At 39.0% G+C, this 72,089-nt stretch overlaps 1 non-coding gene and 1 pseudogene across 1 annotated transcript; both read right to left on the reverse strand.

The window, feature by feature from the left end:
- Positions 1–7,280: 7,280 nt before the first annotated feature.
- Positions 7,281–7,353, reverse strand: TRNAK-UUU (transfer RNA lysine (anticodon UUU)). The gene has a single exon. It is a non-coding gene; the product is annotated as a tRNA-Lys (tRNA).
- Positions 7,354–28,923: 21,570 nt separating this feature from the next.
- On the reverse strand, positions 28,924–34,603 carry LOC102278584 (DNA ligase 1 pseudogene; annotated as a pseudogene).
- Between the last annotated feature and the right edge of the window lie 37,486 nt (positions 34,604–72,089).

Consider the following 72,089-nt stretch of genomic DNA (forward strand, 5'->3'; position numbering starts at 1 on the left):
GCTTTGGCTCCATCCCTTCATTCTTTCTGGAGTTATTTCTCCACTGATCTCCAGTAGCATATTGGGTACCTACTGACCTGGGGAGTTCCTCTTTCAGTATCCTGTCATTTTGCCTTTTCATAGTGTTCATGGGGTTCTCAAGGCAAGAATACTGAGGTGGTTTGCCATTCCCTTCTCCAGTGGACCACATTCTGTCAGCCCTCTCCACCATGACCCGCCCATCTTGGGTGGATCAGGCCTGGAATTTCTTTGGAAGGAATGATGCTAAAGCTGAAACTCCAGTACTTTGGCCACCTCATGTGAAGAGTTGACTCATTGGAAAAGACTCTGCTGCTGGGAGGGATTGGGGGCAGGAGGCGAAGAGGACAACAGAGGATGAGATGGCTGGATGGCATCACTGACTCGATGGACATGAGTCTGAGTGAACTCTGGGAGTTGGTGATGGACAGGGAGGCCTGGCGTACTGCGATTCATGGGGTCGCAAAGAGTTGGACATGACTGAGCAACTGAACGGAACAAATGTAGATGCTCTCAAAAATCTTGGTAAGATTTTATTTGACAAGATTTTATTTTATAGACAAGCTTGCTCTAAAACTTAAACAAAAAGGGTAAAGGGTAAATTCTTAAACCTAGAATTTCAAAAGTTCAGAAAATGAAGAGTAAAGTGGAGGCATTACGCTGACTGCAAGACTTATTATACATTATGTGTTTAGAGGGGTCAACACCTTGATCAATGGAAAAGCACAGAGAACCTGATATCTTCACACAAGTACGTAAAACTGTTTTATCTTTTAAAGTCTAAATTGAGTGGACTTTCTTGGTGGTTCAGTGGTTAAGACTCCTCCTTCCAGTGCAAGGGGAGCAGGCTTGGGGTTCGATCCCTGGTTGGGGAACTAAGATCCCACATGCCATGTAGTAGAGCCAAAAAGAAAAAAGAAAAAAAAATTGGTCCTATTAAAGAAAATGCCTTCATTGAGATACAGTGCACAACTCAGTAATTCACACATGTGAAAGTACAGTGCAATGACGTGGTACATTTATAGGTATGTATAACTATCACTACAATCTATTTTGAGACATTTTAATTACCTCAAAAAGAACCCTATACCCATATATTTTTGCAACTTGTTCTTCTGCTCAATATTGTTTGTGTTATCCATGGAGTTGCTTAAGTGCTTGTTTTTAATTTAATCTGATTGCTGTATTGTATTCCATCCTGCAGCTATATCCTATTTCCTCTTGTACTGGTGAACAAGCTTGGGGGGGGGGTCCATTTGCTATGTAAATTTTGCATGAATATGTATGAGTTATTTATTGCTGCATAACAAATCACCTGCTTTGCCATATTCTATTGGTTGGAAGCAAGTAACTAGGCCAGCCAGCACTGATGGGGGGATAGGGGTGGGGGATGACAGGCTCTCATGTAATAAGAGATGGTTCTTTTTAGAGGTTACCTAGCACAGCATACTATACCCATTTAAAAAAAAATGGAACCTCACTTTACGAATGTCTCTGCAAGATTTAATGCCTGAATAATAGGGGTTTTGCAATAGAAATTTTGCTTAGCACTGAAAGCAAATAATCTCTAATCCTCTTAACTACCCTACAAGTATTATTATCCTCCTTGTCCAATTTAAGGAAGTGAGGCTCAGCAGGGCTGAGTAATTTGCCTCTGGGAATTCTGGTATCCACGAGAGAGCATACTGCCTGCATCAGATCCCATGCTGTCAGCTGTTGCATCATTCGAGGCCTGCTGTTTAAATATAATAATAAGCCTTAGTGGCTATAGAAGGTAAACATTGCTGTTGCTTATCTTAATTATGATGGTCACCCCTGTCTCCACCAAATACAAGATGCCATTGAATGACTTTCTTCTAGATTCATTCTAGATGTATTCCCAAGGGTAAAATATACTTCATATTGCCATATAGGAGTAATTTTATGACCTTTTGATTCTTGGAAATGTCAAAATATCAGCTTGGAACCTATAATTCAATAATCTTTAGGTACTCCTAGCCAAGGATAGTGCAATTATATGATTTATTGCAAAAAATAGTACTAGTTCCGTGTAGCACTGGGCCAGTCTAGATGCAAACTGTACTGGCGATAAATTCTATCAGAGACCTTGACAAAAGAGTGCAGTGTATTTCATTGTGTTTTTAAAGCTAGAGTAGAGAGAAAAATCTCTTTTTTTCCCTATTTTTCAATGTTTTTGTTTTCTGTTTTAAGTGATGGATTCTCTTCTTATCTAGGTATTCTTTAAAAGATGACTTAGAAGAATCTGGAATTAACAGCCACTTCTGGCATTACCCATCTTATTTCATTACCAATTGAAGGTCACAAAAGATTGAATGCAGTTTTCATGGTGCATAAATATGCATTTTGGTTTTTTCAGCATCTCTTCCTTCAACAATTTTAGTAACCTCTTAGCTGTACTTTTTCATTTTCAATCTTATTGCTCCAATTTTTAATTTACTCATTTAGTGAATATTTATTAACCTTCTAGGTGCTTGCTTCCAGAAATCTGTTTAAGATATGTCTGATCACATCATTTCTCTGCTTGTTTCTTTCTTTCTTTCTTTCTTTCTTTGTCTTTTTAGGCCATGCTATAAAGCATATGGGATCTTAGTTCCACAACAAGGAATTGAACCCATGCCCCCTGCATTGGGAGCACAAAGACTTAGCCCCTGGACCACCAGGAAAGTCCCTCTTCTTGATTCTTGGGACACAGTCCCAAGACTAGAATAGAGGGCTTCAGGCCCAACTGCTCATTCCATTCATGACTGTAAACATATCTTCGTAACATAGCAAGAAGCTTTTCTACTTCAGCTACTCCATTCCATTTTACTCCACGATGTTTTCCTTTGTCTTCTGCTTTCCTGACCTTGACACACACCAATTTTTATTGTATTTTAAAGCTCAAGCAAATTTGTAATTCCTTTTCATTTTTTCCATAGTATTATGTATATAACTCTTCTAACACTTTTTTAAACTGTTCAAATTTTGCCTAATTTTAGAAATACTCATGAACATCTTCCCACCACAGAAGATTAAAGTAGCATGTAAGCCAGGGTATTCACCCTGATGGTGGGGCCACCATTAATGACACTGAAGTTCTGTGGGTCTCCACTTGAATCATCTGGGTTCAACACAAACTCTCCTGCACTTGTTGTGTAGCAATGATGAAATTTCTCTTTGGCAAATGGAACCTTTACCTTCCGCTGTGCTTATCAGTTCATCTGCATACGAAGACCAAATTGGCAAATGAATATTCTCAGATTATAATTTGGAGGACCATAAATATGTTTTCTGATAAAAATATTCCTCTCTTAGCATCTACGAACTTAAATTAGCCAAAATTGTGGTTTTATGGACAAGAAGCAAAAATTCTGTGACTTATTAGGTAGGTGAGTAGAATCTTCCTCTGTACCATGCTTAGTTGCTCAGTCGTGTCCAACTGTTTGCAACCCCACAGACTGTAGCCCGCCAGGCTCCTCTGTCCATGGAGATTCTCCAGGCAAGAATATTGGAGTGGGTTGCCATGCCTTCCTCCAGGGGATCTTCCCAACCAAGGGACTGAACCCACGTCTCCCACATTGCAGGCAGATTCTTTACCATCTGAGCCACCAAGGAAGTCCAAAAATACTGGAGTTGATCCCTATCCCTTCGCCAAAGGATCTTTCTGACCCAGGAATCAAACTGGGGTCTCCTTCATTGCAGGTGGATTCTTTACCAGTTAAGCTACTAGAAGTGAAGTGAAGTGAAGTGAAGTGAAAGTCGCTCAATCATGTCTGACTCTTTGGGACCCCATGGACTGTAGTCTACCACACTCCTCTGTCCGTGGGATTTTCCAGGCAAGAGTACTGGAGTGGGTTGCCATTTCCTTCTCCAGAGGATCTTCACGACCCAGGGATCGAACCCAGGTCTCCCGCATTGAAGGCAGACGCTTTAACACCTGAACCACCAAGGACCCAGAAGCTACTAGAGAAGCCCCAAATCCTCCTATCTCTACCCTGAATTCCTGGACTCGTGTATTTTATACGGAAATGCCATCATATGTTGGCCACTGGTTTAAAGAGTATCTCACATTCTTTAAGGGCTTCCCTGAATAGCTCAGCTGGTAAAGAATTTGCCTGCAATTCAGGAGACATAGGAGACTCAGTTTTGATCCCTGGGTCAGGAAGATACCCTGGAGGAAGATAATGGCAACCCACTCCGGTATTCTTGCCTGAAAAATCCTACGGACAAAGAATCTGGTGGGGTGTATATAATTGAAAGGGTCACAAAGAGTTGGATGTGACTGAGCAATTAAGCACACACACCCTTTAAACAGTATCCCAACCTATGTGGTTGTATCTCTCAACAGATAGCAGGACTCTTTCTTTAATAGGCCATGTCACCATTGTAGCAATCCAATTGACTTTGGGTGATGGAACACAAAGAGACAAGTGAACTCAATAGGTGTTAAGCCCATCACCTCAGTTCAGTTCAGTCGCTCACTCATATCTGACTCTTTGTGACCCCATGAATCACAGCACACCAGGCCTCCCTGGCCATCACCAACTCCCAGAGTTTACCCAAACTCATGTCCATCGAGTTGGTGATGCCATCCAGCCATCTCATCCTCTGTCGTCCCCTTCTCCTCCTGCCCCCAATCTCTCCCAGCATCAGGGTCTTTTCCAATGAGTCAACTCTTCGCAAAAGGTGGCCAAAGTATTGGAGTTTCAGCTTCAGCATCAGTCGTTCCAATGAACACCCAGGACTTATCTCCTTTAGAATGGACTGGTTGGATCTCCTTGCAGTCCAAGGGACTCTCAAGAGTCTTTTCCAACACCACAGTTCAAAAGCATCAATTCTTCAGTGCTCAGCTTTCTTCACAGTCCAACTCTCACATCCATACATGACCACTGGAAAAACCATAGCCTTGACTAGGCAGACCTTTGTTGGCAAAGTAATGTCTCTGCTTTTGAATATGCTACCTAGGTTGGTCATAACTTTCCTTCCAAGGAGCAAGCGTCTTTTAACTTCATGGCTGCAATCACCATCTGCAGTGATTTTGGAGCCCCCAAAATAGTCTGACACTGTTTCCACTGTTTCCCCATCTATTTGCCATGAAGTGATGGGACCAGATGCCATGATCTTTGTTTTCTGAACATTGAGCTTTAAGCCAACTTTTTCACTCTCCTCTTTCACTTTCATCAAGAGGCTTTTTAGTTCCTCTTCACTTTCTGCCATAAGGGTGGTGTCATCTACATATCTGAGCCCATCACCTACTTTCATGTAAAATGAAGTTCTCCACCATTGAAAAATAGTGTGTGAATAAGTCATTCTGTCAGTCTAAGATGACCTGATGGAAAAATCTAGGACAAGGAAGACAAATTTGCATTCAGAAAATGTATCTATTTCTATAAGGACAGATTGCTTTTCTCCCCAGGATGGAAATTGTCCTGTGTGTCAATGAGGTGGCTGGCTGGTCCCCTCTGCCCATCAATGTTGGGAATGATGCTCTATCGGTGCTTGGATTTGACCTCTGCTATGGGCTTCCCTGGTGGCTCAGTGGTAAAGAATCTGCCTGCCATTGCAGAAGAGCCGGGTTCAATCCCTGGGTCAGGAAGCTTCCCTGGAGAAGGAAATGGCAACCCACTCCAGTTTTCTTACTTGAAGAATTCCATGGACAGAGGATCCTGCCGGGCTACAGTCCGTGAGGTTGCAAAGATTCACACACAACTTAATGACTAAAGAGCAGCAGCAGCAGCATTGGCAATTTGCACCCTCAGTAGGTACAGCAGTCAGATCAGCTATGGTGAGGGGATTTCATGTAAGTTTCATGCTACATGGAACCTCTGCCACCACTGAAGTGGCTGCTTTTTTCATGAGTCCAGTAGGAAAAACCTAGGATAGCTGAGGAAAGAGGCTTGCTGAAAGCCCCAGGGTAAATCCTGTTGGATAAGTCATTTTTTCCACCTCGATATTGACAACCCCCATCACACTGAATGCAATCTGTTAGCATGTTCATGTTATACAAATATATTCTCATTCTCTTCCTATTCTGAAAGGAATATCCAAGTACTTCCTCCCTATACTTCCGAGGCATTCATTTTCCAATTTTATTCAGTGACTATAGAAACTCAATCAGTTTTCCCTCCATTGATGTAGAATTGATCTGATTGTATAAGTGACAGCCTAGTAAGTTTCCCATCTGTTTCATTCCTAAGGACTCTGTGAAATTCATACATCCTGAAAGTCAAAATGCTTTGATCCACGCTCTGCCCCTGTGGATTGTTGCCATAATTGCACCCACCTAGTTAGGGGTGATTAAGTGCCACCATGTGGCATCTGCCCCTCCAGGGTCATAGTTTTCTCACTAAAATAGAAAGCCCAAATTCATAACGTTGAAATTGAAGCCCAAATCCCCCCTGTATCTTCAGAGTAAAGAGACTATGGTAGATAATCAATAATAACAGAGGTTTTTACGGATGCCAATGCCTCTTCATCAAAGTATTTTTTTTTATTATTGATTTAGTGAAAAGTTTCATCTGAGCTCCCCTGAGGTGTAGAGTCTATTTCAACATTCCCATATCCTTCCATCTTTAAGATTCTTTCCCTATGGCATGCCAGAGAAGTTGTGGAATTTCAATCTTGTTGAATTTAGTACACTACCGAACTCAAGCTTCAATATACCAACTAAGAAACTTTTAAATCCACCCCCTATATTTTGACTCTTTTGTCTAAAACCCTCAGCATCTCATTTCCACCAGTATTCTCCACATTCCTCCTAGACTCGAATGTTAAGTGTCTCCCTGGTTCAGCAGGGATTTAAGTCACCTTATATGACATATATGTCAAGGGACCATGGAGAGTAGTACATGTTAGCTTAGAGGTGAATCAGTATCTTCTTGTGAAGAACTTGGCCCTGGAAAAGGTCACTGAATGTCTTCATGTGGCTGGATTCCTCCTATGACAGAAAGGAGCGGCTTTTACTGAGAAAGGAAGTTTTGCAGGTCCACGTTCTCCGTTTCATCCATGTCTGTTGAAATGTTTCCATCCTAAATATCAGTGAAAGTAAAAGTCACTCAGTTGTGTCTGACTTTTTGTGACCCCCATGGACTGTAGCCCACCAGACTCCTTTGTCCATGGAATTCTCCAGGTAAGAATACTGGAGTGGGTAGCCATTCCCTTCACCAGGGGATCTTCTTGACCCAAAGATTGAACTTGGGTTTTCTGCATTGCAGGCAGATTCTTTACCATCTGAGCCACCAGGGTAAACCACAATGGTAGACGGCTCAAACAGGGACTTGAACCTTGGACCTTCAGATTAAAAGTCTGATGCTCTACTGACTGAGCCATCTGGGCAAGGTGAAAGTGTTAGTGGCTCAGTCATGTCCAACTCTTTGCATCTCTGTAGACTGTAGCTTGCCAGGCTTCTCTTTCCTGATCCCATTCATTCCTAAATAGGTGACCTTAACTTTAGCATAGATAACTGACAAAGGCAGTGAAAATGTGTTGATGGATGGATGGATGGATAGATAGATAGATCCACCTATAGAAATCTCTCTCTCTCTCTCTATCTCTCTCTCCTGCATGTATTGAAAGATAAAGAGAAGTTCTGAAGATAATGTATAATATATTACTGTCAACATAATCATTTCATATGGAAAGAAGTAGAATGGTATTTTGGATGAGAATAAATAATAAAAATAAAATTGGGAAGGAAAGCCTTTGTGAAAAGTGAAAGATGGGGGTAAGAAGTGGTTTGTGTTAATAGGGTAATGATTTTTTCATAAGTTAATGATTTTTTAAAAATTATTTTGGCTTTTAAGGTATCCTGTTTCCCTTTACCCTTTTGTCAACTTGTGAGATGTTAGTTCCCCAACCAGGCATTGAACCCTGCCCCTATAGTGGAAGTGCAGGGTCCTAACCACAGCCAGGGAAGTCCCTCCATTCTGAAGGAGATCAGCCCTGGGATTTCTTTGGAAGGACTGATGCTAAAGCTGAAACTCCAATACTTTGGCCACCTCATGCAAAGAGTTGACTCATTGGAAAAGACTCTGATGCTGGGAGGAACTGGGGGCAAGAGGAGAAAGGGACGACAGAGGATGAGATGGCTGGATGGCATCACTGACTGGATGGACGTGAATCTGAGTGAACTCCGGGAGTTGGTGATGGACAGGGAGGCCTGGCGTGCTGTGATTCATGGGGTCACAGAGAGTCAGACATGACTGAGCGACTGATCTGATCTGATCTGATATATGTTATATGTCCCTTTTTAATTCCCAAAAGAGATCTTTTAGTTGGTTATAAATATGGATTTTTATTTTGTATCCACATTACAAACATGTGGGCACATCTGTCACGTGGCAAAGTCTTATGGTAATTTCTGCGGTTCATGTGGTGTGTGTGGAGTCTCTTCTGTCACCATTTTACTTTTTGACTTTTAGATGTTGCATCTTGAAATACTTTTCTATCATCAAGTTACATGTGCATAAAATATTTTAATACTGCCATATTTATTCTTATGGTGTTACTTTTCTTGGCACCAGACCCTTCATATCCCTTCCTCCCTCTCTGACTTTCTCTCCCTCTTTTTCTCTCTCCCCCTTTCTCTATCCCTATTGCTCTATCTTTTTTTGCCTTTGAACAAGTACTGTAACTGTGTCAGCAATACTTATTGACTTTCGCATATTTCCAACAAAAATTTGAGATTTCACTTACATCAGAAGTGAAATCTCTACAAACTAATGGATCTAATTCTGAACTCTATTCTGTTCTATTGATCTATTTTTTCACTAATAGTAGATTAGCTGAATTATTATGCCATCATAGTATGTTTAAAATCTGAAAGGACTACCCTGTCTCTCATAATTTTATCATAATAAGGGCTATTTTTTATTTCCTAGATTATTTCCTAGATCACATTTTTACTGCATAACATTTGACTTTCCTTTCATTTAGCTCTTTCCTTGTGTTCTTCACTGAAGTATCCTAGTTTTTACTGCATAACATTTGATTTTCCTTTCATTTAGCTCTTTCCTTGTGTCCTTCACTGAAGTATCCTAGTTTTTATGATAGACCCTTTACATTTATAGCTAAGGCTTTTCTGATTTGGTCAAGTTTTTAGTTTTACTGCAAATGGCTCATTTGTCCGGTTGCTTTTTCCAGTATGGCTGTTGTCCTAGAAAGGACTTTACGACGATGTTTTGTTTTCACTTACTTCCTTGAACTTTTGTTTTTTTCAATGTAGAACATATGTTAATTGAAATAAGTGATAGAGTGCTTTTTTCTGCTCCACTGTTCATATACTATTTATCTTTTCATGATTTATGTATGTATGTATGTATTTTTAGCTGTGCGACGTCTTCATTTCTGCACACAGGCTTTCTCTAGTTGCGGCAAATGGGGGCTGCTCTCTAGTTGCAGTGTGCAGGCTGCTCATTGCATTGCTTTCTCATTGTGGTGGCTTCTCTTGTAGCAGAGCACAGGCTCTAGGCACACTAGCTTCAGTAGCTGTGGCTCACAGCCTTAGTTGCTCCACAGCGTGGGCTCTTCCTAGACCAGGGACCGAACCTGTGTCCACAGCATTGCAAGGCAGATTCTTAAACACTGGGCCACCGAGTAAGCCCGTACACTATTTATCTTGTCATCTATTTATTACACTGGGCATAGCTCCGTTGGTAAGGAATCCACCTGCAGTGCGGGAGACCACAGTTCAATTCTGGGTCTGGAAGATCCGCCAGACAAGGGATAGGCTACTCACTCCAGTATTCTTAGGCTTCCCTTGTGGCTCAGATGGTAAAGAATCCACCTACAATACAGGAGACCTGGGTTCAATCCCTGGGTTGGGAAGATCCCCTGGAGAAGGGAAAGGCTACCCAGTCCAGTATTCTGGGCTGGAGAATTCCATGGACTATAGTCCAAGGAGTCCCAAAGAGTCGGACATGACTGAGCGACTTTCACTATTTATTACACACTCCATTGCCATGTTTAAAAAATATATCCATTGCCATGTTTAAAAAATATATTTGTGGTAGGTCTTTCCTTTCTCCCTCTTCATTTGATTTTGGTCAGAATAAATAAAATATTATAAAAGTTTATTTCACTAGGTTTCTAGTAGAAAATCTTTGTAGTATTAAGATATATAATTTGCTTCTATTTTTAGCTAATGTAATAAATTTTATCTACAAACATTGAATGTTTTACTGCTTTTGGCATCTGATTGAATGGCATCCTTTAATCTTGAAACTCTCAAAGTATTAGAATAGCTTAATACTTGCTGAAATTAAACTACCTCTGCCTTCCTAGAATAAAGCCTGCTTGGTGTGGTAATCTCTTAATACACTTATAGATTTATTGATTAGCAGTCTATTTAGATTTTTAATTCTGTTTATATCAGTGTCTTGTTTATACATTTGGGTTTTTGTACTCCAGTATATTGATTTGGCATCAGGTTATGATAAACATAAAGAACAAAATTAGAGGAGATTTTTGTCATCTTCTATGACGTGCGACACTTTATAAAAGTTGAAGTATTATATGTTTGGGCATGCAATTGGAAAACAATGCATAATGTGTTATGTTCAATGCAGGTTGAGCTTTGACATGGACGGATTATCTTAAAAGAAAAATACTTGATGTTATTAATATCTTCCATATTAGAGTTAAGGATAGTGGGAACCAGGAAGGCTATACTGCTTTTACATAATGTCTTCGTTGGTGCATGAAGTAACAATTATGTTGCTGTAACTTCCCTGGTGGTCCGGTAGTTAGGACATTAACTTCCACTGCAGTGGGCATGGGTTCCATCCCCGATCGAGAACTAAGATCCCGCATGCCATGCCTCATGGGCAAAAATAGAAGAAACAAAAAATTTGCATTGGTGCCTGGAGCAATCTTGATTCCAATTTATAACTATCCAAAAGAGTAAGATCCTGTATGCTAAATGGTACAGCAAAAAATAGAAGAAAAGAACTGTGCAGAATAATAATATATAAGGAATATGTTTATTACATGTAGAGAGATAAAAACTATGTCTAGTGTGGTTTTTTGTTTCTGGAGAAATGGCAGAATTAATTATGGCACGGTTCCAAACTAGTTGTAGAGTTGTATACATATGAGAAATACGATCCTAACTTAACAATGAGGAAGGCCCTATGCATATTGGCATATGATGATATAAGTTTGGAAAAACTAATAAACGGACATACACCAGCTTGTTACCATTAGGTATAGGCAGAAGAGCCTGTATGGGTGGAAGGGGGGAGGTTAAACCCTCTTACAAAAAAATTAAAATAAGATCTCATACTCATAAGTAATGATAAATTACTTGTAACTTGGCAGTATCATACAGAATAGTGTCACTCACCTAAAAATTGCCCATGTTCCCACCTATTCATTTCCCCCGTTCCCACCTCAAGTCTTAATAAGCACTCATTTTTTAATTGTCTCATATTTTTACCTTTTCCAGAATGTCATTTAGTTGGAATCTTCCCAACGCAGGGATTGAACCTGTGTCTCTTATGTCTCCTGAATTGGCAGGCGGGTTCTTTACCACCAGCACCATCTGGGAAGCCCTTTTAATAGTCTCATATATTTACCTTTTCCAGAAATGTCATTTAGTTGGAATCATACAGTATGTAGAATTTTCAGAGCTGAAATTCGTGTTTCAGACCTTTGATTCATGTACTCACTTAAACCTATTCACTCACCTAGCATTACACATTACCTAGTACTACATTGATGTTTCTTCTGTGTCTTTTCATGGCTTGGTACTGAGTTTCTTATTATTGCCAAATAATATCCCATTGTATTGGTGTTTCACTGTTTGTTTATTGATTCAGCTATAGAAGACATCTTGGCTACTTCCAATTTTTGGCAATTATAAATAAAGCTTCTCTAAAAATTCATATATAGGTTTGTGAACCAAGGGATAAAATACTCCTACTGTGAGAAGTTTGGGAGCGTCTGCACCATAACTGGGTCCCCTGCCTTCATTTTATCCTGCTTCAGTGTAGCCAGTGTGATCCTTCAAAGGTAATATCTGCAGATATACTACCAAGTAGAATTCTAAATACAGAAAGGATTCCTAAAATTCTGTAACAAAAGACCAGCAAACCGATATAAAATATCACAAGAAGGTTTTAATAAACACCTTAAAAAAACCAAAAGGATTATTCAAATAGTCAAAAATAGAAAAAACGTTGCTCAATTTTAATTTTTAAAAGGAAGACTTTAAATAAAAACGAGAAGATACTATCACATATCTAGCAGAAAGTCTAAAATGAAAAACATTGACAACACCAAGAATTTATGAGGAAATGGAACATCAGAACCCTTATGTACTACTAGCAGGATTAAAAAATATGTCCACCTACTTTATCAAATGTTTTGGCGATATCTATTAAATTTGGACGCAATCAAACCCTGTGAGTCAGTGTCTCCACATCCTCATCTATCCCTAGGAAATTTTATGTTCTGTGTATGCATCAAAATATCTACGAAAGAATACTGATAGCAGCAAAGTAATACAATGACATGCATTCATTCTATAGAATACTATACACCAACGAGAAGGAATGGGCCAGTCAAATACAATAGCATGGATGGACGTGTTCACTGTAATATTAAGCCAATGAATCTACAAACAAAATAATATATTTGCTCTATTTCCATTGTTTGGCTGTTCAAGAACAGGCAAAACTCATTTATGGGGTACTGATGGGAGACAGGAGGAACAAGGTAGAAATTAGAAGGAATATGGAGGAGGCTTCTGGAGTACCAGTCATGTTCTTGTTCTTGTTTGAGGTGATGGTTTACTGCTGTGTTCATTTTTTGATAATTTATCAAGCTTTATAGTTATGATTTCATGTACTTTCCTGTACATAGATATGGATGGATGGATGGATGGACGGATAGATAGATGGGTACATGGATAGAAGCCATTGGTATGGTCAGGCCCCTCCAGGTGGCTGTTCTCTTGCTCTCTGTAAACCCCTGCCTGACAAACACCCTCTTTACCCCTCCCTCCCCACCTGACTGATCCTCTTACACCCCAGCTAAGTGATTGTTTTTATCAAGGGGGAGATGACGGGCGTGCTCCTCTGTTGGTTTCCCTGGTAACCAGTGAGGCAACCTGAAGTGTTAATAATTCCCCTTATAACTGGTGACCTTCCCAGCCCCAGAGAGACTGTCACCCTGTCCTGCTCTTTTCTCCACACTGTGGGGTGTTGCTCCAGCACCTTGCTTCAGACATATAAGATTCCCCTTCCATTAAACCACTGAGGTCTCTGTTGCTGACTCCAGGCTCTTTCTTCTGGCTTGAAGCTGGGAAAATCCAGGGCTTGTAGGCCTGCAGGGTACAGCCCAACAGCATTAAAAATACAAAATAATAAATTAAAAGAGGGTGGTCACAGGGAGGTGTGCATGAATTAGAGGTGGTAGACACTATTGCAATATCAACCACATAGTTCCCTTGCTTTGTTTCATGGATAATAAACTAAGATCTCAAATTCTACACCATTTGGAAGATATAGTTGCACAATGCTTTGGCTACCTCTTTTCACCCCTGTCCTGGTTTGTTGCTCAGTCCCTGTACAGCTTTAAAAATCTCATATTTCCTTTATAGAAGACTCTTAATTCATTGAGGAAAAGGATATTAATTTAGCACATAATAAGTTTAGCATGAAGTAAATGAATAAACAGATGAATAAACAGATGAGCAGATAAGGAGCTAGTTGGTAGTCAATTTTCTTAAAGGGGTTTCTGTATGGTGAAAAGACAAATACATTATCACTCAGTTTGTTGAGCACCTGTGTAATAAAGAATTAACCTTATTTCCCCCGTTTCTGGTTTTTGTCCTTGGCTCCTGGGAAGTCATGTTTAGATTTGTGCAATGTCCTACCTGATAAAAGGGGGCTTGGGCCACTGGCAGCCAACTGTTTATGGTGGAATCTGCTCTACTTCTGGAAGAGTTGGAGACTTAGCCACATGGAAGGTTAACCGAGTTTACATGGTCAAGCTCCAGTAAAAATTCTGAATGTCAAGATGAGAGTGAACTCCCTGGTCAACAATGCCCCATGTATGCTGATCCGTATCTTCATTGGGAGGAATCATTGCTGTCTGTAACTCATGGAAAAGGGATAACTGGAATAACTGGAGGATTGGAAGATCCATATTTGGAATGTCCCTGGACTCTGTCCTAGGCACTTTTCCTTCTGGCTGATTTTTTTTTCTTTTTTTTTTTTTTTGCAGTACTGTGGGGCTTGAGGGATCTTAGTTCTCTGACCAGGAATCAAACCTGTGCCCCTGCAGTGGAAGCACGGAGTCCCCACCACTGGACTGCCAGGGAATTCCCCTCTTGACTGGTTTTAATCTAGATCCTTTCAATGAGGCAAAACATGACTGTCAGTGTAACAGCTTTCAATGTGTTTCAAGTCCTTCAGTTCAGTTCAGTCGCTCAGTCGTGTCCGACTCTTTGCGACCCCATGAATCGCAGCACGCCAGGCCTCCCTGTCCATCACCAACTCCCGGAGTTCTCTCAAACTCACATGCATCGAGTCGGTGATGCCATCCAGCCATCTCATCCTCTGTCGTCCCCTTCTCCTCCTGTCCCCAATCCCTCCCAGCATCAGAGTCTTTTCCAATGAGTCAACTCTTCGCATGGGGTGGCCAAAGTATTGGAGTTTCAGCTTTAGCATCAGTCCTTACAAAGAACACCCAGGGCTGATCTCCTTTAGAATGGATTGGTTGGATCTCCTTGCAGTCCACAGCAAACCATCTAATGTGAGGGTGGTCTTGGGGACCTCTGAATTCTATAGTGGTTGATGGTGATTTTTTTGGACTATACCCTACATTTACAGTTACCTATCTTAAGTTGAAGCACTATTTTCCCAACAAAGATAGTCAACAATTCCCAAACTCTTTTCTAAAGGACGTGTCTCCTGTAATCTGCTAATAAATGTACTTTGAAAATAAAGCTCTATGTCCAAGTTAAGCCTTAAAGGCATAGCAGAGAGACAAAGTCCCTGCTGTCACAGGAATTATATTGTAGTGAGATTGACAAGAATATAGAACATCAGCGAGGGTTACAAATTCTATAAACATCATAAAACAGGATGATATGAAAAGATCAACTGCTCCTGGCTCTGATAGGAAAGAGCATTTAGAAAGAGGAGTCAGGAAATGTGTGTCTGAAGATCTGATATTCTTCTTACAATCTGAAGACAGGGACAAGCCATGCTGAGACTTCAGGAGGCAAGAGATTTCAGGAGGAAATGTTGCTGAAAGGTCACTATGGCTGGAGTCTAATGACAGGGGGTAGAGTTCAGGGGGCCAGGTCAGAGATGTGAAGAGGGACCTGATCATTCGGGAAAGTAGTTCTCAAAGTGTGGGCCCGTGTCATCCCAGAAATGCAAATTCCCAGTCTGATACGGACCCAACAGGTGAGATACTCTGGTCATGCAGCCCAACTGAGGTAGGTTCTTGAAGTGCTAGTAAATATATAGTTTTATCTGAAATACAAGCAATAGAACCACTGGATGGCTTTATAGATTCAATTTGTATTTTTAAATGGCACTATTGGCCGTGTGATAGCAGGGGGCCTGGACAGAAGTGGGGAAATCAGTGTTGGGGTTGCTGCCACCATCCAGGTGGAACTAGATATGAGGTAAAGTGCTGCTAGAAAATAGTGAAGGGGTATGGGATATAGTTTTGTGATTAAATAAAATTGACTAGCCATTATTTATTTGGCTGCACCAGGACTTACTTGCATTACATGGGATCTAGTTCCCTGACCAGGGATTGAACCTGGGCCCCTTGCATTGGGAGTTGGAGTCTTAGCCAATGGACCACCAAGGAGGTCCCCTGATTAGCCTTTAAGTGAAGGACTTATCAGAGCTTCTTTAGCCCTCAGTGCAGTGTGAATCTCTAAAAGAATAGTGTGACATGGGATTGCTCACCATTTGTATTTCATTGTGGGACTGTTTTTCTTCTACACCGTGATACATTTATGGAAAATCTCCTAAGATGCTAGCGTCCATGGAAAAAAAAAACAAAGCATTGGGGAAACAATGCATTAGAGCTAAGAGAGAAAGAGGTTAAATACCTTTTAACTAAGTAAGTCAGAGCTATATAAGTTATTTTAAAAATAAATGTAGTTTTCAAGAATATTCAGCCGCTACCATCAGGCTAACCACATGGTTGGTTGTTTTGTTTGTTTGGGTTTTGGTTTTCGTGCTGTAATTGTTGTTTTTCTCTATTTTCTGGTGTCACTGTGCAGCATGCAGTATCTTAGTTCCCTGACCAGGAATTGAATCTGTGCCCCTTGCAGGGGAAGCGTGGTGTCTTAACCACTGGATGGCCAGGGAAGTCCCACCAAGTGGTTTTCTAATTAAAGTCCCACTTTAGTGAATAGATAAGAGTTTTGCCTTTTAAAGACTGGCTCCAAGAGAGCTGCCCTCTCTGTAGGTCATAACTACAGTTATTATCTGCCCAAGTGGTCATTTTAAAATATCTGTGCTTTTTATACAGTTCATGGGGTTCTCTCAGCCAGAATATTGGAGTGGTTTGCCATTTCCTCCTCCAGTGGGCCACATTTTGTCAGAACTCTCCACTGTGACCCATCTGTCTTGGGAGGCTCTGCATAGCATGGCCCATAGCTTCACTGAGTTACACAAACCCCTATGCCTGACAAGGCAGTGATCCAGGAAGGGGATATGCAAAACCATTATAATCAAATTAGAAGGAACTGTATTTACTTTGCATATATACTTTCATAATTTATCTAGCAAATTCTTCAAAAAATAGGAGGTGGTATTTGGTGCAAATTATAATTTTTAATTTAGTAAAAATTTGAAAGTCTTTATTAAGGAAATGGTCAATCCATTCTGAGATTTTAAGGGATAAAGTCCCCTTCTGATGAATGGTGTTAGCAAAGCAATACTCTGTATGCTCCAAAATTAGCTGGAACTCATTCTTTTTCAAATGACAGTGAATATAATTCAGAAGTGTCAAATTCATAAAGTTCACATTCTCACAAAAGTTCCCTATGGAAAAAAAAGATACATCCACTCAGGACTCTTCTGGCAGAAGGCCTGAGGCATCACCATTTTTCTTATCTTGTATAAAAGTATTTTTTTTAATCTGTGAATAACTTCCAGTATTGAGGTCTTTTCTGATGCTTGCACTTTCACATTGTCAATAGTTTCATCTTTCCTCCATTCAACAGAATTTTCTTTTCTCTTTTGAATTTCCTTTTGAAAATGCTGGACTATTATCAAGGTTCAGTAAACAGACTTCTTCTATGAAGAATGCCTGTTTCAAGTAGGCCCCTAGGCCTTCCGACAGGACAATGGGACAAAATCCATTAATTATCATTTCTCAGACTGAATGGGGTGAACTTTGACAAAGCTCACTTGTGGAGAAGCTGTCTGCACCAAGCACTTCTCTCCATGGGTAGGGTATCTGACCCCTTGGAACAACACAAACACTGCAGGTATTTTTTCCTCCTTTGCTTATATTTAGAGAGTAATTTAAAAATAGATTACAGAAAGATTGAACACTCTAGAGTGGCTGGCTTTCCTAGCTGAGCTCTTAAAAGCACTCCAGATTGTTAACAATTATAATTATACCTTCACTCCTGGATACCAGAAATAATAGCGCTGTTACTACAATGATATCCTTTTAGCTCAGATTGACACTTGTACGAAAATGTAGGAGGTTAAACTGGGACTTTAAAACACCCATGGCTGTTGTGTTGACATCAACATAGACAATATCGAACATGTGTATAATAAGATGTTGTTTTAATGCAGAAAAATTTAAGAATCAACTGCAGACAAGCTGACCACTCATGAATAGTTGTTTGATGATGCAGTTAATAACAACATAAACTAAAATTTTGGGGAAACCTTAAAAACATTCAGACATAAATGATGCTTTTTGTTACTTGACTGAGATAGGTATTTCAATTCCTCTTCACAAAAATCTCCATATACTCAAGACTGAAGTTTTAAAAGAAAAAAATCATCAATATTTAAGTTTCATTAGTTCAAAATGTATACTTGTCTTGGTATGTAGATAACTTGAAACTTAAAAAGAGATGTTTTCAATGAGCAAGATCCTTTGACCATGAATTAGACTTAGAAGTGGTTGTGGTGTGTGTCTACTAAAGTGAAGTGGAAGTCACTCAGTCATGTTCGACTCTTTGTGACCCCATGGGCTATACAGTCCATGGAATTCTCCAGGCCAGAATACTGAAGTAGGTAGCCATTCCCTTCTCTAGGGTATCTTCCCAACCCAGGGATCGAACCCAGGTCTCCTGCATTGCAGATGGATTCTTTACCATTAAGCCACCAGGGAAGCCCATTGTGTGTCTACTATCTGACCTTTAATTCCTCGCATTCTCTGTGTCCCTCCCACACATTCTTTCTTTGGATTTACTCTTGCCTCTCCCACAATAGTTACACCCATCTAATTCACCACTGTTGATTGGTACAAAAGAGGGTACAGGATCAAATAGGGTCATGGACTTCCCTGGTGGCCCAGTGCTTAAGATTCTGAGCTCCTAATACAGGTGGTACCGGTTAGATCTCTGGTCAGGAAACCAGGACCCTCCTGCCACAGCTTAAAAAAAAAAAAAATCTTACCTGCTGCAACTAAGACTGCCTGACCCAGCCAAAATAAAAAAATTCAAGTGTGGTCAGAAATCTTCCCCAGAATGTTTTATTTCTCAGATTTGGACTGGAGCTAGGGATGCTATTCCTCTATAGTGATAAAGCCTGAGGCATGAGATTAATAAGTTGTTTTTTTTATTTTATTTTTCTTACCATTTGTAAGAAACAATTCCAATCTATGTAAATGGGCCTGTAGAGAAGAGAAGAGATGAGAGAGAGAAGGAATGAGACCTCCCTACTCCGCACTGACTGCTTATGGTTATAAAAAAAAATTCACAGTATCTTTTCAATAATTCAAAGTATTTACTTATCCCAGCTAAATTTGGCTCTGTGTATTCCAACCCAAAGAGTGCTGGCTAATCCAGTAAAAATGATACTTATTTCTGAATGGAGGGAAAATCTATTTTGGCATCTGATGGATCTTAAGTACCAGGTGAATAATTTGATTGGCCGTATCTTTGGGGGAAAGCTACTATTCCCTTTGAACATCAGATTGATCTTTGATTAAAGAAAAAATAGATATAGTAGTACCTAGCTCACTAATATTATCACAATGCATGAAAATTTGAAATGTAGCTACCTTTTCATTTCTTATCAAGGCATTTCTAAAACAAACTGTAGCAAAAAACAAAAGACATTTGTGGTATAAGAAAAATAGAAGTGATAATTTTACATCTGTTTCTTATTGATTTTAATAATAGGGCATTTGCCTTATAAGTTGACAAGCACCTATTAGTAGACTTCCAATGATAACAGTATTGTTTACTTAAAATTAAATGATACTGAGTGCAAGTTTCAATAAAAGTTTGTAAGTATCATATTTAGGTAAACAGAAGGCTATGGAATGACGTGCCAAATGAATCACCAAAGGCGATGTAAGAAAATAACCCAGGAAGAAATACATATCTATCCTATTTTGGAAAAGGAAAATCCCAAGGCTAAAATGAATGGCCATGCTTGGGAACTTTCTTTCACATTCAGCTCCAACTTTCAAGCTTGTGCAGCAACCTCTCAGATTAGTATTTTCTGCTAACTATGACTTGCAGGATGACCTTGTGTATTTCACTGAATCTCTCCCTTACCTCCCCAGACTTTCTCTACAGAACAGAGGTAGAAAACTGGCCACTACCCAAAGAAGATGAATGAGCAGTGGGATTTGTGCAAAGATGGGGAAGAAAGCTAGAAGCAGGCACTTGACTTGATTGTGATGGGGAGTGGACTGTTAGAGGCTTTTGTGTGTGTGTGTGTGTGTGTGACAGAAAAACCTTATTTTGAGACAATCAGACACCATCTGTGGGTATAATGGAGAATGGGGACCTTGATAAACTGATACCTACTAGAAACTGTAGTTTGACATTGACATAATGTCAGGTATATCAACTTACTCCAGTACTTTACCTTATAGTGTGTAAAATCCTTTCTCATATATGAGTTGAGTTCATCTCCAGTAGCCTGGGAAAATAAGTAATCAAAAGTCAAGAATTAAAGCCTCAGTTGTCTCAGAGGGCTTGCATGTTTTGCCCAAAGTCATAGCCAGTGAGTGTTGGGGTAGGCTTCTTTGTTTGTTTGTTTTTAATTAACTTTTATTGGAGAATTAGTTGCTTTACGATGGTTAGTTTCTGCCGTGCAGCTAAATGACTCAACCATACATATACGTATATCTCCTCCCTTTTGATTTTTCTTCTCATTCAGGTCACCACAGTGGATGAAGTAGAATTTGGGGCAGGTTTTAAACGCAGGCATATCCGATGCAGCCAGATTTTGTTGTCATCTCCCCATGCTGTTCATGCACTCATGTACCTGTGAGTCAGGTCATCCAAGAAACCCCGGGGGGAGTGTGCGAAATGCTTTCTCTTCTTCAATGCTGTCTGCTTTCACTCACAGTTTTCCGTCTGTCTTCTTCCCCTTCATCCCCCAAATTCCTGTTTAATTGATATTCTTTCTCTCCCCTTACATGACTGCATTTTTCTCTACCTTCAAGGTCCATTTTCAAAGTTTCTTTTAATGGCTATACCACCACTAGTTTTTCCAACAGTCCTGTAGTGGGAGACCACACAGCTTTCAGCCTCATCTCTCTCTGAAAGAAGCTGATATGCAGAGATGTTCCGTGATCTTGCCTGGCACCAAAGCAGTGTCAGCACTGGGTTCCCAGATGCACTGGGACAGGCAGAGCCTTGGTGCCTTTCACTGTTTTAAAGCCTTGATAAGAAAACGAGTTTCACAGCCAGGAGGCAGGTTGTGAATGTGTTTATGTGCATCGATTCACCCATCTATCACCATACATATCTATCCAAAAGAGAATATTACTCTTGACTCTGAGATCAGAGAAGTGAAAAGATCTAACAGTCCTTGATATTAAGGAATTCACACGGTATGTGAGACACACTTTGGCAGGTCCTATGAGGGGAATAAAGAAGCATGAGCTGCTATTCTAAAGAAGTGCACCCCCTAGGGAGGAGATGGGCAGATGCACTTAATGGAAGTCATTCAAGTTGAATGACCTAGACTTGATACCAAAGGATTTGAAGTGTGTGTGACTTTGGCAAGGTATTTGCCTTGAGATTTTACGTGGAGGAAACAACATTTCGGGGAGGAGTGGTATTTGGGTCAACAACTACATTTAAGTACTGTGAGAATTCTAGCTTTTCCATTCTTTTCTAAACGATGTTACGTAAATTCTCTATCATAGCTCCTAACCCTACCCACCCTGCCCCCAGAATATGGAAACAGACATATTTTATATTAAGTTTACATGCATGAGTAATATCTGCAATAAAAGCTATTAAGTGCCCTGAATTCAGTATTCCCAGATCACTTTTGTATTGCCCTTTCTGCTTAATTGGTACCCAAGAAAATGGATGTGACACAGAATCGGGAAAATATAGCACAAAACCAAACAAAACTAATTGCAGCAAAAAAAAAAAAACCAAAAACAAAACAACAACGGTGTAAATAAAAATTTAGTTACCTTACAGAGTCTTCTTTAGACATACTATACTTATTGATTTGCTAAATGAGGCCAAGATAAGCAAGAAAAATACTGATTAAAAGAACAGAACTGAATTTTAAATTCCAGTTTAAAGAAAAAAGCTGGTAAGAATTAGCAGTATAAATGGAATTGATAAGAACTAGTAACCTATTTTTAAATAGTGTGAAATAATATAACTATGTATTAGATTTGCTGTGAGTGAGCAGATAAACAGGAAATAATTTCTTGGATAATAATTTCCACATTTGCTTGGAAATTGTAAATCTTGACCGTGAATTTCAAAGAATACTTCATTTGCCCAAATGTCTTTATTTTACACTGATATGTCTTACTGTTTGCCCTCCCTCCACCCCAAACACACCAGTCTATTCATTGTCATTTTGGTTTGGGTCATGATTAGCACCCAGATTATTTCATCTTCTAAATCCATTACAATGTAAACATTTTAAATGGGGCTTCCTGCAAGTATAAGAGGTTCTGCCTAGGCTTTTGGAACAAGTCGACTGGAGTGTGGCATATTTAGCTTGGAAAAGAGAAGAATTAGGGGAATATAGTAAGCATATTTTAAAAAGTGAAGGATTCGCCTGTGGAAGAAAGATGAGTTTTGTTATCCCGAGCATCAGAAAGTAGAGTCAGCACCGGTAGTAAAGGTAGAAGAGAACAGTGTGGTACATAAGAAGGAAGAACTAATAATTAATCCCGATTGAAGTTCAGTGGCATGGACGTGGCCAGTTCCTTGTCCTTGGAGGCACAAATGCTCAGTATCTACTGAGTTGAGGAGTATGTGAGAAGAAATTTAGTGACAGATGGAAGGGCAAAAGAAAGCAGCATTTTGAAAAGTGTGGGTCACACCCCATTAAAGGACCTAAAATCAAATTAATGGATCTTGAACAGCATTTTTAAAGGAATGTGTTCATTGCTTTTACAAAAAGGAGTCATTCATGTTTTCTTCAGAAAATACGCAAATATAGATAAGTTTGTAAAATAATCCTGAAGCAGTATCATAGAGAAAAATCATCTTAATCATCATGGTTTCTTTTTACACAGTTGTGTTTTGTAGATATGTTTAAACATATTTATTATCTATCTATATATGTATGCGTGCATATTAAATGCATATTTGAATATATGCAGACATTTTTACTTACATCTTTGTTTTCCTTTGGACTGCACTGTCTGGCTGGTGGAATCCTAGTTCTCCCACCAGGGATTGAATCTGAGCTCTGGCTGTGAAAGTTTGGGAGTCCTAACATGTGGACCGCTAGGGAATTCTCTGCACTTGGAATGCATTCATTTTCCTCACATGTTTGGAGGTCTAAAAAGCCCTGTAAGATGTTATAAATTAATGCCATCCTGGTAAAAATGTGGCAAGCCCTGTACTTTGTACTCTACATGTATTATTTTGCATAGTTCTTATATCCACAGTGAGGTCAACACTATTATGCCCAGTTTACAGATGAGGATAGTAAGGATTAGAAAGATTAGTTTTGTTACCTGGTCATGTTATCAAAGTCAAACCAAAAGTGTGTAGCCTGGAATTTTTTTTAAATTAGTTTTTACTTATTTTTGGCTGTGATAGGTCTTTGTTGCTGTGGGGTCCTTTTCTTTAATTGCGTTGAGTGGGGGCCACTCTCTAGTTCCAGTGTATGGGCTTCTCTTTGCAGTGGCTTCTCTTATTGCTGAGCAAATGGCTTCAGGGCATACAGGCTTCAGTATTTGCCACCAGTGGGCTCAATCGTTGCAGTTCCCAGGCTCTAGAGCACAATCTCCATAATTGTGACTCACCAGCTTAGTTGCTCTGAGTTATGTGGGATTTTCCAGGACCAGGGATCAAACTGGTGTCTTCTGTATTGGCAGGAGGATTCTTTACCACCGAGCTACCAGGGAAGCTCTGGCCTGGAATTTAACTAAGTGTGTTCTAGACCACTGGCGATAGTACCTGGGGTTTGCCAGAAGGAAACTGGAGCCTGCAGGCTGGAGCCTTCAGAATGTATTTTGAGGCTTCAGGTCTGTGGGCCGATGGAGGGGGACGGTAAGTATAAGATCACAGGAAGGGCAGGAAGAGGATGGGCTTGGATATGCTGAGTATCCAGGTAGCCCAGAGAGAGGCAGAATCAGGCCCAAAGGCTCCTCCCTAAACCCCACTTCCAGAGGAAGCCAAAACTCACAGGATTTTGTTAGTTTTTAGAATCCTGAAAGAAGAAACACCTGGGAGCCTCACTCAGCAAGGAGTTTGGCTCATGCCACCTCCCAAGCGTCCGCCACTTCCGGGGCTGCCTCCCCTCCTGCCGTCCCCAGTGAGACTGCGCAGCGACCTGCTTGACCTGGCCGCTCCCCCAGCATTGGAGGACCAGGCTCTGGCCTGTGGCAGTGCAGAGAGGCAGGACCACCCGAAGCCCAAGTGGGAGAGTTAACTGCTAGTGCTTAGGCTGCAAGTCTATCGACTTCTGGGAGGCCAAAGACTTCTAATGTCTGTCAGGTCCAAGGCTGCAACGACCTGAGCACGCCATGCCATCGCACCTGGCTTGTTTGTTCCTCTGTGCCATGCAGGGAAGCAGTGAGGGGCCTAGGAGTTGTCTTGGGAGACTGTTGCTGCCTGTTCCTGGAACCTGTCCCCTGAAGAACAGCCTCAGGCAATTGCTCTCTCTTCCTGGAAATGTAAATTCATTCAGTCCTTATGGAAAACAACATAGAGGTTTCTCCAAAAATTAAAAACTGAACGACCATGTGATCCAGCAAATCCAATCCTGAGAAATGGAAAGACATGAAAATAGAATATTAAAGAGATACAGGCAGTCCCATGTTTACTGCGACATCATTCATAGCAGCCAGCATATGGCAACAGCTAAGTGCCAATCAGTTCAGTTCAGTACAGTCGTTCAGTCATGTCCAGTTCTTTGTGACCCCATCTACTGCACACACCAGGCTTCCTTGTCCATCACCAGCTCTTGGAACTTGCTCAAACTCATGTCCATCGAGTCAGTGATGCCATCTAACCATTTCATCCTCTGTCATCCCCTTCTCCTCCTGCCCTCAATCTATCCCAGCATCAGGGTTTTTCCAATGAGTAAGTTCTTTACATCACGTGGCCAAAGTATTGGAGTTTCAGCTTCAGCATCAGTCCTTCCAATGGATATTCAGAACTGATTCCATTTAGGATGGACTGGTTCAATCTCCATATAGTCCAAGGGACTCTCAAGAGTCTTCTCCAACACCACAGTTCAAAAGCATCAATTTTTCCATGCTCAGCTTTCCTTATGGGCCAACTCTCACTTCCATACATGACTACTGGGAAAACCATATGCTGTCTAGCTTGGTCATCGCTTTTCTTCCAAGGAGCAAGTGACTTTTAATTTTATATCTGCAGTGATTTTGGAGCCCCCCAGAATAAAGTCAGCCACTGTTTCCCCATCTATCTGCCATGAAGTGATGGGATCAGATGCCGTGATCTTCGTCTTCTGAATGTTGAGTTTTAAGCCTCCTTTTTCTCTCTTCTCTTTTGCTATCATCAAGAGGCTCTTTAGTTCTTCTTTGCTTTCTGCCAAAAGGTGGTATTATCTGCATATCTGAGGTTATTGATATTTCTCCTGGCAATCTTGATTCCAACTTGTGCTTCATCCAGCTTGGCATTTTGCATGAATGTATTCTGCATATAAGTTAAATAAGCAGAGTGACAGTATACGGCCTTGATATACTCCTTTCCCAATTTGTAATCAGTCTGTTGTTTCATGTCCAGTTCTAACTATTGCTTCTTGACCTGCATACAGATTCCTCAGGAGGCAGGTAAGATGGTCTGGTATTCCCATCTCTTTAAGAATTTTTCACAGTTTATTGTGATCCACACAGTCAAAGGATTTGGCATAGTCGATATAGCAGAAGTAGATGTTTTTCTGGAACTCTCTTGCTTGTCAGATAATCCAATGAATGTTGGCAATTTGATCTCTGGTTCCTCTGCCTTTTCTAAATCCAGCTTGAACATCTGGAAGTTCATGGTTCACATACTGTTAAGCCTGGCTTGGAGGATTTTGAGCATTACTTTGCTAGCATGTAAGATGAGTGCAATTGTGCGGTAGTTTGAACATTCTTTGGCACTGCCTTTCTTTGGGATTAGAATGAAAACTGACCTTTTCCTGTGGCCACTGCTGAGTTTTCCAAATTTGTGGCATATTGAGTGCAAAACTTTCACAGCATCATCTTTTAGGGTTTGAAATATCTCAACTGGAATTCCATCACCTCCACTAGCTTTGTTCATGGCAATACTTCCTAAGGTCCACTTGACTTCACATTCCAGGATGTCTGGCTCTAGATGAGTGATCACACCATTGTGGTTATCTGGGTCATGAAGATCTTTTTTGTATAGTTCTTCTCTGTATTCTTGCCACCCTTTCTTAATTTTTTCTGCCTATGTTAGGTCCATACCATTTCTGTCTTTTATTGTGCCCATCTTTGCATGAAATATTCCCTTGGTATCTCTGATTTCCTTGAAGAGATCTCTAGTCTTTCCCATTCTATTGTTTTCCTCTATTTCTCTGCATGGATCATTGAGGAAAGCTGTCTTATCTCTCCTTGCCATTCTTTGGAACTCTGCATTCACATGGTTATATCTTTCCTTTTATCTTTTCCCTTTAGCTTCTCTTTTTTTCATAGCTATTTGTAAGGCCTCCTCAGACAACCATTTTGCCTTTCTTTTTCTTGGGGATTGTCTTGATCCTTGCTTTCTGTACAGTGTCACGAACATCCATCCATAGTTCTTCAGGCATTCTATCAGATCTAATCCCTTGAATCTATTTGTCACTTCTAGTCTGTAATCATAAGGGATTTGATTTAGGTCATACCTGGATGGTCTAGTGGTTTTCCCTACATTCTTCAATTTAAGTCTAAACTTGGCAATAAGGTGTTCATGATCTGAGCCCACAGTCAGCTCCCAGTCTTGTTCTAGTGGATGAATAAAGAATATATATATGTATACATATAATGGAATATTATTAAGTCACAATAATGAAATAAATTCTGTCATTTGCAACAATATGGATGGACCTTTGGATTTTGATTCAAAAACTTCTGGAAACCCCCTCACAGATAACCCCTGAAACAATGTTTTACCATCCATCTAGGCATCCCTTAGCACAGGCAAGTTGATACATAAAATTAACCATCACAAGGCTTTTTTGTTGTTTTTTTTTTCTAGGTATATCTAATCTAGTAAAATACATCCTTTCTAGCTAGTAAGCCATGTGATATTGACAAATGCAAATAGCTGTGTGACCACCAGCACAATTAAGATGAAGAAAATTTCACCTACCAGATTCTTATAACTGCATTTGTAGTCAACTCTTCCCCCATCCCCAGTGCCTGGAAACCATTGAACTATTTTCTATCCCTATAGTTCTACTTTTGCAACAATGTCATATAAATGATGTTATACAGAATCATACTGTCAGTAATCTTTTGTACAGGAGACAGGGATAAGACCATCCCCATTGATAAGAAATGGAAAAAAGCAAAATGGCTGTCTGAGGAGGCCTTACAAATAGCTTTGAAAAGAAGAGAAGTGAAAAGCAAGGGAGAAAAAGAAAGATATAAGCATCTGAATGCAGAGTTCCAAAGAATAGCAAGGAGAGAAAAGAAAGCCTTCCTCAGCAATCAATGCAAAGAAATAGAGGAAAACAACAGAATGAGAAAGACTAGAGCTCTCTTCAAGAAAATTAGAGATACCAAGGGAACATTTCATGCAAAGATGGGCTCGATAAAGGACAGAAATGGTATGGACCTAACAGAAGCAGAAGATATTAAGAAGACGTGGCAAGAAGACACAGAAGAACTATACAAAAAAGATCTTCACGACCCAGATAATCACAATGGTGTGATCACTCACCTAGAGCCAGACATCCTGGAATGTGAAGTCAAGTGGGCCTTAGAAAGCATCACTATGAACAAAGCTAGTGGAGGTGATGGAATTCCAGTTGAGCTATTCCAAATCCTGAAAGATGATGCTGTGAAAGTGCTGCACTCAATATGCCAGCAAATTTGGAAAACTCAGCAGTGGCCACAGGACTGGAAACGGTCAGTTTTCATTCCGATCCAAAGAAAGGCAATGCCAAAGAATGCTCAAACTGTCACACAGTTGCACTCATCTCACACTCTAGTAAAGTAATGCTCAAAATTCTCCAAGCCAGCCTTCAGCAATACATGAACCGTGAACTTCCTAATATTCAAGCTGGTTTTAGAAAAGGCAGAGGAACCAGAGATCAAATGGTCAACGTCTGCTGGATCATCGAAAAAGCAAGAGAGTTCCAGAAAAACATCTATTTCTGCTTTATTGACTATGCCAAAGCCTTTGACTGTGTGGATCACAATAAACTGTGGAAAATTCTGAAAGAGATGGGAATATCAGACCACCTGACCTGCCTCTTGAGAAACCTATATGCAGGTCAGGAAGCAACAGTTAGAACTGGACATGGAACAACAGACTGGTTCCAAATAGGAAAAGGAGTACGTCAAGGCTGCATATTGTCACCCTGCTTATTTAACTTATATGCAAAGTACATCATGAGAAACACTGGGCTGGAGGAAGCACAAGCTGGAATCAAGATTGCTGGGAGAAATCTCAATAACCTCAGATATGCAGATGACACCACCCTTATGGCAGAAAGTGAAGAGGAACTAAAAAGCCTCTTGATGAAAGTGAAAGAGGAGAGTGAAAAGTTGACTTAAAGCTCAACATTCAGAAAACTAAGATCATGACATCCGGTCCCATCACTTCATGGGAAATAGATGGGGAAACAGTGGAAACAGTGTCAGACTTTATTTTGGGGGCTCCAAAATCACTGTAGATGGTGATTGCAGCCATGAAATTAAAAGACGCTTACTCCTTGGAAGAAAAGTTATGACCAACCTAGGTAGCATATTCAAAAGCAGAGACATTACTTTGCCAACAAAGGTCCGTCTAGTCAAGGCTATGGTTTTTCCTATGGTCATGTATGGATGTGAGAGTTGGACTGTGAAGAAGGCTGAGCACCAAAGAATTGATGCTTTTGAACTGTGGTGTTGGAGAAGACTCTTGAGAGTCCCTTGGACTGCAAGGAGATCCAACCAGTCTGTCCTAAAGGACATCAGTCCTGGATGTTCATTGGAAGGACTGATGCTGAAGCTGAAACTCCAATACTTTGGCCACCTGATGTGAAGAGTTGACTCATTGGAAAAGACCCTGATGCCTTTTTTTTTTTTTTGGTGTTCAATAATTATTTATTGAAAAAAATGACCGAACCCCAGACCCCCGCTGAAATCATCCCCTCACACACACACAGGGCAACACCAGCCGTGGGGAGCACTAGTAGCCACACCCCCGCCCCCGGCGCCCCAGCCTCCAGGGCGAGCAGGAACTCTAGTAGAACTCTTCCTGCTCGGAGTCCGGCTCCGCACCCTGCTGGTTCTGAATCTGACTCTGCTTCTTGTACAGACCGGCCACCTTGGCACTGGTAGTGGCCTGCTCCGGCTTCTTATCCTCACGGACGCGAATAAACCGAGGGAGGCGGAGGGAGATCCCCTTCTCGCCGTCCACCAGGCCTCGGGCTGCAGGGTAGATGGGGGACAGGGAGAGGTCCGCGCACTTCACCTCCCACACGTCGCTGGGGTCCAGCCAGTGGTCGGGGGCCACCGCACCGTCAGCCCGGACGTAGGAGCGCGGGGTGGGCAGCACTAAGGCCTGGAGCCTCTGGTGGTGCTCTTCCAGCTCCTCGTCACTGAAGCCAGTTCCGAGCTTGCAGATGGCCTGGAACTCCTCACTCTCCTCGTCGTACGAGGCCAGCAGGAAGCCCCCGTACCGGCCGGCCCGTTTCCCCTTGCCCAGGTAGGCACCAATCACTACGAGGTCCAGGGTGTCGCCCACACCCTCGAGGTAGTCCTTCTTCAGCTTGAGCCAGTTGTGTGACCTCTTGGCGATCTCGTAGGTGGCGTCCACGTCCAGGGTCTTCACCATAAGCCCCTCGCAGGAGTCTTTCACCGACTGCTCCAAGAACTCGGCGATCTGCTCCGAGTCCTTGGTGTCCAGGGAGGTGGCAAAGACGAACTCGCCCTCCGTCTCCACGAAGTTCTCCCGGAGCAGCTGCCGGCGTCGGGAGAGGGGCTCACGTACCAGGGACTCTCCGTTGAGGTAGATGAGATCGAAGGCATACAGACACACCTGCACCTGGATCTCCGCCGCGTCCACCTCCTTGCGTTTGCGGGTGGTGAGGACTTGGAATGGCTGGATCTGCTTCTTTTCCCGGTCCCAAGCTACAGCTTCTGTGTCTAGGATGAAGGATGTGACCGATGGGAGTTTAATCTTAGGGATGCGGCTGATAATGTCGGGGTACCTTCCAGTATTGTCCTCCTGATTCCTGCTGAAGATCTTCACCTCCCCGCCTTCCAGGGAGGGATTGGGGGCAGGAGGAGAAGGGGACGACAGAAGATGAGATGACTGGATGGCGTCACTGACTCGATGGACATAAGTTTGAGTGAACTCCGGGAGTTGGTGATGGACAGGGAGGGCTGGCGTGCTGCGATTCATGGGGTCGCCAAGAGTTGGACATGACTGAGTGACTGAACTGAACTGAACTGCTGACTAGTATTCCATTGTACAGATGGACCATGGTTGGTTTATCCATTCTATGCTTGAGGAACACTCGGATTGTTTCCAGTCTTTTGCATGGATAGATACTATATCTGCATTCCAATCAGGGAAATTAGAGAGTTCCTATTGCTCTGCATTTTTACCATCAGTTGGAATAATCTGTTTTGTTTTTTTTTTTTATCCTTTTATTTTAGTCATCTAATAGATGTGTGGAAGTTGCTTATTCTGATTTTAATTTACATTCTCTAGTGTCTAATGATGTGGAACCCTTTTTCATATCCCTGTTTGTCATTCACATGTCTGCTTTGCTATAGTTTTTGTTCATATATTTTGCTCATCTAAAAAAATTATTATATTTTCTTCTTGTTGTGTTTTCACAGGTCTTTATATACTAGATACAAGTCCTTTATTAGATATATAATTTTCTCTGGTTTGTGGCCTGTTTTAATTATCTTTTTTTTTTTTTTTTAACAGTCTTTGGAAGAGCAGCTCCTCTTAATTTTACTGAAATTCAGTGTATTTTGAGCACCTCTCTTTTGTACTATATCTTAGAAGTCTTTGTTCAACTCAAGGTTAAAAAGATTTTTTCCTATGGTTTCTTCAGGAAGTTATATAGTTTCAGGTTTTATGTTTAGGTTTATGATCTACTTGGAGTTAATTTTTGTATAAGGTATGATATATGGATTGTGATTCATTCATTTGGCTTATGAATATTCATTTCTCCCAGCACTTCTTGTTGAAAAGACTGTCATTTCTCCATTGAATTACCTTTGCCCTATTGCAGAAAATGAATTGATCATATATATGGCTATATATATCATATTACATTTCTGGACTCCTTTATTCCATTGGTCTATATGTTTACCATTTTAATGTAATAAACTTACTAGAAAAGTAAAGAAAGGGGAAATGAAGGAAAGGAAATAAAAAAGTGAAAGGAAAGAGATGAAGAGGAAGGGAAAGGAAAAATACAAGCATGTATCTCTCCTGGTGAAGGCAAATATTATTTAATGCGACTTCTTGTTCAGTTAAATATGTATGCAGGTATGTGTGTGTTTAATAAATACAGCACATGAAAGAAAAAAACAGCTGAAATGATAGACTTTTAAGAGTTAAATTTATTTGAGATAGTGGAAATGGGTAATATCCTCAGTAAGGACTGTACCCTCATTTAGAATATACTACCCATGTTTTACACATATGCCCTTAAGAAAAGTAATCCCATCCCTTTTGTTTGCTTTCTGCAATCAATTGATTGATAGGTTGATTGATAGATAGATAGGTACAATAGGTAGATAGATAATCTCCCAGGTCTAATGTTGTTCTCTGCAGTGGTTCATGAAGTTTGCAGTTCCCTCTGCCTTTCCTTCTACATATGTCTTCCTCCCTTCTACAATAACTGACTTCATGGTTAGGCATATACCCATTTAGAAATATGTATATATATATGTTATTTGTATATATACATATCTATCTATCTATCAATATATTCTTGCAGGTCTTGCATTTGTATATGTCAGTGTGATTATATTCTCACCAGTGATGTATCAAGTGAAGTATCATGTGACAAATTCAGAGAACTTTTTAATTTATTTTTTCTGTGAATGAAGTATTGTCATGAACAATATGTTCTATTTCATTCTTTCCTTTTTAATCTTTTCTAGTGGCTGGATTGAGCATTCACAGTTGCAAACTTGAGGATGAAGCTCATACCCACTCGTGCTAAAAGGAGCCTGAGTTGCTGAGAATTTCATAGACTGAAGCCATCATTCCAACCACAGGCAGCATAACATGGTTCATTTAGGTAAAGAGCACTGAAATCCTGTTTTTTTTTTTAAATTATTTTATTGAAATACAATTGATTTTTGATGTTGTGTTAGTTTCTGGTATACAGCAAAATGATTCAGTTGTTCATATCTATATGATATATATATATATGTATATTATTTTCATATTCTTTCCCATTTTTGTTTATTTTAGGATGAGTTCCCTGTGCTATACAGTAAGATCTTATTTATCTATTCTGCATATAACAGGAAGCATCTACTAATCCAGGCTCCAGTCCATCACTCACATCCCCTCCACAATCACAAGTCTATTCTCTGTGTCTTTGAGTCTGTTTCTGTTCATAGATAAGTTCATGTGTTTCATATTTTCGACTCCACATATAAATGATATTGTGTGGTATTTCTTTCTCTTTCTGACTTACTTCCCTTAGTATGATAATCTTTAGGTCCATCCATGTAGCTGCAAATGACATTATTTCATTTTTATGACCGAGTAATATTCCACTGTGTTTATACATGTATGTATATGAATACATACATGTATGTGTGTATATGTGTGAATATGTATGTATATACACACACATGTATACACACTATATGTCACATCTTTATTCATCTGTTGATGAATATTTAGGGTGTTTCCATGTCTTGGCTATTTTAAACAGTGCTGCCATGAACACAGGGGTGCATGTATCTTTTCCAATTATAGTTTTGTCGAGATATATGTCCAGGAGTGGGATTATTAATCAAATGGCAACTCTATTTAGATTTTTGAAGAACCTCCATAACTGTTTTCCATGGTGGCTGCACCAATTGCCATTCCCACCAGCAGTGTGGGAGGGTTCTCTTTTCTCCACATCTTCTCCAGCATTTGTTACTTGTAGGCATTTTAACAATGGCCACTCTGACCAACGTGAGGTGGCACCTCATTGTAGTTTTTATTTGCATTTCTCTAGCAATTAGCAGTGTTAGGCATCTTTTCATGCGCTTATTGGCCATCCATGTTACTTCTTTGGAGAAATATCTATTTACGATCTTATGCCCATTTTTTGATGGATTGTTTTTTTTTTGTTGTTGTTGTTACTGAATTGCATGAGCTGTTTGTATATTTTGGAAATTAAGTCCTTGTTGGTCACATCATTTGCAAATATTTTCTCCCATTCTATAGGTTGTCATTTTATTTCATTAATTGTTTCTTTGCTTACAAGTTTGGTAAGGTCCCCTTTATTTCTTTTTGCTTGCTTTTTTTTTTTTTGTATTGGGAGACTGACCTAACAAAACATTGGTATGATTTATGTGAGAAAGTTTCGCCTAGTAAGTTAATTGAGATTTTTTAATCACTTATAATGATAGAGCCATAATCCCCTTAACAGTATCTTGATGTCCTCTCATCACTATACATGATTTTACTGTTTTCCCCCATCTTTGTAAATCATCAAACCAGACAGTTCTTGGTTTAGATCAGTTTAGAACTTGGAGTCAACTTTGATTCTTGGTCTTCTCTCTCCTCATTCAATCCATCTGCAGTATCATCTCTATTCAACCTTCACGGCATGTCTAGAAATGACCTCTTCTCATCCTTTGCAGCTGGCGTGCATGTGTGCTCAGTTGTGTCTGACTCTTTGTGACCCCACTGATTGTAGCCCACCGCAGTCCTCTGTCCATGGGATTTCCCAGGCAAGCATGCTGGAGCAGGTTGCCATTTCCTCCTCTAGGACTGGCCTGAGCCATTGTTGGGTCTTCTGTGGATGATTATAGTTACTCCATGGTGGTCTCTTCTTTCATGTTACTCCCTTGATTCAGTTCTCATCAGGACAGCCAGAGGGAGGCTACTTGAAATATGTCATCCATCACTGTACCCTCTGCTCCAACCCCCCATGGGCTCCGGTCCCTCTCAGGAAATCCAGAGCCCTTAGAATGGCTTATAAGATGCCAGTGTCCCTGACTCCCTTATCTCTCTACATCTGCTCCTCTGCTTCCTGTTATTCTCTTATTTCCACCCACCCTGGCCTGCCTTTTCTCTGCCACATACCCACTTTCCCCAGTGGGTTCATAGTTCATGCCTTTCTTCCTTTCAGGTCTCTGCTTAAATGTAAACTCCTCTGAGAGTTTTTTCACTTACATAAAACATTACCCCTTCCAACAGTTTACCTCTCTTACATTTTTCATGTTCTTCACAGCACTTAACCTCACAGACACTATCTTTTTAAAGTTATCTATCTTTTTAAATTCATCTGTTGACTCTCACAGATAGCAGGGCTTCATTTTGTTCACTGGTATATCTCCAGCACCTAGAACAAGGCTTGGCATGTATGATTTGCACTCAAAAAAACAAAACAAAACAAAACAAAAACAGCAACAACAGAACATTTGTTCACTAAATGAATAAATGGGTTATATACTTTTGAATCAAGACTACCTGAGTCATAATCATGAGTCATTTCTACATAGAAGATCCGACGTAGTTGTTTCTACCTAGAAGAGGTAAGGAATTAACTTACCTCCGACCCTCACATTCCTCCTCTCTCAAGTGGGCATAGTGATATTCCATGAGGGTATTGTGAGAATTAAGTAAGATTATCCAAGTGAAAAATGTTCGGCACAAAGCCCTTCACAAAGAGAGATTCAATAAAAATTTGATAAGTCACTGAATGTTGAAAAAAATAAAACAAAAGGCATCAAATGATTTTGAGGGGAAGTGTCTTGCAAGATTTTCCAGGCTAATGACATGAGTAAATTCAGATAATCTCCAAGCATTAAATAGAATTTACAGTGTCTTAATTCAGTTCTCTATAATATTAAACATTCATGATTAAGAAGTATCTGTGTGTTTTATAACTTACCAAATGACCATATTTCTGGTCAATCTAAAGCATTTGACAGGAGGCTTGGGAGCCTTTGTGGCTTTTGGCTAACCCCCTGAGAGCTGTCTTGGTAGAGAGATTGACACTTTTCAATGATTACCTTGTCCCCAGGAAAGGCTGTTATAGTTTAACATGCAGAGAGGGCCCTTTTATGGCTCTATTCACATGGAACATGCCTCCCCTGGGAGGGCTCTCAGTTTCGATTTGAACCCTTTACATCACAATCATCCAGAGATAAATCAATTTGGACACATCCTGACATCCTTGTCAGTCTTTCTGTCCTCTGCTGGGCTCTTTCCTCCCTCACCTCCTGGCCCAAACTCTTCTAAGTCTTTGTGTCTTGTGTCCCTAGCTCCTCCATCCCAAGACTTTAAATGGGGCCCAAAGACACCCGCTTTTCCGCTCCGAAACAGCTTGAAATTTCTCTTCTCCTTCTGGTATTAACATCTATGTTTTTCTCTGATGAGGGCATTTGCCTCCTGAAGTTATCCCAGGCTTGTGCTGCTCATGCTTTTGTACTTCATCTTCCCCAGGCTCTGGAGGTAGATTGGAGTTTTTCATCAGTTTTTTTTTTGCTAGAGGACTTTGTGCTATGATGGAAGTGTTGCCTGTATTTCCATGCTGTCCAACGTGACATGCACGCACAGGCTCTCAGTCGCATCTGACTCTTTGTGACCCCATGGACTATAGCTCGCCAGGCTCCTCTGTCCATGGAATTTTCCAGACAAGAATACTGGAGTGGGTTGCCATTTCCTACTCCATGGTCCAACATGGTAGCCACAAGCTAAATGTGACTGTGGAACACTTGTTTGGTGTAACTTAAGAAGTAATTTTTAAGTTTTATTTTATTAAGTGAAATTGAATGGCCCCAAATGGCTAGTGTCCACAGCATTAAACATCACAGTTCTAGACCTTTTCTCCTCCACCTTCAAGTAAAAGGATACATTGGATTCTAAACATACCACCCCCTACCCTTTAACCTCTGACTCATTTAACCTCAGGTCACCAGCTGGATTGATCAATTCTTAGTCTCCTGGATTGCTGTCATGGATTCCATTTCAGGTCCTACCATGACTCTGGGTAATTCAACTTTTACACATGCAGCACCTGTTCAATGCCTGATGCCCCAGTTCTTAATATTCTTACATTTAATTTACTCTGCCCCTTAAGTGACTCACACCTGAAATATTAAATCCAAACCATGCCATCTTCTGACAACCATGCTACATAACTGAGAGGAGAAAGGTTAGATAATGACCTTATTCACCTCTTAGATGGCCCCTCTAATAGAAAATGTTCCCTGATGCTTCAGCTTATATTTAAGAAATCTTCTCTGCTAAGTACCACCACTGAGCTGGTCCATAACATTGTAGCTCTTAATACTATTCAACATAATGTCAGTGTATTATAGCACTTAACAGCATGTGACTGTAGCTATCTCTCAGTTTCTGTATTTTCCCACTAGAACACAAAAATAACTTTTGTATTCACGTACTACTTATAGAACTATCACATAGAAGGTTCTCAATCAATGAGTGAAGATAGGAGTTAATGAATCAATGAATGAACTCATTTTCTTTGCTGAAGGGATGAGACACAATAACTTACGAACAGATCCCTGAAAACCTGAGAATCAGAGGAGTGGTGGATGGTGATCTGAATAAAGAAATACATGTATTCTATCTCCTAGTAATCAGAGAGATCCAGGGTGGATCACAGATTAATTAGGGTGGTCTCTTCCTGATGAGGATTTTCATTTATAGCTAGAACTTTATCTACCAGATCTGTTTTTGTGTTTTGTAGGTTATCATTAGTAATTTCATCAGATTTGGAGTTACACAGTGTTCTTAACCACTCAAGTTTCACAGCTTTTATTAGAACTTAGACTTTTGGATTTTCTTGGTTGATACTTTGATTGATTATATTTTAAGACCACTTTATTGAGATGTGATTGACATATGAAAAGTTCATATTTAATGTATACAGTTTTATGAGTTTGGAGATAAGCATAGGCTGTGAAACCGTCACCACAATCAAGATCATAAGCATCCACTTACTACCAGAATTTCTTCTGTCTTTATTTTTATTTGTATATGATAAGAACATAACATACTTTGCTCTATCCTCTTGGCAAATTTTACTTACACAACACGGTTTGTTAACTATAGGCACCATGCTATGCAGAAGACCTCTAGGACTCCTTTATCTTGTGTGACTGAAATTTTGTTCTCTTCGACCAGTACCTCGTCCTTCCACCTCCCCCATAACCACCATTCTGCTCTCCACTTCCAAGCATTTCACTTTTTAGATTCCTTGTTTAAGTGGTATCATGTAGTATCTCCTCTTCTGTGACTGAACTATTTTACTTAGCATAATGTCTTCTTGTTGTTGTCGTTTGGTCTCTAAGTTATGCCCAACTCTTTTGTGACCACATGCACTGTAGCCCTCCAGGATAATCCGATGGACAGAGGAGCCCAGCTCTGGTAGAGCATATGGATAACTCATATATCCTTACCCAGCTTCTCCTAATGTGAACTTCTTGCATATCCCAGGTACAATGATAGAAACTAGGAAATCTTTGTCTGCACAAATATTGTCAACTAAAGACTTTATTTGGATTTCACCCATTATTAAGATCTGTTTTTCTTTTCCATGGTTCCTGAATTGGCATTTAGTTTTTCTGATACTTACTTTCCATTATCGTTTATAAATTTCACATTTTTGAAGAGAATTGGACAGTACTTTTGTAGACTATCCCTCAGTTAAAGTGAACCTGGACATTTCTCATGAGTAGATGAAAATTATATCTTTTTAAAATAATACCACAGAAGCGACATGTCCTTTTAAGTATATTAAATCAGGTAACGTGTTGTCAATATGCTTCATTACTGGTTATATTTCTACTATCACTTGGTAAAAGTGGTGCTTATTGAGTTTCTCCACTGTAAATTTTGTATTTTCCCATTTGCAGTTAATAAATAATTGAGGATATACTTTGAGACTAGCAAATATCATGTTTCTCCTCAAACTTTTGCCCACTAATTTTATCATCCATCATTAAATCATGCCCCTAGCAATCATTAACATGGAGTTCTACTTATAATTTTTTATTCCATTATTCCTTCTACATTTGGAATTCTTCTTTAAGGAAGAACTTTCTCTCTCCCCTATGTATGTATGTATTTATTCAAATACTTATTTATATCCACTGGACTCCTGATATTAATTTTATGTATGGCTTTCAATCCACTACTATTATTTATTTTCTTGGTTTCCTCATTATTGAAATAATTTTAATAATATCCAGCCCTAAAGGTACGAATTAAGTCAGATACTCTAACCCATCAGCACAGTGCCGGGCATGGATAAACTGCTGTGTTAATGGTGGGAATAATTGCGGGCCTTATCATCATCATGAACATTGCTGTCATTACTCATATTATTATTAATTACAGCTCCCAATGTATATGCCTGTCTCTAGTTTCAAATTTGATCTCTCTTTCCTTTGCAAAGAATATTTAGCTGAGCAGGTGCAGCTAGGCTGGAGATGCCTACAAGTGCTTTGCTAAGACTTCAGTTTGGTAACTCCGGTGCTGGTCATGATTGAAGAAAGGACAAGAGCCCACTTCATTCCGCAGCATTTTATAACGCAGTCTTAGGACAGTTTCCTACCCATGACAGTTTTATTATTACATCTTTCACCTCAACAGGCAGAATAAATATAACCTTCATAAGAAGTGCACCAGACAGGCCAGAAAGTATCACAGTGACTTCTGACACAGGAAGCATTGCTCTTATGAATGTAATATTGTCATCTTTGTTTTGCACTTTGGAAAACCAGCTGAAACATTGAAAATAAAGCTGGTTTGTAGAAATATTAATCATCTGTTAAACTACATTAATATGAAGCAACTCTATCTTTCCATTCTCCAGATCTTGTTCTCTTTTCCATACAAACATTCAGATTATGGATTATTAATAATTATTCTTTATACTAATGTACATGTGACTTCTGCATAAAATTAGAAAACATGCTGAAGTCTGCCTTAAAATATTCACCTAAAAACATTTCATTTTGAAACACTAAGGTTAGCTTTACAATGAAGGAAACATTAAAACACACACACAAAAAATCAAAATTGTTCTTGTCCTAGCCAAGTTTGCCTGTATCACTAATTCCATACTGAGGATATAATTAAAGTTAAAGTTGCTGATTTTAGGGATGTGCATTATTGAGATAGATTTAACATAATGCTTATTTGGTTAATCTTTGAGCTCTGAGTTAGGTTTACTGGGTTCATATCCTGCCTTCTTACCAACCACAGGACATAGAGGAATTACTGAGCTTCTCTGTGCTCCATTCATCCAACAGATATTCACTGAGCTTCAGCTGTAGGACATTCTAAGTTCTGGGTGCTCTGAGTATTATATGGAGACATGTCATTACTGCACACCTTGCTTTAGACCCATATGTTTATCTTGACCCAGAGAGTGTCTTGATGCAGAAAAAAAGGAATTGCACAGCCTCGGAGGCCCTGGATGTCTCCTCCCTTTCCTCTTCTTTTAAACTGTTTGTATTCTTGGAATTAGTAGTACAGTTTGATACTGGCTTAGCCTCTGGTTCTTGTTCATTTTATGTGGCAGTCTGATCCCTTGTATGATCCTAAATCCAAAAATTAATTTGGGAGAGTAAAAGGAGGGGAATAACCCATGGATTTTTTGCTTTAGAATAATTGGGGATATTGACTATCTATGCCAGTATGAATAGAGTTTTAAATTCATTGTATGAAAATTGATAATACTGAATGAAACAAATACAACAGAGCCCAGAATGGTATTTTAGACTACATAAAATTCAATAACTCATGATCATAATATATACCACTCAGAGAGCAAAAGGTAAACCTCAGAAGGGGAGAACATTTTGCAGGACAGCATATTTTATGCACCCGTGCTTACTGAGAAAATTAATCACTTTGGAGATTTGATTATCAAGTTTATTTTTAGTCAATATCATATTTGATGATATACATTTTTATGGTATACATTTATAAAACATCTTTTAAAAACCAGATTAAAGAGTCATATTGAATGTATTAAGCACATTTGAAAAACATCAAATGAATTTCTTAAATAATATATGACGTTTCATTTAAAATATTTTTGATAAATCATTCACAATTGCTAAAATAACTCATGGCTATGCAGTTAAAATCTTAAAAGGAGATGTTCATTTCCCAAAAGCAGTGTTGAGTGTCTGTGTATTCTTTAAGGTATACTTGATTTAACGCTTCCATGATGTGCATGTTTAGATGGTTTCCATGGAGACAATTTCTGCCTAAGCTTAGGTGAGAATGTTAATTTTTTATTTTTTAGAAAAATTTAAATTTTTCATTTTATATTGAAATCTAGTTAAATACCAATGTTGTGTTCATTTCAGGAGGACAGCAAAATGTTTGACTTATATATATGTATTATATATTCTTTTTCAAATTCTTTTCTCATTTAGGTTATTCAAGAGTATTGAGCAGAGTCCTTTGCGCTATACAGTAGGTCCTTGTTGGTTATCTGTTTTGTATATTTGTTGTTGTTTAGTCATTCAGTCATATCTGACTCTTTGTGACCCCATCGATTGTAACCCAACAGGCTCCTCTGTCCGTGGGATTCTCCAGGCAAGAATACTGGAGTGAGTTGCCATTTCCTTCTCCAGGGGCTCTTCCCAACCCAGGGATCAAACCCACATATCCTGCATTGGCAGGTGGATTATTTACTGCTGAGCCACCTGGGAATAGTAGGGTGTATATGTCAATCCCAAATTCCCAACCCACCCTCCCAAACTTTTCCCCCCTTGTAGCCATAAGTTCTTTCTCCAAGCGGTTGAGTCTGTTTCTCTTTTGTAAGTTCAGTTGCATTGTATTTTTTATTTTTTATTTTATTTTATTTTTAAACTTTACATAATTGTATTAGTTTTGCCAAATATCAAAATGAATCTGCCACAGGTATACATGTGTTCCCCATCGTGAACCCTCCTCCCTCCTCCCTCCCCATACCATCCCTCTGGGTCATCCCAGTGCACTAGCCCCAAGCATCCAGTATCGTGCATCGAACCTGGACTGGCATCTCATTTCATACATGATATTTTACATATTTCAATGCCATTCTCCCAAATCTTCCCACCCTCTCCCTCTCCCATAGAGTCCATAAGACTGTTCTATACATCAGTGTCTCTTTTGCTGTCTCGTACACAGGGTTATTGTTACCATCTTTCTAAATTCCATATATATGTGTTATTATACTGTATTGATGTTTTTCCTTCTGGCTTACTTCACTCTGTATAATAGGCTCCAGTTTCATCCACCTCATTAGAACTGATTCAAATGTTTTCCTTTTAATTGCTGAGTAATACTCCATTGTGTATATGTACCACAGCTTTCTTATCCATTCATCTGCTGATGGACATCTAGGTTGCTTCCATGTCCTGGCTATTATAAACAGTGCTGCGATGAACACTGGGGTACACGTGTCTCTTTCCCTTCTGGTTTCCTCAGTGTGTATGCCCAGCAGTGGGATTGCTGGATCATAAGGCAGTTCTATTTCCAGTTTTTTAAGGAATCTCCACACTGTTCTCCATAGTGGCTGTACTAGTTTGCATTCCCACCAACAGTGTAAGAGGGTTCCCTTTTCTCCACACCCTCTCTAGCATTTATTATTTGTAGACTTTTGGATCGCAGCCATTCTGACTGGTGTGAAATGGTACCTCATAGTGGTTTTGATTTCCATTTCTCTGATAATGAGTGATGTTGAGCATCTTTTCATGTGTTTGTTAGCCCTCTGTATGTCTTCTTTGGAGAAATGTCTATTTAGTTCTTTGGCCCATTTTTTGATTGGGTCATTTATTTTTCTGGAGTTGAGCTGTAGGAGTTGCTTGTATATTTTTGAGATTAGTTGTTTGTCAGTTGCTTCATTTGCTATTATTTTTCTCCCATTCTGAAGGCTGTCTTTTCACCTTGCTAATAGTTTCCTTTGATGTGCAGAAGCTTTTAAGGTTAATTAGGTCCCATTTGTTTATTTTTGCTTTTATTTCCAATATTCTGGGAAGTGGGTCATAGAGGATCCAGCTGTGATGTATGTCAGAGAGTGTTTTGCCTATGTTCTCCTCTAGGAGTTTTATAGTTTCTGGTCTTACGTTTAGATCTTTAATCCATTTTGAGTTTATTTTTGTGTATGGTGTTAGAAAGTGGTCTAGTTTCATTCTTTTACAAGTGGTTGACCAGATTTCCCAGCACCACTTGTTAAAGAGATTGTCTTTAATCCATTGTATATTCTTGCCTCCTTTGTCAAAGATAAGGTGTCCATATGTGCATGGATTTATCTCTGGGCTTTCTATTTTGTTCCATTGACCTATATTTCTGTCTTTGTGCCAGTACCATACTGTCTTGATAACTGTGGCTTTGTAGTAGAGCCTGAAGTCAGGTAGGTTGATTCCTCCAGTTCCATTCTTCTTTCTCAAGATTGCTTTGGCTGTTCGAGGTTTTTTGTATTTCCATACAAATTGTGAAATTATTTGTTCTAGCTCTGTGAAGAATACTGTTGGTAGCTTGATAGGGATTGCATTGAATCTATAAATTGCTTTGGGTAATATACTCATTTTCACTATATTGATTCTTCCAATCCATGAACATGGTATATTTCTCCATCTATTAGTGTCCTCTTTGATTTCTTTCACCAGTGTTTTATAGTTTTCTATATATAGGTCTTTAGTTTCTTTAGGTAGATATATTCCTAAGTATTTTATTCTTTCTGTTGCAATGGTGAATGGAATTGTTAAGCCAGCCACTGTTTCCACTGTTTCCCCATCTATTTACCATGAAGTGATGGGACTGGATTCCATGATTTAGTTTTCTGAATGTTGAGCTTCAAGCCAACTTTTTCACTCTCCTCTTTCACCTTCAAGAGGCTCTTTACTTCTTCCTCACTTTCTGCCATAAGGGTGGTGTCATCTGCATACCTGAGGTTATTGATATTTCTCCCGGCAATCTTGATTCCAGCTTGTGCTTCCTCCAGCCCAGCATTTCTCATGATGTACTATGCATATAAGTTAAATAAGCAGGGTAACAATATACAGCCTTGACGTACTCCTTTTCCTATTTGGAACCAGTCTATTGTTCCATGTCCAGTTCTAACTGTTGCTTCCTGACCTGCATACAGGTTTCTCAAGAGGCAGGTCAGATGGTCTGGTATTCCCATCTCTTTCAGAATTTTCCACAGTTTATTGTGATCCACTCAGTCAAAGGCTTTGGCATAGTCAATAAAGCAGAAATAGATGTTTTTCTGGAACTCTCTTGTTTTTTTGATGATCCAGTGGGTGTTGGCAATTTGATCTCTGGTTCCTTTGCCTTTTCTAAAACCAGCTTGAACATCTAGAAGTTCATGGTTCACATATTGCAGAAGCCTGGCTTGGAGAATTTTAAGCATTACTTTACTAGTGTGTGAGATGAGTACAATTGTGCGGTAGTTTGAGCATTCTTTGGCATTGCCTTTCTTTGGGATTGGAATGAAAACTGACCTTTTCCAGTCTGTGGCCACTGCTGAGTTTTCCAAATTTGCTGGCATATTGAGTGCATATAAATGATATCATATAATATTTGTCTTTCTCTAACTTAAGTTATGCACTTAGTATGATAATTTCCAGGTTCATTCATTTTGCTGAAAATGGTATATTTCACTCATTTTGGTGACTGAGTAATATTCCATCATGTGTGTGTGTGTGTGGGGGGTGTATTTGTTTGTATATACACCACATCTTCTTTATCCATTCATCTGTCAATAACCAGTTTGGTTGCTTCCACATCTTGGCTATTGTAAAAAGTACTACAGTGAATGTTGGGGTGCATGTGTGCTTTTGAACCATGTTTTCCTCTGGATTCCTGGCTTATATGGTAGCTCTATTTTTACTGTTTTAAGGAACCTACATACTGTTCTCCATAGTATCAGTACCAATTTACATTCCCACCAACAGTGTAAGAGGGTTCCCTTTTCTCCACACCCTCTCTAGTATTTGTTATTTGTAGACTTTTTCATGATGACTGTTATGACCCATGTGAGGTGATACCTCATTGTAATTTTGATTTGCATTTCTCTAATAATTAGCAATATTGAACATCTTTTCATGTGCCATCTCTATGTCTTCTTTGGAGAAATGTCTCTTGGGTCCTCTGTCCTATTATTTATTTTTAGTTTTTATATTGAGCTTCACAAATTGTAAATTTTGGAAATTAATGCCTTGTTCATCTCATTGTTTGCAAATATTTTCTCCCATCCTGTGGGTTCTCTTTTTGTTTATAGTTTCCTTTGCTGTGCAAAAACTTAATATTTTCATTTTTATTTCCTTTACTCTAGGAGATGGATCAAAGAAGATCTTGATGCAATTTATGTCACAAAGTGCTCTGCCTGTATTTTCCTCTTAAGAGTTTTATAGTATTCAGTCTCACATTTAGGTCTTAAATCCATTTTGAATTTATTTCTGTGTATGGTATTAAAAATATCCTAATTTCATTCTTTTACTGTCCAGCTTCCTCAGCACCATCTATTGAAGAAACTGTCTTTTCTCAATTGTGTAGTGTTCCCTCCTTTGTCATAGATTAATTGACCATAGGTATGTGGATTTATTTCTGGGATTTCTGTCCTGTTCCATTGATCTATATTTCTGTTTTTGTGCCAGTATCACACTATTTCAATGACTGAAGGTTTGTAGTATAGATGGAAGTAAGGGAGCCTGATTCCTCCAGGTCCGTTTTTCTTAAGATTGGTTTGGCTATTTGTGGTCTTCCATGTCTCCATACTAATTTGAAGATTTTTTTAGACTAGTTCTGTGAAAAATGTGATTCATAATTTGATAGGGATTGCATTGAATCTGTAGATTGCCTTGGGTAGTGTAGCCATCTTGATAATATTGATTCTTTCAATCCAAGAACGTGGCTTATGTTTCCATTTGTTTGTGTCATCTTCAGTTTGTTTTGTCAGTGTCTTACAGTTTTCTGGTAGAAGTCTTTTGCCTCCTTTGATAGGTTTATCCCTAGGTATCTTATTCTTCTTGATGTGATGTTAAATGAGATTGTTTCTTTAATTCTCTTTCTGATCTTTTATTATTGGTGTATATTAAGTTGATGTAAATGTAATTATGATTTTTGACTGTGAATTTTAAATCATTATAACTAGGCTCAAACACATCTTTATTAGTCAAAATAGAAACCATTACAATCATCACATTTTTGGCAATGAGAAATAAGTTTGGTTATTGGTATAGCATAAAAATCTGTGCTTCAAGATACAATGAATTCTTGGAAAGCATTTTCGGCATCCTGCTGGCTGTGGAAGCGTTTTCCCTGCAAAAAGTTGTTGAAATGCTTGAACAAGTGGTAGCTGGTTGAGTGAATATGGCAGGTGAAGCAAAACTTCATAGCCCAATTCTTTCATCTTTTGAAACGTTGGTTGTGTGACCTGCAGTCAGATGTTGTTGTGCAGAACAATCGGGCCCTTTCTGTTGACTCGTACAGGCTACAGGCGTTGCAGTGTTTGATGCATCTCATCAATTTGCTGAGCATACTTCTCAGATGTTATGGTTTCACTGGGATTCAGAAAGCTATAGGGGATCAGATGGGCAGCAGACCACCAAACAGTGACCATGACCTTTCTTTTGGTGCAAGTTTGGCTTTACAAAGTGCTTTGGAGCTTCTTCTCAGTTCAACCACTGAGCTGGTCATCACTGGTTGTTACATCACTTGTCACTGTATGTAACAATCCAATCAAAAATTGTTCGTTGTTGTTACATAAGTAAGAGAAGACGACACTTCAAAACAACAGTTTTTTTGTTTGGCAGCCAGCTCATGAGGCACCCACTTATTAAGCTTTTTCACCTTTCTAATTTGCTTCAAATTCCAAACCACTATTAAGTACTGTACGTTGAGTTCTTTGGAAACTTCCTGTATACTTGTAAGAAGTTCAGCTTCGATGATGGCTCTCAGTCATTGTCAGCTTCTGATGGCTGGTCACTGTGCTCCTCATCTTCAAGGCTCTCGTACAGAACTTCGTGAACCACTGCTGTGCTGTACTTTGTTAGTACTTCCCAGGCCAAATGCATTGTTGATGTTGTGAGTTGTCTCCTCTGCTTCACGACTCATTTTGAACAAAAATAAGAAAACTGCTTGAATTTGCTTTTTGTCTAACATAATTGCTATAGTCTAAAATAAGTATCAACAGCAAATAATGTCATTAGCAAAACGTAAAGCAAGAATTGCAGATGAAAATGTGGTATAGCATAACCTTATTTATTTAGAATGTTTTCCAATACCAAATGGCAAATTTCAACAGTGTAAAATTTGCACCAACCTGATAGAAATGCAACAGATTTCTGTGTGTTTATTTTGTATCTTGCAAATTTACCAAATTCATTGATGACTTCTGACTGTTTTCTGATAGCATCTTTAGGATTTTTTATATAAAGCATCATGTCATCTTCAAACAGTGGCATTTTTACTTCTTTTCCAATTTGAATTTATTTATTTATTTCCTTTTCTTCCCTGATTGCTGTAGCTATGACTTCCAAAGCTATGTTAAAAGTGGCAAAGGTGGGCATCCTTGTCTTATCCCAATCTTAAAGAAAATGCTTTCAGCTTTTCACCATTAAGTATGATGTTAGCTGTAGGTTTATCATATATGGCCTTTATTATGTTGATGAATTTTCCCTCTGTGTCTACTTTCTGGAGAGTTTTTATAAATGGGTGTTAAATTTTGTCAAAAGCTTTTCCTGCATCTACTAAGATGATCATGTGTTTTTTTATTCTTCAATTTGTTGATGTGGCATATCATACTGATTGATGGGTGACTATTGAAAAATCCTTTCATCTCTAGGGTAAATTCCACTTGATCATGGTGTATGGTTCTGTTAATGTATTACTGGATGTTAGTATTTAGTTGAGAATGTTTGCATTTATGTTCATCAGTGATATTGGCCTATAATTTTATGTTTTGTGGTATCTTTTTCTAATTTTGGTAAAAGGCAATGGTGGCCTTCTAGAATGAGTTTGGTAGTGTTCCTTCCTCTGTGATTTTGTGGGATAGTTTCAGAAGAATAGGTGTTAGCTCTTCTCTAAATGTTTGATAGAATTTGCCTGTTAAACCATCTTGTCCTTGACTTTTGTTTGTTGGGAGTTTTTAAATCAGTTTCTATTTCAGTACTCGTGATTGATCTCTTCATATTTTCTATTTCTTCCTATTTCACTCTTATGAGATTGTACCTTTCTAAGAATTTTTCCATTTCTTCTAATTTATTCATTTTATTGGCATATAGTAAGTAGGCTTCCCAGGTGGCGGGTAAAGAATCCACCTTCCAGTGTGGGAGATGCAAGAGACTTCAATTCATTCCCTGGGTCAGGAAGATCCCCTGGAGTAGGAAATGGCAACCAACTCCAGAATTCCTTTCTTGGGAAATTCCATTGACAAAAGAGCCTAGTGGCTACAGTCCATGGGGTTGCAAAGAGGATGGAATGACTGAGTGACTGAGCATATACACATGTACAAGTTACTTGTAATAGTCTCTAACAATCCTTTGTATTTCTGTGACATCAGTTGTAACTTCTCATTTCTGATTTTATTGATTTGAGTGAGCATTTTCCTTTTTTTTCTTGATAAGTCTGGCTAAAGGTTTCTTAATTTTATCTTTTCAAAGAACCAGCCTTCAGTATTTTAGCTGATTTTTTCTATTGTTTTCTTCATCTCTTTAATTTATTTCTGCTCTCATCTTTTTAATTTCTTTCCTCCTATAAACTTTGGGTTTTATTTGTTCTTTGCCAGTTGTTTTAGTTGTAAGGTTAGGTTGTTTATTTGACATTTTTCTCTTTCCTGAGATAATATTATATTGCTATAAACTTCCCTCTTAGAACTGCTTTTGCTGCATCCCATAGGTGTTGGATCATCATGCTTTCATTTTCATTTGTCTCTAGGTAATTTTTTAAAATTGCCTCTTTTTCTTCAGTGATCCATTGGTTGTTAAGTAGTGTATTGTTTAGCCTCCATGTGTTTGTCTGTTTTACAATTTTTTTTTCTTGTGTTTGATTTCTAACCTCATAGCATAGCATTATGTTCAGAAAAGATGCTTGATATGATTTCAGTTTTATTATATTTACCAAGGCTTGCTTTGTGGTCAGCATGGGATCAGTCCTGGAGAATGTCTCATGTGCAATTGAGAAGAATGTGTATTCTGCTGCTTTTGGATCAAATACTATATGGATTAAGTCTGTCCGGTCTAATGTGTCATTGAAGGCCTATGTTTCCTTACCAATTTTCTCTCTGGATGATCTGTTTATTGATGAAAATGGGGTGTTTCGTGCACCACTGTCACACAAAACCTGAAGGAACTTTTTGGCCAACCCAATATTTGCCTCATATATTGAGGTACTCCTATGTTGGGTGCATATATATTTACAGTTGTATCTTCTTCTTGGACTGATCTTTTCATCACTATATCGTGACCTTCTTTGTCTCTTGTACTAGTCTTTATCTTAAAGTCTATTTGTATGATATGAGCATGCTATTCCAGCTTTCTTTTGATTTACATTTGCATAGAATACCTCTTTTATCCCATCACTTTCAGTCTTTATGTGTCCCTAAATCTGAAGTAAGCCTTTTGTAGGCTGCATATACATGGGTCTAACTTTTGTATCAATTCAGCCAGTCTGTCTTTTGATTGGAGCATTTAATCCATTTATGTTTGAGATAATTATTGCTATGCATGTTCTTATTCCCATTCCATTAATTGTTTTGGATTTGTTTCTGTAGTTTTCTTTTCTTTGCTTTCTTATTATTCTCTTCTTTTGTGATTTGATAACCAATTTTAAAGTTGTGGTTGGATTCCTGCTCTGTGCCCTGTGGTGGGTGCATGGAGGGAGGGACTGGTAATTTCCCAGAGGCGGGTAGGACTAGGTCTTGTTTCTCTGGTGGTCAGGGCGGTGTCAGGGAGTGTGTTTATTGGGCAGCTATTTATTCAGGAAGATTTTAAGCAGTGTGTCTGCTGATGGATGGGGCTATGTTCCCACCCTGTTGGTTGGTTGGCTTAGGAGTCACAGCACTGGAGCCTACAGGCTGCTGGGCAGGGCCAGGTCTTGATGAGAAAATTGTGGCCTCAAAGAAGGCATACCCCAGTGAGCCCTTGCCAGGATCACCACTACCAATATCCCCATCCCCACAGCAATCCACTTTCCAGCTTTGCAGGAGACCCTCCAACACTAGCAGGTAAGTCTGGCCCAGGCTTTTATGAGGTCACTGCTTTTTTCTCTGGTTTCTGGTGCACATGAGACCCTGTGTATGCACTCTAAGAGTGGTGTTCCTGTTTCCCCATGAAAGTGCTGCGATCAAACCCCATTGGCCTTCAAAACCACATTCTCTGGGTGCTCTTCTTCTTCCTGTTGCCAGACTCTCAGGCTGCGAAGCCTGACATGGGGCTCAGAACTTTCATTCTTGTGGGAGAACTTCTGTGGTATAATTATTTTCCAGTTTGTGGATCACCTATCTGGCAAGTTTGGGATTTGATTTTATTATGATTGTGCCCCTCCTATCACCTCACTGTGGCTTTGCTTTTTCCTTGGACATAGAGTATCTTTTCTGGTATGTTATAGCATTTTTTATTGATGGTTGTTAAGCCATTAGCTGTAATTTTGGTGTTTCTGTAAGAAGAGGTAAGCTCACAGCCCTCTATTCTGCCATCTTGCCTCCTCTGTTAGTTAATTTTAAATGGGTTGAAGAAATAGATAATTCATAAAGTAAAGGAAGCCATATCTGTCTAGCTAATCAGTCTTAAACCTTCCATTAGTGAAATCTTGTAACATTTTTTTTTCTTTTTGTGCTATGCCTATTTCCTCCCACATCATCCCTTCTCTCTTCCTATTTTTTTCTCTACTACTTTCCATTTCCTTACCCATTATCCTTTTAGCTTCACCTTCTGCTTCTTCCTTTACTTCTTAATGAAAATCATTTTAAAAATTAGTAAAAGTTATAGAAAATTGCTGGAAAATTACTTTTTCTAAATTTAATATACTCTTGTCTTGATTACTTGGTTGTCTGTTGCATTTTACAATGACTAATAAATACAGATGGTTATTGGGATTATGTTTTCGAGTGGGATTGTTTTCTTCTTACCTCGGCCTAGAAAGAGAGGCAACAGAGATCTACGTGGTGACCTTGACACGAGTTTGTTAGGACTGGAGGTACCCAGAAGAGTCAGACTCACACCCCAGTAAGAGGAGGTTATGAGGCTGCCCAGTAATAGTTTGTGTCAGTGGAGGTAAGGTCTGCCATTTGGGAAAACATTCACTTGCACCAGCTGCAGAATAAAAGTCCAAGCTTCCTATGGAGAAAAAAAGCCTTGTTAAAAGGTAAAGAAATAAATAAGCCTTTGTGGACAGTAAAACCGTAAGTAAGAGAGCCTGTGAGGAGATGACAGTGTAGCTTGTAAGGTGAGATTTGCGTGTACCACCAAAGAACCCCCACATTAGAGAAAGGGGGACTCTTCCAAGAATCTATAAAATCACTCCGCAGGAAACAGATTCAACTTTGAACATGAAGGTAAGAGAGATACTTGTCAAAGGGGACTAATTAAGATATTTTGTGTCCTTTATTCCCACCCACCCCACCCACCTCCCCCTCTCCAGACTTTCCAGTTCAACAGTGGAGGGATCTGGAACCAAGGCTGAGTTGGGAATTTGGAGGAAGTAAGAATAGTAGTGAAAAGGTCAAACTTGTCCTCTATTCTCATCAGGTTTTCCACCATCCTGGAGCCGGAGCTGGTTGAAAAGAGAAGCTTTAATTTATTTTGGAGAACTGGACATCTGAATTATTACACTGAGACCATTCTAATGGATAGAAGTGACCAATGCCCTTCTTCTTTAATTACTTAAGAGTAAATAGAGAAGTGGTGTTTCTTGGCTAAGTGGTCACTTGGAGACAAAGAAAAACACTAATCTTAGAGGAAAGTTCAGAAGGAACAGTGGGGTCTGAGAGGATCAGTGAGCTACAGTTATTTCATGATGGCATCCTACTTGTTCTGAGTTTTTTTATTCACCCAGACCACTAAAGAAACATTCCATTTCAAGTTGTCAATTTTTTAGCCACCTCTGGAAAAGTATTTATCTGTTGTTGTAGTACCCAAAGATTTATTCGCTCCCTAAATTTGCAGTACAAGTAACTGTCAAGCATTATTTTTTAGCACCTCTTAAAATTTATTTATGGTAAAAGTTGTTTACACTTTTCAGATGGTAAAGTATCAAGTGCTACTAAAATGATAATTATCCTCACCTACTATTTCCATATATATGGGTTTCTGGATAATATTTCTTTTAAGTGTTAATTTGCTGACAGAGCAGACATGTAATCAATATAGCAGCCTGTTACTGTTATACTGACAAAGTGAAATGCAATACTGGTGAAAATTCTAAATAAAATCTCTAGTCTACATAAGAAAGGCCATGTTTCCAGACTAATACTTCCAAATTAATTGCTTGCATTATAAAAGGATTTTTCTGTTCATAAACAAACAACAAATCATTCAGAAGTGTCTAGTAAATGTGGATACACATCATTTTTCTAGACTATATCTAGTGAATAAATCAAGGTTTAGCTTAACAGGAAAGCAAGCAATTTGGTAAATAACAGTGTATCATCTCAGTGTTTACTAAACCCTATTGGTATGACAAATTTTCATTTATTTTAGATGGAGAATAAAAAAGAAACTAAAACTTTTAGATGTGCAAATAGTGTAGATCTTCTTCTATATTTCTGTATTTGATCTTTCCAAAACATGTCTCTAAGGGAGTTGTTATTAGTTGCCTTTGACAAATAAAGAATAATTGATCACAACAAATTCTTCAAGTCTCGTTTTGCTTAAAAACTCTACAGATCTCAAGGAGTATATCACCAGCCTCTTAAAATCCCCTCCTAACTTGGCTTTGGAAATAGTGCTCTCTCCTGGTAATTCTGCCTGTCAAGGGCTTCTTATTCCCTGTCTCAGTCAGCCCACTGTTAAGTACATAGTTGAAATCTTTCCTGGAGAGACAGGGAACAAGAACAGAACAGCTATTATCACCACTTCAACTGTTACTTTACTCAATGCTTCAGCTAGTGCAATATGGCAAGAAAAAACTAAAAATCCATAGTAATTGATAAATAACTTGCATTTGTTCTTGTTGATGGCGTTTTTGTGAACATTAAGTATTGACAAGCTATTGGAATTAGTAAGTAAATGTAGCAAGTTTACTGTGTGTAACTTACTATATAATTATAATTCCATCAGCAAAAAGAAGTCACGTAAAATAGCATTACAATAACATCAAACAGTTCAAATAAAAGAATAGATATCATAGAAGGTGTGCAAGCCTCTGCCCTTGAAGCTACAATCATATTTAGGAAAATGAAAGAACATTTAAATAAGTAGGTGGTCTTACCATGCTCGATGTTGGAGAACTCAATACTGTTTTGATGCAACACTCTTCAGATTGATCTGTGAATTTAATCAAATCTCAATCAGCATTCTAGTATTGACAAATCAATTCTCCAATATAAAATGTACTGCAAAAGGTCAAGAACATCAAGCCAACTTGAAAGATAACGAATTTAGGGGGATTACACTACAGTATATTACATATTAGTTTAAAACAATGATTTTTACACTCTTTCTTGTCCTATTAATTCTCACTCAACTTTTAAATCTGACCTTAGATTCTGTTTTTTTCAGAACCACCAAATAACTTGGTACCATTATTCAGTATTTTCCATTATGCCATTAATCACCCTTCTTATATATTCATAAATTAATTGTAATATTTTTAAAAGTTATAAATATTTCCATGCCAATATGCATGCCAGAGCTCACTAATAAGACAAAACACATATTAATATATATTAATTAGTTAAACCTAATATTTATTTATTATTGACTGCTTTATTGACTATGCCAAAACCTTTGACTGTGTGGATCACAATAAACTGTGGAAAATTCTGAAAGAGATGAGAATACCAGACCACCTGACCTGCCTCTTGAGAAACCTATATGCAGGTCAGGAAGCAACAGTTAGAACTGGACACGGAACAACAGACTGGTTCCAAATAGGAAAAGGAGTACGTCAAGGCTGTATATTGTCACCCTGCTTATTTAACTTATATGCAGAGTACATCATGAGAAACGCTGGACTGGAAGAACCACAAGCTGGGATCAAGATTGCCGGGAGAAATCTCAATAACCCCAGATATGCAGATGACACCACCCTTATGGCAGAAAGTGAAGAGGAACTCAAAAGCCTCTTGATGAAAGTGAAAGTGGAGAGTGAAAAAGTTGGCTTAAAGCTCAACATTCAGAAAACGAAGATCATGGCATCTGGTCCCATCACTTCATGGGAAATAGATGGGGAAACAGTGGAAACAGTGTCAGACTTTATTTTTGGGGGCTCCAAAATCACTGTAGATGGTGATTGCAGCCATGAAAATAAAAGACACTTACTCCTTGGAAGAAAAGTTATGACCAACCTAGATATCGTTTTGAAAAGCAGAGACATTACTTTGCCAACAAAGGTCCATCTAGTCAAGGCTATGGTTTTTCCAGTAGTCATGTATGGATGTAAGAGTTGGACCATAAAGAAAGCTGAGCACCGAAGAACTGATGCTTTTGAACTGTGGTGTTGGAGAAGACTCTTGAGAGTCCCTTGGACTGCAAGGAGATCCAACCAGTCCATTCTAAAGGAGATCAGTCCTGGGTGTTCTTTGGAAGGAATGATGCTAAAGCTGAAACTGCAGTACTTTGGCCACCTCATGTGAAGAGTTGACTCATTGGAAAAGACTCTGATGCTGGGAGGGATTAGGGGCAGGAGGAGAAGGGGATGACGGAGGATGAGATCGCTGGATGGCATCACCGACTCGATGGATGTGAGTATGAGTGAACTCCAGGAGTTGGTGATGGACAGGGAGGCCTGGCGTGCTGTAATTCATGGGGTTGCAAAGAGTCGGACATGACTGAGCAACTGAACTGAACTGAACATTAATATATTCATTCTAATTCATTACATTAATGCATTACATTCTAATAATGATTTACATGTAATCATTTACATGTATATGTTTGTGTCTGTATATATCTAATCTCCTCTAGTGAGTGGAGCCTAAAGATGATGTTAAACATTCTAGAATGCACATGACTGTCCACCATACAAAGAATCATCTAACTCCAAAAGTCAGTAGTGCCCTTGAGAAATCTTCACAATTTCTTCACACACAGAGACACACACATACACAGAGTAAACTTGCCAGATTTACTTAACTGTGTATGTGTGTGTGTGTGTGTGTATACATGTAAATGTATCCTCCAATCTTTTTCCTCCTTCCCTTACTGGACAAAAATAGCCATGTTCCTAAAGTTAATATGTTCATTTACCAATTTAAAATACTTATATTCTTTGCTGAATCATTAGTCCCTAGAGGTCTAAGATTATACCTATCATGTCTTTGGTGTACCCCAGCATCTAACATAGTGATGCATCATGCCAGTAGATAAATTAAAATGGAATACTTGAAATATTTTAAGGATACAATCAATTAAATAACAAAATATATTAAGTATACGGGCCTGGAACTCACTATGTTAGATGCTACTACTACTATTAAGTCGCTTCAGTCGTGTCTGACTCTGCGCGACCCCATAGACAGCAGCCCACCAGGCTCCCCCGTCCCTGGGATTCTCCAGGCAAGAACACTGGACTGGGTTGCTATTTCCTTCTCCAATGCATGAAAGTGAGAAGTGAAAGTGAAGTCACTCAGTCGTGTCCAACTCTTAGCGACCCCATGGACTGCAGCCTACCAGGCTCCTCTGTCCATGGGATTTTCCAAGCAAGAGTACTGGAGTGGGGTGCCATCGCCTTCTCCAATGTTAGGTGCTGGGGTACAGCAAAGACATGATAGGTATAATCTCAAACCTCTAGGGACCTATGATACAGCAAAGAATGCCTCCTCGAGGGAAATGAACTATACATGACCTTTCACCATCTACTTAGAGCTAACTCTGTACCACTTCAAACTAGAGACGCCTTTTGTATTAATGGAACCGCCTACGTTCCTTTTGCCATCCTCACTATAATGTAGTTTTTCATGTACATTGTATCTACATATACCGTATCTACATTCTTTGATAAACTTGTTCCTGAGATGTCATATTCTTTACTTGGTATGTAGTAAGGCATAACTATTGGGAAGCAGAATTTTGGATTGACTGCCTGGTCTTGGATCTTAGTTTTATCACTTATTAGATGGATGAGGTTGCATACAGCACTTACTGTAGACAAAAGGAATGATACAACTTCATGGAATGGCTGAAAAATAAAATGAATTAATATATATAAACCACCTGGCAGGACTCAATAAATGTTAGCTCTTACTATTGATCAGGCAATTTTTATTAGTTTTCACTTAGATTGTTCCATTTTCCTCCAAAATGATATTCTGCCCTCCAGAGTTACCTACATCAATTATTCTACAGCGTTTAGTTTATAAAGTTCCCATGAAATCGATCATACCCTTCCATATATTATAGTTGTCTTAATTTTCATTGTTACTATCCAATGAGAAAGTAAGCTTTTGATGAAAGACACTATATTTTAAATAACTATTCCAAGAACTATTGCACCAAGGAGAATGTCAATACATATTTGATGAATGAACTGATGTATACCAGTAGAAGCTATATTATCCTTTTAATTACACAGACATCTACTACTATTAAGTCACTTCAGTCCTGTCCGACACTGTGCGACCCCATAGACAGCAGCCCACCAGGCTCCCCCGTCCCTGGGATGCAATTTAAAATTGGTTGCATCTCTCACTAAGTAGTTTCTCTTTTAATGTATAAAATTGGAATAATGATACAGAAATTATATGAGAATTAAATTATGTGTGTGAACAGACAAATCACGGTACCTGGTAGATGTAGATGGTGAATACATGTACATGTTCTCACATGTTGCGTAAATATTGGATGAATATGTATAACTTGTAAGAAACTTTTGAACTTGGGGAATCAACTCGGATATTGATACTGTTTTCTTTCTAGTGTTTCTTTTTAAAATGTTATTTATTTACTACTTTTGTCTGCGCTGAGTCTTTGTTGCTGTGCCTGGGCTTTGTCTGTGGTAAGCAAGGGCTACTCCTTGCTGCTGTGTGCAGGGTTCTCATAGCAGTGGCTTCTCACGGCCTCTGTGTGAGGTTTTCAGTAGTTGCAGCACGTGGGCTCAGTAACTGTGGCTCACAGGCTTAGTTGCCTTGCAGCATGTGGAACCTTCCAGGACCAGAGATCAAACCTGTGTCCCCTGCATTGCCAGGGAGATTCTTAACCATGGGGCCACCAGGGAAGTCCTAGTGTATATTTTTAACTGTTCATATCTGGACTGCACCATTTGCATGCTTGAAATTGTTGGTTTTTCAAAGAATTCAGGATTGCTGACAAATGTCCAAATGACTGTAATGAAGACAGAATTAGAATTTGCCACCACATAGCATTAATGACCTTCAGTGAGGAAGTAGGAAATGTTCAGTGTGTTCTCAGATCTTACTAACAATTTGACATTATCTAGATTCTTTTTTAGTTGCTTAGTTACCAGTTTCGGTAAATCTTTGTATGTTGCTTGTAAGATTTTTTTTGTTTTAAATGGAGTGTCCACAGTTTTCCACTTTTTCTTAAAAATAACACACACACAGATGGAAAGAAAAAAAATCTTTTCATAGGGAAGGAATGATTGGAGTAAAGGAATTGTAGAGGATTGAAGGGAGGAACATCATCTAGGTAAAATTCTGGGGAAGGAGAAGCTGATTTTACAGAGTATGTTGGAAGAGAGACGAAACAAAACCAAAGTGGGCATTAAACATGGATTGACACATGCTGTTATCACTGTGAATAAAACGAGTGCCCATGTATTAACAATAGAGATAAACTTCCATCTTAAAGCATTTTATTTGCTTTATTTATTAAATAAAGCATATTTATTTGCTGATTGTTTATTTGATGACTTTCTTTTTTTCTCATTGGTTTGTCTGGAAAATTACCAAGATTTCTATTTCCTGAGCATGAATTAAGTCACATTTGATCCAAGAGCTTTGCAAAAAACTGATTAATATATTTTACTTCATATCTTTATTCTTATAAAACTGAGATTTAAATTAAATGATATTTTATTGTGATAAAGTACATATAAAATGTTATTATCTTAACCATTTTTAAGTACACAGGGCAGTGGTGTTGACTCCATTCATATTAGTGTGCAGCCATCACCCCACTTCATCTCCAGAACTCTTCTCATCTAGTGAAAATGAGTCTATGTACAAATTAAATAGCAATTTTCTTCCTCCTTCCCCACCCAAGTCCCTCTACTCAATTTATGTCTCTACTTCCTGTCTCTGTAATTTTGACAGTTCTGGATCCATCACATAAATGAAATAATGCAATATTTGTCTTTTTTATGGTTGCTATATTTCACTTAGCATTAAGTCCTCAAAGTGCATCCATGTTGTAGCATATGTCATAATTTTATTCCTTTTAAGCACTGAATAAACATTCCTTTGTATGCATAGACCTTGTTTTTCTTACCCTTTCATCTTTGGTGGACACTTGGGTTGCTTCCGCATTACCTATTGTGAATAATGCTGCTATGAACATGACTGTACAAATATATATTTGAGAACCTGTTTTCATTTCTGTTGGGTATGCATTCAGAAATAGAAATGCTGACTTATATCAGTATTTTAGCTTTTATGTGTTGAGGAACTGCTGTCCTGTTTTCCACAGAGGCTGTACCATACTGCGTTCCCACCAACGGTGCGTATCTCACCAACACGTGTTATTTCTTTCCTTCCTCCCTCCCTCCCTCCACCCCCTTGCCTTCAAATGGGCGTGAGGTGGTATCTCACTCTAGTTTTTATTTGCATCCACTGATCATTAGTGATATTGAATGTTTTTCCTGTGATCGTTGGCCGTGAGTGTAATCTTCGGTGGATAAGTGTCTACTCAGGTTCTTTGCAAACTTTTGAATCATTCGCTGTTGCTGTTGTCATCGCTGAGTTTCCTATGTATTAATATTATCAATCCCTTATCAGATATATAATTTGAAAATATTTTCTTCCATTTGGTAGATTGCCTTTTTACTCTGTTGAAAGTATCTTTTGATGCAGGAAAGACACAAACTCACATCTCCTACACCTCCTGCATTGGCAGATACTTTCTTTACCACTAGCACCAAGAAATTACTGCCATATCCCTGTCATGAAGCTTTTCCTTATGGTTTTATTCTAAGAGGTTATTACTTTTAGGTCCTACATTTAGGTCTTTGATTCCTTTTGAGTTAATTTATGTATAAGGCATTGGGTGAAGGTTCAACTTCATTCTTTTGCATGTGGATATCCAGTTTTACCAGAACCAATTGTTGAAAAGACTGTCATTGAATTGAATCATCTTGCCCTTCTGGTTTAAAATTATTTGATCATACGCTTGAGGGTTGTTAGGGGCTCTTGATTCCACCTGTCTGTCTTTATACCAGTGCCCAACTATATTGATTCCTGAAACTCTGTAGTGAGTTTTAAAATCAGGACACAGAGTGAGTCCTCCAGAGTTGGTTTTTCTTTGTCAAGATGGTTTGCGTTATTTAGGGTTCCTTGAGATTCCATGTGAATTTTAGGATGAGTTTTCCTATTGCTGCAAGACATCATGGGGATTTTGAGAGGAACTGCATTGAATCTGTAGTTTGTTCCGGGTAATACTGTCATATTAACAATATTGTCATTCAGTCTGTGAACAGGGAATGTCTTTTCAGTTGCTTATGTGTTCTTTAATTTCTTTCAGCAGTGTTTGGTCGTTTTCTTTATACTACAAGAAATCTTTTATCTCCTTGATTAAGCTAATTTCTAAGTGTTTTGTTCTTTTTGATGCTATTATAAATGAAATTGTTTTTGAATTTTCTCTTCAGATTGTCGTTGTGTAGAAACGCAACTTATTTTCGTGTATTGCCTTTATATCCTATTTGATGAACTCACTTATTCTAAAAAATGTTGCAGAATCTTTATGTTTTTCTGTATATAAGATCATATAATTTGGGAACAGAAACAATTTTACTTTTTTTCTATATATTTTTGGTTCTTTTTATTTCTTTTTCTTTCCTAATTGTTCTGGTTATTCCAGTACTGTGTTGACTGGAAGTGGTGAAAACCAATAACCTTGCCTTGATCTTGATATTAAAGACATTTAGTATTTTACCATTGAATATGATGTTCTCTGAGGGGTTTTCATATTTGCCATTTATTATGCTGAGGGAAAAAAGAAATGAAAGTCAGTCATGATTTCTTTCCAGGAATTAGATATAAGGCTATAGAGAGAAATAATACCATATTGGAGGGTAAAGTAAGTCAAGAGACCTGTGTTTGTTTGTTTGAGGGCTTGTTCAAATGGAGAAATAAGAATTTCTTTTAATGCTGATAGGAATCACCTAATAGTGAGGAAAATCATTGCCATAGTGAACAAACAGATGTGCTGACCTTCAGTGGGAGCATGGATGGGTCATCCTGGAATGGGAGAGAAAGTAAAGCATGTGAGCCCACATGTAGGTGGCTGGGTTTATATGATGGGACTTATAGATATGTTCCTACGATTGCTTCTGTTCCTTTAGTGCAGTATAAACAAGGGTATCAGTTGATAGCGAGATAGAGAGGAAGTAATGGTGATTTAATTTTCTTAGAATTCTGTTTGTCTTACACTTTATTTTAAATATATTCTATATTAGAAAAGATACCAATGTCAAATGTGTGAGATGCGACTGGCACTTTTCAGGAGAGCATCTATACTTTTCTAAAAGTCTCCTTCAGGTTCCACTATTCTTGGATTAGATTGAGAGGATGAGACATGCCAGATGGGGAAGGTTTTCTCCTAGTACTAATGACAAAGACTGGGCATCCCGGACATTTAAGCCCAATAGTGTGTTTACCAACATACATACATCCCCTCATGTTTATAGAGACAAAAGAGAAAATAGCCAGTCACATAGTATTTAAGAGCAGTGAACAAGAATGAGACTTTCCAAGACATAGAGTTTCCCAACTAATAACAGCATCATTCAATTTGTCAGGGATGACCGCTCCATCTATCTCAGATAATAAAAGATTACAGAAAGATTTCCCAGCAGAGAAAGGTTTCCATTTAAACAATAAACTCTAGACACTCTTTCTAGGTAAATGACCTAAAATCTATTCTATAATTATGACAAATAGGAGACCTCAGCACCACACATGGAGCTCATCAGCACTCCGCATCTCCACTGGAGACAGAATTCAAATGTTCATTTATCATTTCACTTGTATTAGCCACCATTTGTCTGCATTATTTTAGCATGAACCTTTCTCACCTAATGTCTTTCAACAGAATTTAAATAGCTCAGAGACGAGATGGCTAAGTTCTTTCAACTTACACATTAGGTGTGGGGTTCAAGGTACATCTCAAGTGGTACAAATTATGAAGATTATCGTTGAAGCTGAAAGATAACCAAGACATACCTGAGGAGAGCTTGTATATGATTGATTTGTTTTAGGAGGGGGTAAGGAGACAATAGTATCACATGCTGTATGTGACACTTGTGTATATGTGTATCTATGACATGACTTCCCTGGTGGCTCAGACGGTAAAGAATCTGCCTACAATGCGGGATACCGAGGTTCAATCCCTGGGTCGGGAAGATCTCCTGGAGAGGGAAATGGCAACCCACTCCAGTACTCTTGCCTGGGAAATTCCATGGACGGAAAAGCCTGGTAGACTACAGTCCATGGGGCCGCAGACGCGGACGCGACTGAGCGACTTCACTTTCACTTTCATGACATACACATTCCAGTGCATGGTGTAGTAAGTCCCCTACATACGGATCTTCAAGTTGTGGACTTTCAAAGATGCCAATGTGCATTCCGTCTATGTCAGGAATGAGTGAAATTGCAGCCCGCGATGATCCTTCAGCTCTACTATCTCCCACCTCTTCTCCCTCTCCAGTCAGTGACCCTTCTTGCTGCTGACCCTTCTTGCTGCTCACCTGGTGCCAGCCCCTGTGTGCCAGCTGTGGTACTGTCCTACTGTACTTTTCAAGGTACTGTACTATGAGGTTAAAAATGTTTTATTTTTTGTGTATTTGTGTGAAAAGTATTATAAACCTATTACAGTACAATGCTACATAGCTGATCAGTTGGGTACCTAGGCCAACTTTGTTTGACTTATAAACAAGTTGATTTTAAAAACTTGCTTTTGGAAGGGAACATATTTGAATGTCAGGGACTTACTGTATAAAGCAGGCAGAATCATCACAAATGTGGGTGCAAGGACTGGAATTAAGTTATCAATTATTTTTTTTCCCCAATTGAAGATCAAATCAACTTCTTTTGCCAAAATAAGAACTTTTTAAATCCTTTACTTTTCCTTATTTGGTTTAACAGTGGTTGATGGAAGCATTTTCTATCTCTTAATGTACTTTTAGGAAGATAGGAGTTACTGATTGCAAAGGTAGCCAATTGATGCCTTACTCTGGGGTGGAGAATAGGCAAGAGAAATAGAAACTCTAATTGTAGTTTTTAGAGACCTAGGATTCAATCTCAGGGGTTGGCACATTTTTTTCTAAAAGGAGAAATAGTACATATTCTGTGTCATTTCTAATTCAGTTCTCTGGACCATACTGTCTGTCACAACTGCTCAACTCTCCCATTGTAGCTCCAAAGAAGTCATGGATGATATGTAAATGAATGAATGTGGCTATGTTCCAATAAAACTTTATTTATAGAAACAGAGACTGGGCAGGATTGTGACCTATGGGTCATAGTTTGATAATCCCTGTTCTATCTTTTGGCATATCACCTCTTCTCTATTGAAAAATAGTTTGTTTTACACCCCAGGAGACAAGAAACAAGGATTAATATACATCTGGTTGGAAATACAGAGAAGCTTTATTGACACAGTTATAGCGGTTGTCTCAGTAAAAAATATGCCCATTACATTGACCTTAATTAATAAAATGAGCATTTATATGAAAATATGGTTTCTTTACCAGCACCATATACAGTGTATGTCAGTGTGGCAGGGGGGAGCCTGGTGGGCTGCCATCTGTGGGGCCGCACAGAGTCAGACAAGACTGAAATGACTTAGCAGCAGCAGCAGTGTGGCAGAGAAGATATCGGAGAACCGAACACTGAGCATAACCCTCATCCCCTACTAGACTGACACTTACCCAGAGATGTGTGGTGGGCCTTAAGGCAGAACATACAGGACTTTAATTTTCTAGTGGACTTGCTGTGCCTTGAAGAGAACAGGGTCCAAAGGAGAAGGTAAATGTATAGCATCTCCACTCTGCTGTTATTTGTGATTTGTGAGAATGGAGAAGGTCAGAATATATGTGTCTCTGCTGTAATGCCATGTATGTGTGTATGAGTGAGTGTATACCTGTATCTTTGTGTGTATGTATATATCTCTGTCTATATTTGTGTGTGTATATCTGTCACTGTGCATGTTTGTGTGTATCTGTTTCTTGAAGTTGACCTTTGACCAACACAGGGTTAGGGGAGCTAGCCCCCTGCACAGCAAAATATTTCAGTATAACTTTCTCAGTGTATAACTTCCTCAGTACCCACTGTTCTGCATCTGCAGATTCAACCGACCCTGGGTCCTATAGTACTAGGGCATTTATTGTTGAAAAAGTGCAGTTCAAACTGTGTTGTTTAAAGGCCAACTGTACGTGTGTGCATGCATACCCCACACTAAAATTTATAGAGCTTACGGGAAAGATAGAGCAAAGACAAAAACATAAAAAAGTTATGAAACTCTGTATCTATAACACTGGGAGAAATTTAAAAATCAAAACAAAACAAAGCCTAGCACAGTTTAGTCTTCACTGTCATCGATATGATTGTCACAACCATCTCAACCACCTGATTCTTTGCAGCCTAAAACTGGGCTGCTTCCTTCAAAATGAGGAACTCGAGGTCATTTGCTTGGAAGAAAGTTTCTTTAAAACTAAAAATCTAATCTAGAGTGTCGATGTCAATTATTCTAATCCTGAGGGAAATATCTTTGCAGCTTCTTCATCCGTATTCCCCAGTTCCTCATATAATTTAACATGATGGAAAGTATGGCAGTTTTTCAAGCCACTAAAACAATTGTGCTTGTTTTCTATTGCTGTATAATAAATTATCACCAGCTTAGGGACTTCAGACAGGGCACATTCATTAGCTCACAATTTCTTTGGATCACAGTCTGACTGGTTAAGCTGGGTCTTCTGCTCAGGGTCTCTCAAGGCGGCAACCCAGGTGTCAGCCAGGCTATTTTTCTCTTGGGGATCTGGGGACCTTCCCAGCTTACATAGTTGTTGGGAGAATCCAGTTTCTTGCTATTGCAGGACTGAGATCCTCCTCTTCTTGCTGGCGGCGGGTGAGGGCTGCTCTCAGCCTCTCGAGCTGCCTATGTGACCCTGTCTTGTGTCCTTCTTACAGACTCTCACTCAACCCCCTCTTGCAACACTGTAGCTACTTCTAGGCTAGAAGGTGACTCTCTATTCCAGTCTTCTTACCTGACATAACTTCATCACTGGAACTGCTATCCCTTCACCTTCAAGATACTGTTTGCTTAAAGTAGCAGGTTCCAATGATATGCAAGAGGAAGGGATTATTTAAGTGTCTGAGTCACTGGGGACCCCCGAAAGTGTATCGGCCATATCAGCCAGCTATTGCTTTCACTGAAAGTAGGTATTAATACTCTTTAGGACTTCCACTTTTGCACATTTGTTTGTATATATTGCTTAGTCTTTTCTTTTTCCATGTGAGGAAACTTACCCTTGAATGTTTCAAGTCACTACTGTGTTGGGGGAAATCTTGTAAGACCAAAGATTTTTTTTCATATTACAATCATATCCATCCTCAGTTTACCAATTGAATGTTAGATCACTTGGATTAAAAAAAAATGGATTGCACATGGACAGAGGAGACTAGTGGGCTAAAGTCCATGGGGTCACAAAAGAGTTGGACATGACTTAGTGACTAAACAACATAGGTGTCACCTAATTAGGCCGCACTAATTAGGTGTTGCTAATAGGTGTCACTTATGACTCGTGCCCTTGTTTTCCTTTCCAACAGCCCTCCCGTCTTTCTTTTCTATTTGGCTCTTTATTTTGTGCCCTAGATTGAGAAACCAGATACTAAGTGTGTTAGCATTAGCCTAAACTACAAGAAAATGAACTGGAATAAAGGCTGGAAGGACTAGCTAAAATAAGGTGTTCAAGTTTTAGTGTAGCTTTCAGATTCTTAGTATTCAGTTCAGTTCAATCACTCAGTCATGTCCTACTCTTTGCAACCCCATGGACTGCAGCATACCAGGCCTCCTGTCCATTACCAACACCTGGAGTCTACTCAGACTCAATGTCCATTGAGTTGGTGATGGCATCCAACCATCTCATCCTCTGTCATCCCTTCTCCCACCTTCAGTCTTTCCCAGCATCAGGGTCTTTTCCAACCAGTCAGTTCTTCTCATCAGGTGGCCAGCATACTGGAGTTTCAGCTTAAGCATCAGTCCTTCCGATGAATACTCTGGACTGATTTCCTTTAGGATGGACTGGTTGGATCTCCTTGCAGTCCAAGCAACTCTCAAGAGTCTTCTCCAACACCACAGTTCAAAAGCGTCAATACTTTGGCACTCAGCTTTCTTTAAGTCCAAATCTCACATCCATAAATGACTACTGGAAAAACCATAGCTTTGACTGGATGGACCATTGTTGGCAAAGTTATGTATCTGCTTTTTAATATGCTGTCTAGGTTTGTCATAGCTTTTATTCCAAGGAGCAAGTGTCTTTTAATTTCATGGCTGTGGCCACCATCTGCAGTGATTTTGGAGCCCAAGAAAATAAAGTCTCTCACTGTTTCCATTGTTTCCCCATCTATTTGCTATGAAGTGATGGGACCAGATGCCATGATCTTAGTTTTCTGAATGTTGAGCTTTAAGCCAAATTTTTCACTCTCCTTTTCCCCTTTCATCAAGAGGCTCTTTAGTTCTTCTTCACTTTCTGTCATAAGTGTGATGTCATCTGCATATCTGAGGTTATTGATATTTCTCCCAACAATCTTGATTCCAGCTTGTGCTTCATCCCACCCAGCATTTCTCATGATGTACTCTGCATATAAGTTAAATAAGCAGGGTGACAATATACAGCCTTGACGTACTCCTTTCCCGATTTGGAACCAGTCTGTTGTTCATGTCCAGTTCTAACTGTTGCTTCTTGACTGGCATACAGATTTCTCAGGAGGCAGGTCAGGTGGTCTGGTATTCCCATCTCTTGAAGAATTTTCCACAGTTTGTTGTGATCCACACAGCGAAAGGTTTGGCATAATCAATACAGCAGAAGTAGATGTTTTTCTGGGACTCTCTTGCTTTTTCCATGATCCAACGGATGTTGGCAATTTGATCTCTGGTTCCACTGCCTTTGCTAAATCCAACTTGAACATCTGGAAGTTCACAGTTCACGTACTGTTGAAGCCTGGCTAGGAGGATTTTGAGCATTAATTTGCTAACATGTGAGATGAGTAAAATTGTGCAGTAGTTTGAACATTCTTTGGCGTTGACTTTCTTTGGGATTGGAATGAAAACTGACCTTTTCCAGTCCTGTGGCCACTGCTGAATTTTCCAAATTTGTGGCATATTGAGTGCAGCACTTTCACAGCATCATCTTTTAGGATTTGAAATAGTTCAACTGGAATTCCATCACCTCCATTAGCTTTCTTCATAGTGAAGCTTCCTAAGGCTCACTTGACTTCACATTCCAAATGTCTGGCTCTAGGTAAATGATCACACCATTGTGGTTATCTGGGTCAGGAAGATCTTTCTAGTACAGTTCTTCTGTGTATTCTTGCCACCTCTTCTTAGTATCTTCTGTTTCTGTTAGGTCCATACCATTTCTGTCCTTTATGGAGCCCATCTTTGCATGAAAAGTTCTGTTGGTATCTCTAATTTTTTTGAAGCCATCTTTAGGTTTTCCCATTCTATTGTTTTCTTCTATTTCTTTGCATTGATCACTTAGGAAGGCTTTCTTATCTCTCTGATATTCTTTGGAACTCTGCATTCACATGGTTATATCTTTCCTTTTCTCCTTTCCCTTTAGCTCCTCTTCTTTTCTCAGCTGTTTGTAAGGCCTCATCAGACAACCATTTGCCTTTTTGCATTTCTTTTTCTTGGGGATGGTATTGATCACTGCCTCTTGTACAATGTCATGAACCTCTGTCCATAGTTTTTCAAGCACTCTATCATATCTAATCCCTTGAATTTATTTGTTACTTCCACTCTATAATCGTAAGGGATTTGATTTAGGTCATACCTGAATGGTCTAGTGATTTTCCCTACTTTCTTCAATTTAAGTCTGAATTTGGCAATAAGGAGTTCATGATTTGAGCCACAGTCCACTCCTGGTCTTGTTTTTGCTGACTGTATAGACCTTCTCAGTCTTTGGCTGCAAAAAATATAATCAATCTGATTTCGGTATTGACTGTCTGGTGATGTCCATGTGTAGAGTCTTCTTTTGTGTTGGTGGAAGAGGGTGTTTGCTATGACCGGTGCACTCTCTTAGCAAAACTCTATTAGCCTTTGCCCTGCTTCATTCTGTACTCCAAGGCCAAATTTGCTTGTTACTCCAGGTGTTTCTTAACTTCTGACTTTTGCTTTTTGTCTTTAAGGGGTCAGACTGACAGTGGCCTGTAGGTTTGTAAAGTGCCTCTAGATTTGAAAACAGGACATTTCACTAAATAGGAAATATACTGCCCAATAACACTGCACATAAATGCCCAAGATTAAAAGAATAGAATCATTTTGCTCTTGAATCAATTATTAGCATAAAATTATTTTGAATTATGAATATAAAAAATAAAGAATGGGTTTCAGTGAAACAGATGTATTTGTCCACTTTATACTACAAACTCTGAATCCTAATGTTATTACAATGTTACTACCCTATTGGAGAGGGTAGGTGAGAGAGACTGAATGTTCATCAGGCAACTGATATCACTGGATTGGATGGGATGTGGTAGGATCTGTTTCAGGGTTCACGGGTTTGCCTTTTTTCAATCTCCCTTTATTGTGAATCTCCCCATAAATATGGGTGGAGTTTTGGGGGCCAAGAAGTTATGTTGCAGGTCATGTAATAGATAAAGTGCAAGAAAATTTTAGGCATAATTTGTCCCTTTCAAAGTGACTGTATTTCTAATGCATGGCTATTGAAACTGAGGAAACAAATACATTTTATACTAATTTCTGTATTTCTGGTTCAGTTCAGTCGCTCAGTCATGTCCGACTCTTTGCAGCCCCATGGACTGCAGCACACCAGGTTTCCTTGTTCATCACCAACTCGTGGAGGGTGCTCAAATTCTTGTCCATCGAGTCCATGATGCCATCCAACCATCTCATCCTCTGTCGTCCCCTTTTCCTCCTGCCTTCAATCTTTCCCAGAATCAGGGTCTTTTCTAATGAGTCAGTTCTTTACATCAGATGGCCAAACTATTGGAACTTCAGCATCAGTCCTTCCAATGAATATTCAGGACTGATTTCATTTAGATTGACTAGTTTGCTCTCCTTGCAGTCCAAGGGACTCTCAACAGTCTTCTCCAACACCACAGTTTGAAAGCATCAATTCTTTGGCTCTCAGCTTTCTTTATATTTCTCAGCTTTCAATTCTCACATCCAAACGTGACTACTGGAAAAACCATAGTTTTGACTAGACAGACATTTGTCAGTAAAGTGATGTCTCTGCTTTTTAATATGCCATCTAGGTTTGTCATAGCTTTTCTTCCAAGAAGCAAGCGTCTTTTAATTTCATGGCTGTGGCCACCATCTGCAGTGATTTTGGAGATGACTGCAAATGATCTCCCCATCTATCTATGGGGAAAATGATTTTCCCTATCTATTTTCCATGAAGTGATGGGATCAGATGCCATGATCTTCATTTTTTGAATGTTGAGTTTTAAGTCAGCTTTTTCACTCTCCTCTTTCACTTTCATCAAGAGGCTCTTTAGTTACTCTTCACTTTCTGCCATAAGGATAGTATCATCTGTATATCTGAGGTTATTATTATTTCTCCTGGCAATCTTGTTCGAGTTTGTGCTTCATCCAACCTGGCATTTTGCACGATGTACTCTGCATATAAGTTAAGTAAGCAGAGTGACAATATATAGCCTGGATGTACTCCTTTCCTGATTTTGAACCAGGCTATTGTTCCATGTCTGGTTCTGTTTTTTCTTGACCTGCCCATAGATTAAGTAATAAATAATTCAAGAAAATACCAGTTTTTTAACTTTCCTTCTGCAATTCTCCATGGTATGTGGTTTAATATAGAGCAGACATTTCTTTCTTTATGTTTTTAACTTTATTTTTGGATGCAGTGGGTCTTCATTGCTGCATGGGCTTTCTCTGGTTGCAGCGAGCAGGGGCTACTCTAGTTTCAGTGTGCAGGCTGCTCAGTGTGGTGGCATCTGTTGTTGCATAGCATGGACTCTAGGGCACCGTGGGCTCAGTAGTTGCTCACAGGCTCAGTAGTTATGGCTCACAAGCTTAGTTGCTCTGAGGCTTGTAGGATCTTCCTGGTTCAGGGCTCTGACCCTTGTATCCTGTATTGGCTGATGGATTCTTTACCACTAAGCCACCAGGGAAGCCCTTTATTTCTTATTTAATCTATACATTTTTATTTTATAAATTACATGTTTAATTACTTAATATTACTGAGAATTCTTGATAAATTTGCATTCATTTACACCACATTGGTTATTTTTTTTTCCATTTGTTTACCAGGCTTCCTATTTATTTGGTTTGCTCATTTTTATACAGGTCTCTGTTTGTCTCTATTAAAAAGTTTGCGACCATTTTCATTATTATTCCTTTTGAAGTAGTCTTTTCTTTTTGTTTGCTATTGAAATCATTTTTATCTATATTTGTATGCAAGTCATATAGTTGTAGATTTATTATTTATCATGCTTGAGACTCATGTTTATGTCTCTTAAACACAAGACTTACTGCCATGAACTTTCAAAACCCCTTCCCATCACCTCTAGGACTATTGTCACAGCATCGTAGCTTCTCTTCCCATACTCCATGTATCTTACTCTTTCTTCCTTACTTTTGTTCTCTCCTCCCTGCACTCTGTATTTCAGTTTTAATTTTTTTCTAGAGAAATTTTATGTAATTTTCTTGAAATAAATCTGCTTATTCCCTTTTGTTGTGATGTCTTTTTCGTGTCGTTAGTTTCAGTTATTCCTTTTATTTCTGCAGTCATTTAAAACAGTAATTTATGATGTTCTCATACAGATCCCTCCCTCACGGTTGGCTATCTCAGGAGAAACTTTTTAATCAGTTCCACAAGAGAAATAGAGAGGACTCCATGATCCACCTGTGCTAGTAAGTTAGCATTTTTTCTAGTTCCTGTGATCCTTTCTAGTTCCCAGCTTTGTGCAGTCATCTTTATTCCAACATCACACCCCAAGTAAGCCCTTTTTACCTGCCTGTAAACGGTGCCAAAACCCAAACGCAAATGTGACAGGCATGTACCCACCTGGCTTTCTTTCCCTCTGTTCAGCCTCTGGGATAGTAGTAATAAACAGATGCTTAGAATTTTGATTTTGTTCTGTCTTCATTTCAACACCTGGTGGTTTACTTTTTATTTGCAAGTATGCTTTTATGCCTTTAAAATATTCTTTTGTTATATTTTACCCAGGCTTCCTAGGTGTTTGTAGGAAGAGTACTTTCAGATCAGCGTAGAGGAAGCATTCTTTGTTACTTTTCTATTTAAAATATACTAAATTAAAATTATTTTCCCAATTGCTCTATTATCTGTGTTCCTGGGAGGCAGCCCTCCCATTTCTTTGTCTACCAACTTTAATATCATGGTATTTCTTCAAGTGCTTTCTATGTTTCTGCAACGTCCCCTTCAGCTGCCATTGTTTTTAGGGATGTTATTCTGAGCCATGGGAATATTCTTAGGGCTTTGATATGAACTTTCTTCTACAGAAGCCCTAACTATTTTACAGGAGTGATTTCAGTTAATTTCTTGGCTTAATAAACTATGGGTTTAGTCATTGAGATTAACCCTCTACACCTAGGGCTACTGCAGGTGTGTGTTCCTAGCCTTGGCCTAATGATGGTGTCTCTAGACACTTAACTATCTAAAGGTTTCATCGTAGTTGCTGCTTCTGTTGTTGTTCTCTTTCCTTGCTTTTATGGGAGAAAAGGATGATTACTTAGTCTCTACTATGTATGAGTTTCTCCTGGGATGTTCTATCACACCCATGAATGTATCTGTTTTCAATAAACTCTCTTCCTTTTGGCTTCATCTCCCACTTAGACCTGTGTGGTAGAAGTTCATTGCTACTACTGGTACTTTGAGTTTTCCATTTGCTCCTAAGATTGTGTGTGTAGTGAGGTTCTGTTCTCAGATGCTCAGATGCAACCCTATGAACTGTAGCCCGCCAGGCTCCTCTGTCCATAGGATTTCCCAGGCAAGGACACTGGAGTGGGCTGCCATTTCCTTCTTAAGGGGATCTTCCCGACCAAGGCATTGAACCTGCATCTCTTACCTCTTCTGCACTGGCAGGTGGGTTTTTACCACTAGCACCACCTGGGAAGTCTGTATATCTTACATTTCTTGTTGTATTTTACCTGACATCTGTATGTGTGAGAAGCGTCAAGGAGGCAAAGCTTCCTATTCATCTCAGTTTGCACACTAACAAAAAGTAAATCAAAGTAGTGAATAAGGAAAAACAAATATAGGAAGTCACAAAGGGGACCCCTGCTTCCAATAAGCTTGTTCTAGGTAATGGCAGCTCACCCATCCTCCAACAGCATCTAGAAAAACCCCAAAGTGCAACACCTGAATGTATCACATTATTAAAGAGATCAAAAAGATGGAGAAGCAAAGCTAGGGAAACCCTTCCTGGGTGAGTGAGACAGTTAGCCATTTGCCAGACCTGGAGATGAGGGGAGACTCTGGTTTGTCCTAGTTAGTGTGTCTTTACTAGGAAAACAATCAATTTGCATATTTTGACAGCTGCATGGGCTGGTGTGGCATATTGACATCTAAAAGATGGTTAGTTATCTCCAGAAAGTCCTGCTGGGATCAGAGGCAGCAGAGGGTGTTGGAGGCCTGGAAGAGAAATGCAGTACAGAGTCTTTCTCAGGCTCCTCATGTGAACAGCACAAATCCTCAACAGGAGGAGAGTCTAAACAGACATATCACAGGTATTTCTCTGAAGAGATAAAACCAGAAGTGGAACGAGTCCAGATAAACCTGCAAGCTAACCTCCATCTGGTTCAGTTATGGAATGAATACAGGAGATCTGTCACTAGTCCTCTTTTCCTAATGGAGGAAAGAGTAAATCTTGTGTGTGTGTGTTGGGTTGGGGTTTCATATTGAGTGTTTTCTCTGACCACAGTGAAATGAAACTAGAAATCAATAACTAAAAGTAAGTTTGGAAAATAAGAAACACATTTCTAAAAAAAAGCCTCTTTGATCAAAGGGAAAAAAAAATCAGAGAATTATTTTTTCTTCAGAGAATTTTTTGAAATTTTGAAAGAGAAACTTTTTAAATTTATGTACCAAACTTGAGAGTTGTCACCAACTATATAACAATAAATGCATATATTAGGAAAGTGGAAAACCAATTACTAAAATTCATCTTAGAAAGCTGGAACAATAAGAGCAAACTCAATCCCCAAATTTGAAAGAAAGAAATAAGAAAGATGAGAGCAGAAAAAAAAGAACACAAATATACAATTTCGTGAGCAAAGATTAAAGTAATTTAAGTAATACAATTGAAAAGCATCTGGCAAAACTAATCAGGAAAAAAGAAAGGTTACACAGATCTCTAATATCAGAAATGAAAAAGAAGCATCATCCTGCAGAACGTCTAAACATTAAAAATTTAGTGAAATGTATTATGCTTATTACTCAAAAATTTAATGAATTAAAAAAAAACTTTGAAAAACTAAACTTACCATTATGGATCAGAAGTAATAGAAAATATGGCTATTCCTAAATGTCTTTACAAAAGAAGTGATTTAGCATC

This window comes from Bos mutus, chromosome 22, assembly GCF_027580195.1.
Source record: "Bos mutus isolate GX-2022 chromosome 22, NWIPB_WYAK_1.1, whole genome shotgun sequence".
In the NCBI taxonomy this organism is placed as follows: domain Eukaryota; kingdom Metazoa; phylum Chordata; class Mammalia; order Artiodactyla; family Bovidae; genus Bos; species Bos mutus.